The 69762-nt window shown below is 36.4% G+C and overlaps 8 protein-coding genes, 2 long non-coding RNA genes and 1 pseudogene across 20 annotated transcripts; 7 read left to right on the forward strand and 4 right to left on the reverse strand.

Annotated features, from left to right (window-relative positions):
* Nucleotides 1–463: 463 nt before the first annotated feature.
* LOC147501097 (phosphatidylinositol 4-phosphate 5-kinase 1-like) lies at nt 464–10490 on the reverse strand. Of its 8 annotated transcripts, XM_086606131.1 has the most exons (16): nt 10173–10486; nt 9908–9987; nt 9527–9673; nt 8966–9148; nt 8589–8759; nt 7620–7858; nt 7342–7458; nt 7138–7262; nt 5666–5746; nt 4458–5536; nt 3647–3814; nt 3174–3339; nt 2063–2173; nt 1798–1985; nt 1389–1500; nt 464–1288 (listed from the first exon to the last, which is right to left on the reverse strand). In XM_086606131.1, exon 10 carries the CDS (start codon nt 5511–5513, stop codon nt 4686–4688), a length of 828 nt encoding a protein of 275 aa, XP_086462257.1. In that variant the 5' UTR covers nt 5514–5536; nt 5666–5746; nt 7138–7262; nt 7342–7458; nt 7620–7858; nt 8589–8759; nt 8966–9148; nt 9527–9673; nt 9908–9987; nt 10173–10486; the 3' UTR covers nt 464–1288; nt 1389–1500; nt 1798–1985; nt 2063–2173; nt 3174–3339; nt 3647–3814; nt 4458–4685. The 8 variants fall into 8 exon arrangements, with proteins under 8 accessions (XP_086462257.1, XP_086462258.1, XP_086462259.1 ...); XM_086606132.1 differs by lacking the exon at nt 5666–5746 and having other exon boundaries at nt 10173–10487; XM_086606133.1 differs by lacking the exons at nt 7138–7262; nt 7342–7458; nt 7620–7858; ... (3 more) ...; nt 9908–9987; nt 10173–10486 and adding an exon at nt 6200–7112.
* Nucleotides 10491–15060: 4570 nt separating this feature from the next.
* Nucleotides 15061–18381, forward strand: LOC147501098 (protein FAR1-RELATED SEQUENCE 5-like; annotated as a pseudogene). Its single transcript, XR_015219751.1, has 3 exons — nt 15061–15712; nt 15988–18206; nt 18331–18381. The product of XR_015219751.1 is annotated as a protein FAR1-RELATED SEQUENCE 5-like (transcript).
* A 1247-nt stretch (nt 18382–19628) lies between these two features.
* Nucleotides 19629–21808, forward strand: LOC147501099 (BTB/POZ domain-containing protein At1g21780-like). The gene is made up of 4 exons (XM_086606137.1): nt 19629–19877; nt 19972–20117; nt 20904–21019; nt 21114–21808. Exons 1-4 carry the CDS (start codon nt 19753–19755, stop codon nt 21717–21719), a joined length of 993 nt encoding a protein of 330 aa, XP_086462263.1. The 5' UTR covers nt 19629–19752; the 3' UTR covers nt 21720–21808.
* Nucleotides 21809–21946: 138 nt separating this feature from the next.
* Nucleotides 21947–24189, forward strand: LOC147501100 (V-type proton ATPase 16 kDa proteolipid subunit). The gene is made up of 3 exons (XM_086606140.1): nt 21947–22130; nt 22202–22487; nt 23835–24189. Exons 1-3 carry the CDS (start codon nt 22052–22054, stop codon nt 23965–23967), a joined length of 498 nt encoding a protein of 165 aa, XP_086462266.1. The 5' UTR covers nt 21947–22051; the 3' UTR covers nt 23968–24189.
* Nucleotides 24190–24677: 488 nt separating this feature from the next.
* Nucleotides 24678–25413, forward strand: LOC147501101 (acetyltransferase At1g77540-like). The gene is made up of 2 exons (XM_086606142.1): nt 24678–25085; nt 25181–25413. Exons 1-2 carry the CDS (start codon nt 24825–24827, stop codon nt 25250–25252), a joined length of 333 nt encoding a protein of 110 aa, XP_086462268.1. The 5' UTR covers nt 24678–24824; the 3' UTR covers nt 25253–25413.
* A 250-nt stretch (nt 25414–25663) lies between these two features.
* On the reverse strand, nt 25664–29365 carry LOC147501102 (F-box protein 7-like). Of its 2 annotated transcripts, XM_086606138.1 has the most exons (11): nt 29224–29351; nt 28586–28642; nt 28278–28372; nt 27671–27787; nt 27482–27578; nt 27303–27376; nt 27113–27166; nt 26815–26949; nt 26476–26534; nt 26102–26243; nt 25664–25969 (listed from the first exon to the last, which is right to left on the reverse strand). In XM_086606138.1, the coding sequence occupies exons 1-11, from the start codon at nt 29231–29233 to the stop codon at nt 25910–25912; spliced, it is 900 nt and encodes a 299-aa protein (XP_086462264.1). In that variant the 5' UTR covers nt 29234–29351; the 3' UTR covers nt 25664–25909. The 2 variants fall into 2 exon arrangements, with proteins under 2 accessions (XP_086462264.1, XP_086462265.1); XM_086606139.1 differs by lacking the exon at nt 26102–26243 and having other exon boundaries at nt 25711–25969; nt 29224–29365.
* Nucleotides 29366–37724: 8359 nt separating this feature from the next.
* Nucleotides 37725–38226, reverse strand: LOC147501103 (uncharacterized). The gene is made up of 2 exons (XR_015219767.1): nt 38130–38226; nt 37725–38027 (listed from the first exon to the last, which is right to left on the reverse strand). It is a non-coding gene; the product is annotated as an uncharacterized LOC147501103 (long non-coding RNA).
* Nucleotides 38227–47588: 9362 nt separating this feature from the next.
* Nucleotides 47589–56214, forward strand: LOC147501104 (putative importin subunit beta-4). The gene is made up of 21 exons (XM_086606143.1): nt 47589–48036; nt 48111–48243; nt 49140–49276; nt 49402–49447; nt 49749–49958; nt 50074–50577; nt 50658–50792; nt 50909–51124; nt 51217–51306; nt 51422–51669; nt 51772–51860; nt 53180–53220; nt 53543–53573; nt 53678–53800; nt 53903–54117; nt 54208–54303; nt 54412–54524; nt 54921–55056; nt 55145–55249; nt 55354–55695; nt 55801–56214. The coding sequence occupies exons 1-20, from the start codon at nt 47762–47764 to the stop codon at nt 55552–55554; spliced, it is 3144 nt and encodes a 1047-aa protein (XP_086462269.1). The 5' UTR covers nt 47589–47761; the 3' UTR covers nt 55555–55695; nt 55801–56214.
* A 920-nt stretch (nt 56215–57134) lies between these two features.
* LOC147501105 (F-box protein At3g07870-like) lies at nt 57135–59262 on the forward strand. Of its 2 annotated transcripts, none has more exons than XM_086606144.1 (3): nt 57135–57280; nt 57694–58769; nt 58857–59262. In XM_086606144.1, the coding sequence occupies exons 2-3, from the start codon at nt 57720–57722 to the stop codon at nt 58941–58943; spliced, it is 1137 nt and encodes a 378-aa protein (XP_086462270.1). In that variant the 5' UTR covers nt 57135–57280; nt 57694–57719; the 3' UTR covers nt 58944–59262. The 2 variants fall into 2 exon arrangements, with proteins under 2 accessions (XP_086462270.1, XP_086462271.1); XM_086606145.1 differs by having other exon boundaries at nt 57142–57280; nt 57691–58769.
* Nucleotides 59263–63613: 4351 nt separating this feature from the next.
* LOC147501106 (uncharacterized) lies at nt 63614–64939 on the forward strand. The gene is made up of 2 exons (XR_015219768.1): nt 63614–64441; nt 64532–64939. It is a non-coding gene; the product is annotated as an uncharacterized LOC147501106 (long non-coding RNA).
* Nucleotides 64940–67071: 2132 nt separating this feature from the next.
* LOC147501107 (uncharacterized) lies at nt 67072–68528 on the reverse strand. Its single transcript, XM_086606146.1, has one exon. The coding sequence runs from the start codon at nt 68397–68399 to the stop codon at nt 67263–67265; it is 1137 nt and encodes a 378-aa protein (XP_086462272.1). The 5' UTR covers nt 68400–68528; the 3' UTR covers nt 67072–67262.
* Between the last annotated feature and the right edge of the window lie 1234 nt (nt 68529–69762).

Genomic DNA, 69762 nt, shown 5'->3' on the forward strand with positions numbered 1-69762 from the left:
TTACAGGAATGTTGTGAGTACCTGATACCAAGTTGCAGGTTACAGAAAATACCTCCCCGACCTTTAAAGATATTTTTGCTAGGCCTCTCTTCTTTTCCTGGAAATTTATTTTTCCATTTATTTTTGTTTCACATTCCTGCTGCATTTTTCCTATCCTTCTCCTTAATCAAGACTTGCATATATTCCCTCACATAAACTATAGGGTTAGTTAGTGTTAACCCCCCCTAGATAAGCCAATTAGGATTCCCCCCCATGGGCAATTAAGGTCCCCCCACCACCCACCACCAAATACGTTGACTTTTTTTTGTGTGTATTGGGGGGGAGAGACCCTAATTTCCCCGTCTAGTGGGGGGAAGGGGAATCCTAATTGGCTCATGGGGTAATACTAGTTAACCCTAAACTATATTACTACAATCCCTTGCCTCACTCCCACTTTCTTCCGAGTTAAATGACAAAGTACAAGAGCTCGAAGGAACTTCTTTTACAGAATCATCAAAGGACCAATCTTTCTCTAATGATACAAACCAATTCGATATTCGACCATAACTTCTGAAAAGACCAATAGATAACTTCTCAGAAAGACTGCGCTTTATATCCAGTCTTTTAACTTTACTTTTTTCTGATTTCACCGATAAAGAATGAGAAAGTGCATTTGAATTATCACATAGTACCCAGCAGAGCTATACCAGTTTGGTAGAGATGGAATTTTGCTCCCAGCAGGATAGAATGTTCCTGTCCATCCTTTAGGTCTCTGCTCCATGTTCCAAAGTAATAACCCCCATCAGAAAACCTATAAAACCCTGAACCATGTTTCAGTCCATCCAACCAAAAGCCATCATACATATCACTGTTTGCCCATTTCATAACCCCTCTACCACACATATTCCCAGCTTTCCAGTTCCCAATATACGTATCTTCAGTACTCCAGTCATACCTACCACTACCTTCCTTTACACCCTCTTTCCAAGAACCTTCATAAATGTCCAAATTACAATACTGTTTTCTTCCCAATCCATGTTGTACGTTTATTCTCCAAGCCCCTCTGTAAATAGAACCATCAGTTCCATTGAAGGTACCACAACCATGAAGGTAACCACCAGAAACTTCACCTTCATATGTTGCCCCTGAAGTCCAACGAAAGTTTCCTGCTCCAGTCACTTTCCCGTGATCCCATTCGCCATCATATACTGTGCCATCTGACCATGTATATTTCCCCTTCCCATGTGGAAGCAATCCCTTGAAGCTACCAGCATATCTGTCCCCATTGGGAAATACCTTTTCACCAATCCTGAAAAAGGAGATAATCAACTTAAATCGGAACCTACATATGAATAACACAAACGTTGTGCAAATAAGAAACAAATACAAGGTGTGGAAGGTAATTCTACCTCTCACTATCCTCCATATTTAGTTTCAATCAATTGGGTCCAAAAGCGTCTTAAGGCCACCTTCAAAAGCATTTACGGTTACACTGAAGAACAGCTACTGCTTTTTCACCACCTAAACAAAATTACCATGCATTCACATGTGAATTCCTTGGAAAAATTTATAATTGTCCTATATTACACTTTGCAATATCAATCTATATACGGCTTCTTCCAATCATATATCAATAATTCTACTAAAACATTAATGAAACAGCTCTTTTAAGAAACAGTAATGACTAATGAGACACAACCAACAACTGATATTACAAAATTCATTACAATGTCATAATATACTCTTTCATTTTGATCAGCAATCCACTGGAATGATATTTAATATGATGGCATCCATAGTACCGAAACAGGAACTTACTTGAAAAGAGACTCGCGCCATGATTTGTCCATATGGAACTCATATGACAGGTCAAGATCTTTTAAAGTTGTGTTCTCATTGATTTCATCTTTGCTTGTAATTCTTCCTTGAGAAGATCCTTTCAAATCATAACGATGATGTATTCGTAGTTCTGTACAAAACATATTTCCCATAACCACAAACCGTACCTGCAAAAGAAAGTTATAAGCCGAAGATATATAAATAATATGAAACGTGTACAACAATAAAACTGAATACCAAGTACCTTTCTTCCACCTTTAAGAGTTATCTCATGGAGCCCAAAAAACTTTGTTATGAGGGTATTTTCATGGGAACACACGTGTTTGTAATAGTTAGGAAGCATCTTTAGTAGAATCTACAAAATGAAATTTTTATTGTCAATAGGGCATTTGGAAAGGAAGAATTGAGTTACGCCAAGAATTGAGAGAAAACAAAGAAATACAATTAAATATAAGGTCAGTCTGGTCAGTACTCACAAGATACGCACGCAACGCAACAAAAGCATATGTGACAGCTTGTTCTTCGTAAGATTGTGGAAGACACTACTGTAAGAAAGTACAGTAATACTTCCAGTTTAAATAGAACTACTATAGCAATTGACAGTAAGAGAGATTCACATAGAAAGACATGCTCATTAACACACAATTAAGGCTACATTTGTTTTGAAACAAAGGAAGCTGCCATTTCAGGTATCCGATCAGCTACTAAACAGGAAAATAAAATAGAAGTATCCGGAAGTTGTTACAATTTACTTGGATTTTAAGTTGGAAATGCCTAGATAATGGTCCCATGTGGTTCAACATTAATTTCAAGAGATTCTGGTCTAGCTAAGGTGCCCAAGTAATAATGAGTAACATCAGTAGGATCTTCTTAGACCTGACAAGGATATTTTATTGTTATAAAGTGGAAGCCAAGTTTTTCCTATTGCCTCAACATACTTCATGCATTTCCTTTTCAGTCCTGGGTGGGTGGGTGGGTTGCAGTGATTCTTCTTATGCCAGTGTAGAGCATGCTTCATAACAGAGTTTGACATGACTCATTTAAATATATGTTTTAGACTTAACTTCTAAGGACCAACTGATACTTATAGCAAGTTGAGACCTAAGCACATCATCAACATGTATTGTGTCCTTATCTATATTCTAACCAGCGTTTTGTAGCTGTTCCTCAACTCATAGATACTTGGAGAGCATGTGTTCCATTGTGCATAAAATCATAATTGCACAAAGAAAAGGAAAATCAACCTATAAATTTGTCAATCCCACTCTAATAAACAAATCAACTTAAAACAGATCTTAAATACACAAACCACTAGGCAAAACTTATTTGAAGTTGGTAGTTATTTGTATCCAAACCTTCTGCTCGGATTTCTTTAAGGTTTTAATAACAAATCTTTCATCTTGTGAGACATAGAATAAACTTCCACTTTTTCCAGCAGACGAAACCTCTCTTAGGCCATCACCATCACAAATAGACATCATATAATCTGCAGCATCTATCTTGAACATCTCCCTCAAGTTCCTGGAAGGAAGAAAGAAAATAAGTAATTCTTCATGTTACATAAGATTAATCTATAGATTATATACCAACAACAACATACAGGTAGGTAAAAACTTAAAAGGTAAACATCAGCAAAAGAGACCAGAAGTAAAAGTACCTACTTTATTTTAAAAACTAGAATGTAAAGAGAAGGGAGTAAGGGGAAGCAGTTATTGTAACACCCAGGTTTTGCTCCTAGCTATGACCAAACTTTCAATTAGTGACAAATAGTAGAATAATTGACTTCTAGTCAGAAGTACAGCATTTACATCATAAGAGTTTAATATACCTAAAAACCATTGGGCAATAATCCTTCCAGTAGAAACCAATAGAACGGTGTGGCGGTGTAAATTGGGAACCATCTTTTGGGAAGTACACCCATATTCTAGCTCGAGGTCCAAAGTCAGAAGAAAGTACTTCACGCATAGGCACTGGTGTGACCTTTCCAACAGTGTACCTGCAGCATTAGGATGATTTAACCATATATGTCTAGACGAACCACAAAGAGATACAAACAAGCACAAGTATGCTCGGACTGTATAAAACCAGCGATCACCAACAACACTATTCGACGTAGATAACTAGAAATCAGATTTAATTTAATTTAATTTTTTTGTGTTCCTATTGTCACTAAAAGAGATTAATAAAAAGAAAATAGGTTGAGGTATGATATGCAGAATCCATGTCATTTGAACTTGAATATTTTGATAGTACTTTTCTTTGAAAAGAAAAAGATTTGACTGAAGTATATAGGGGGAGTGTACATCATAAATCATTATTTCATTATATATATATACCATACACACTGCAAATATTATCGTATATACAAGGTCAGTTATCATAATATTGAATTCAGTGGTTAAGCGTCACGACAGAAGACACTTTCTAACATAACTCTTTCCAACTACTCAGCTTGCTGCTGGGTAGTGAACTGAAGAAGGGTATTGAGCAAATTGTGTTGATAAGAAGACTTTGGTTTCTACCATTATCAGGACTCGGGATCTTAGCAACGGTAGCAACAAGTATTAGCTAAGTTACATAAATTATTAGGAATAGGATAGACATCAGCTCTGGCACAGTTACAGGAATGTTGTGAGTACCTGATCCCAAGTTGCAGATTGAACATCAGAAAATAGCTCCCACGACCTTTAAAGATATTTTTGCTAGGCCTCCCTTCTTTTCCTGGAAATTTATTTTTCCATTTATTTTTGTTTGACATTCCTGCTGCATTTTTCCTATCCTTCTCCTTAATCAAGACTCCTTGCATATATTCCCTCACATAAACTATATTACTACCATCCCGTGCCTCACTCCCACCTTCTTCCGAGTTAAATGACAACGTACGAGAGCTTTCTCTCGAAGCGAACTTCTTTTGCAGAATCATCAAAGGACCAATCTTTCTCTAATGATACAGACCGATTTGATATTCGACCAGAACTTCTGAAAAGACCAATCGATAACTTCTCAGGAAGACTGCGGTTTATACTCGCTCTTCTAACTTTAGTTTGATCTGATTTCACCGATAAAGAATGGGAAAGTGTATTTGAATTATCATCATAGTACCCAGCAGAGCTATACCAGTTTGGTAGAGATGGAAGTTTGCTCCCAGCAGGATAGAATGTTCCCTGTCCACCCTTTCGGCCTCTACTCCATGTTCCAAAGTAATAACCCCCATCAGAAAACCTATAAAACCCTGAACCATGTTTCAGTCCATCCAACCAAAAGCCATCATACATATCACTGCTTGCCCATTTCATAACCCCTCTACCACACATATTCCCAGCTTTCCAGTTCCCAATATACGTATCTTCACTACTCCAGTCATACCTACCACTACCTTCCTTTACACCCTCTTTCCAAGAACCTTCATAAATGTCCAAATTACAATACTGTTTTCTTCCCAATCCATGTTGTACGTTTATTCTCCAAGCCCCTCTGTAAATAGAACCATCAGTTCCATTGAAGGTACCACAACCATGAAGGTAACCACCAGAAACTTCACCTTCATATATTGCCCCTGAAGTCCAACGAAAGTTTCCTGCTCCAGTCACTTTCCCGTGATCATTCACCATCATATACTGTGCCATCTGACCATGTATATTTCCCCTTCCCATGTGGAAGCAATCCCTTGAAGCTACCAGCATATCTGTCCCCATTGGGAAATACCTTTTCACCAATCCTGAATAACACAAAGTGCAAATAAGAAATAAATACAAGGTGTGTAAGGTAATTCTGTCTCTCGTTTTTCTCAAAAAACTAGTATTTAATTTTTCACTAAGTATATGGTAAATATGATAAGTAGAATTACCTCTCACTATCCCCCATATTTAGTTTCAATCAATTGGGTCCAAAAGCGTCTAAGACTAATGTTTGATACCTCATCCACCTTCTTCAAAAGCATTTACGGTTACAATGAAGAACAGCTACTGCTTTTTCACCAACTAAATAAAATTACCATGCATTGACATGTTAATTCCTGGGAAAATAAATGAAAGGCCCTACCCTCATATGATGACAGACAACATGAATATTACAATCTCAATAAAATATATAGAAGTTGAAGATTATGCTTGTTGTGCATCTAAAAGCACAATCAAAAGTTTAATTGGGTAGAGTCCTATATATATTAATTACACTTTGCAATATCAATCTATATACACTAGCTAATGCGCTTAAGAGATTACGGCTTCTTCCAATAAAAAATAAATGTTGAATCTGATGTCATTATATACTATAGAATTTTTCCTCAACTGTTAACAATAATTCTAGTAAAACATTAATGAAACAGCTCTTTTAAGAAACAGTAATGACTAATGACACACAACCAACTGATAATACTGACCTTCAATCCAGAAGTCGCCAAAGAAGACCAAAAAAAATGAGCAATAAAACTAGTGAGAGAAAGAAGCCCGAGTTTGAGGGAAGCACTAAAAATAATTGTGAGACACATACACGCTCGGTGACTCATCAGACCAGCTTATTATTATTATATCTTCCTCTTCGTCTTCTTTCTTACTGGTTGTGTAAAACATTCTCCTGCTGATCTAGTGTACTTAACCACTAATTTATTATATCCAACTGGTATACGTGGCAAGCATGCAAGCATGTGAATGCATATCTCATGACGAGTCTTGGAAGAGAACATAAACATCAGAGCGTATACAAGAAATGCCTTTTGCGTAAAGTCCTAATTGTCCTTTCACACAAGGAATAGGAATATATCTGGCTGCTTCACCTTTACAATCTCGTTTATTATTATTATTATTATTTAGGAAAAGCGAATTTCCAAAAAACACATCATTTTCTACAATTACTCACAATTAACACATCATTTTCTACAATGCAACCTAAGCTAATAATGGTATCCAAAAAAAAGCAAGCAAGTCCTAAAGTACACTATATATTTTTTGGTTTCCTCTACTAATATCCTCCATTAGAAATCATATTAAAGGATAAACGTTTACATCACAATTTTTACCACAGAGATGATTATTTCTCTAAATAAACACACAAAGAGGTTCATGTTTATTATTTATACCAACAGAAGTACTAACTATCCTGCGGTCCTGCCATCTTAAAATTTTCAAATCTTAATTCTTTAAGGAGAATGTTATTTTTTAAGAAGATAATCTCTCTAATAAAATGTTATATCCGCCAATCAGGCATTAAGTTTTTTTATATAGGCTAATAAAGGGGCTTAAACTTTCAAAAGTTTCAACTGGTCATAAGGAAAAATCATCACTTAAAAAACAAGCTATTCAACATATGCAACCTCCTTACCTGAGGCATCTCAATATCTTTAGATGAAAGTGGACTCTTCTCAATGGACCCAATCATTCGTTTTTCAAGCACCCGAATCTGAAGTTCTTTTCACTTATTTCGTCCTTTAGCTTTTGCCTTTGTTCCTATTATAACCAAGAGATACATAATATTATATGTCATCTACAGAAATAGCTTAGGGATGGAGAAAACAAGTACACACACCTGAAGATGTGAATTTTCAGGGTTGCTGGCTGCTTGCTCTGACAATCGTTTTAACAAACTAGTACACAGGGCGACCTCACCAGCTAACATTTTGACCTGCTCACGGAGTAGATCCATCTGATCCATAATAGTGGTCCCAGTCAGCAAGTTAAGACACTCATCAGTAAAATTTACAGGTAATTGGGAAAAACTATCAATCAGGAAAACTTGTCAGGCTACATATTCTCAAATTTTAGCAATTAAAGCAAAATAAATAAATAAATAAAGGTTTGCCTAACCACTGGTAATTGGCGTCCTCTGACAGTTGCACGAAATAGTTCACCTGCTTGAGTTTTCTCTCGGAATGAGTCAATATCTGGAGGATCATCAGCCCTTCTACTCACAGATTTTCTACGATTATCCTTCATGTCCGTTGACAAAATTTATGTTCGGTGGTTTGCGAAGAAGATGCAAGTGAACCACTCGCAGAGCTCTCACTATCAGCACTAATAGATAGTCCAGTGGGGAGTTCTGACCTCTGCAAACGAAGTCATTAAAAGTTATTGCAATTCGCAAACCACTTTATTCCAAAAAACAGGCAGACAGAGAGAAGCAGAACTATGTTATTGCAGGAACCGCGCGTTTAACAAGGGGCAAACACATACACCACAAAAGTTACATAGTAAACACCAAAAAATTTATCCAGTAGGAAAGATACCAATCAAATTATTGTTTTGATACTGATGGAAGAAACAACAAATTTCACTTAGATCCTACATTTTAGTGAAATTTACTGTTTTTTCAAACTAATAACTATGAAATAGCTCATCTCGTTCTTTATCTTGTCTAGTGTTTTATATTATGAAATATACATGATAATTGTGCAAAGACACAGGATGGACCCCTTTTTTTACTATTCATGAAGAATGGATCAGAAGCAATTTATAGCAGTGATTACAAGAGGGATGAGGTCTTTAGCCTAAGTGCCTAACTAGCTAAAGGTAAATGAAAAAGTAAAGTAAGAGATCACACACACTTTTATCATTTTAGTCGTATTATTATTCTGGGATAAATAACCACAAGAAAAAGAGTAAGTGACACGATGCGGTTACATGTATGTCTCAGTATCCAACGGTGGTACTAAGTATCCGAGATGGCAATATACCGAATTTCAATGTCTGCCATCTCGTATCCGAAGCGGAATTCTTTGAAAATATGTTTTGTTGGTGCTACATAGATGGAAAAAGAAAAACAGTGAAGAAACTCACACGCAATTTGAACCAGCTAAGCATTCCACGCTTTCTATTCCTTTTATCATCTTTAGCCAATTCATCTAAACTGGTAAAATCACATCTTCCTTCTACTGAAAACTCTGAATCAAGGCTACGGGCATCATCATCAATCATGTATTCCCATTTCCTATCGGGCAAATATGCTAGCTGCATCAACAACGATATCTTAGTAACTACTAGGAAAGAACAAGATAATTATGAGTCGAGTTCACTGTTCAGACATACAGACACGTAGAAGTCTGTAAAAATTATAGAACAATGTATATACTATAACTCTGCTTTTGTTATTAGCAAACAGAAACATATGAACCAATTTCTTGTATTAGAACATTTCAATATTGTTATATAAGCACCTCGTCTTCTCCAAAGGAATGCCTTCTTCTATGGCCAGGCTTTCCAGCAATACTTGAGGATATTGTATTTTTCGTGGAAACCAAGATTAGCTTTGTCAACCGTTGAATTCTCCCCATTAAAGCTGCCTTAGCTTGTTCCTCCTCTTCTAATCTTGATTGCAACTTAACTTGACCAGCTTCAAGCTTTAAGAAATCAAAGCGATTACTGTCATGCGATCACAAATAACATTTACATAGATGCACGGCTATGGATGATGGAAAACTCTTTCGAAGGAAGAGAGTACAAGCTATGTGATAATGCTGAACACCCAAGTGAGTTGTGGTACACTTCTAAATAGACATCCACGTCCATTAAAATTTACAATCATACCATAGGGAAAATAAAAAATATTGCATCGGGGCAAAACGTACAACATTTTATCGCTTTGATATTTTAGAAAAAATTAACACAGAGGCTTCAAAAAACTAAAATATTGTGTTATTTAATAATATGTCAGTTCCAAAATATGTCAAAGCTAAAACGAAAAAATTGAACACTGACCACAACTTGCACACACAAACCTGAAGCTTCAGATTAAAAAGATCTTCTTGCCTAGGTGTAATTAGATATGGCTTCTCCATCATGCCTTGCTTCAATTGCTGAAGCTCTTGTTTCAAACTAGAAATTTCTCCCTGATACTTCTTTATGAGAGACTTCTCATCCATAATCTGAATTTGAATATGTCAACAATTCGCATGATGGACCTCGGCACAAAATCACATATATTGAACATGGTCCTTTGTCACAAATACCAGTAACAAGCTTACTCATACTAATATTATCGCAGAGTCGGCTGTTTACCAACAAATCTAGTAAACAGTTTACCCAAGATATCTACAGACATTGTATTTGAGCAACTTCTAACAAAGGATGATATTGCCTCTACTTTACATTTATCTTACATGAATTCAAACGAATGAGGAAGTCACATGCATCGTATGAGTTTTTCCACTACTAGTAACACCATAAGCAAACACTGTACCTGCAAAAGAATCAAATGAGCGAAGAATAAGAAAGCGATCCAAATACTGCTCTTTTGTCTGATTTGCACCTTTGTAATAATGTAATGTAAGTTTTCAACATTACTACCCCAAATACCACAGATGCAGAGACTGTTAAAAGAAAAATGAATTCATACAATACAGTGTCCTGTGGTGTATATCATACCTGGTATCGTTGGGGGATTACCATTAACTCCTTCCATGGCACCACTTATAACATATTGAGCGGCAACATCTGCTAGCCCAAACACCCTATCTGCATAAACGGGACCATAGAAAAATGACATATGCTACCAAAAAAGCATCTGCAAGATTCTACTATAAGAAGATATACAGCTCCTTATAAGAACGTAAGAGTCCTGATAAAACGAGTTTCTATACCACAGTATTTTTGGAAACTCGTTTTAATATTTCTGGTGGGGGTTCATTTTCGGTGGTAGTTATGACCCAGTACGTTCGTACAAAAGATGAAATTTATGTGATGATTTTATTTTGTGTTTAAAATGGAAAGTTTGAAAAAGCATAATTGCTATTTAGTTCATAATCAAAAATCATTTCGTGAGGGCCATCCTAAGTTATATCCTAGCCCACTTACAGTCCTAAGTCTATTATTGTTTTATTGTGAAAAAAAACTCACTATTTGTTTTTCATTTATTTTAATTTATTAGATAAAAAGTTTTACATTAGAAAATTGGAAATTATAAAATCACATTAAACCCATTCGTTTCCTTAGCATTTTCGCCTTCTCCAATAAATAAACATGCACGCCTCCATAACTAATTAAACTTCTTCAACACCCTATGACAATTTATCAAATTGAAGCCAACACTTCAATATTATTTATATTATTCTTTTGTCTTATTTGGTTTTTCTATATTGTTTAATTTAGTGTAGAATCACTAAAATCTCTCTCTCTCTCTCTCTCTCTCTCTCTCTCTTTTTATAATTATTTGTTAAATAAATCTATTAAAATAAGTTTGTGACATTGTTGTTTGGCCATGATCTGCTACGATGTTATAGGTGTAGGATATTTTTTTATTCTTCCACTTTTCTTCATGTATTTATGGTGTTTTGTCTTAGATCTCTCTGTATGTGAAGATCTCCCTCACAACACTCCTATGTTTCTACTTCACTTTGTATTTTTATTTTTTTTATCAATAGAATTCAATTAAACAAAAATTGTGGAGATACTATTCAAGAAAGAATAAAGAAAATGTTAGGATCAATTTTGACAATAATTGTTATCTTCTAAATTTTTTGTTATAAAAAAAAAATGTTTGTGGGGGAGACTATTCAAGAAAAAAAAATGTTGGGATTAATTTTTACAATAATTGTTATCTTCTAAATTTTTTGTTATAAAAAAAATATTTGTGGGGAGACTATTCAAGAAAGAAAAAAGAAAATGTTATGATCAATTTTTACAATAATTGTTATTTTCTAAAAAATTTGTTATAAAAAAAATGTTTGTGGGGGAGACTATTCAATAAAGAAAAAATAAAATGTTAGGATCAATTTTTACAACAATTGTTATCTTCTAAATTCTTTGTTAAATAAACGAAGTGTTTGCATTCATATGAAATAATGTAACACAAACATTAACTCCTTCCATGGCACCACTTATAACATATTGAGCGGCAACATCACAAATATGGTATAAGAAGATATACAGCTCCTTATAAGAACGTTCATACAATATTATCTGGAAGAGTCCTTATAAAACGAGTTTCTATACCACAGTACTTTTGGAAACTCGTTTTAATATTTCTGGTGGGGTTCATTTTCGGTGGTAGTTATGACATAGTATGTTCGTACAAAAGATGAAATTTCTGGGATGATTTTATTTTGTGTTCAAAATGGCATTCCATTAGTGTTGGAAAGTTTGAAAAAGCATAATTGTTATATAGTTCACAATAAAAAGTCATTTGGTGTTGCTATTGCTGTTCCCAGCGGCTAGGGCCTGTTCTACCCTATAGCAAAATAAGCAGCCGCTTAGAGCCCGCAGTCCAAAGGGCCCAATATATCCTAGCCCACTTACAGTCCTAAGTCTATTATTGTTTTATTGTGAAAAAAAACTCACTATTTGTTTTTCATTTATTTTAATTTGTTAGATAAAAGGTTTTACATTGGAAAATTGGAAATTATAAAATCACATTAAACCCTTTCATTTCCTTAACATTTTCGCCTTCTCCAATAAATAAACATGCACGCCTCCATAACTAATTAAACTTCTTCAACACCCTATGACAATTTATCAAATTGAAGCCAACAATTCAATATTATTTATATCATTCTTTTGTCTTATTTGGTTTTTCCATATTGTTTGATTTAGTGTAGAATCTCTCTCTCTCTCTCTCTCTCTCTCTCTCTCTCTCTCTCTCTCTCTCTCTCTTGTGTAATTATTTGTTAAATAAATCTATTAAAATTTCAAGTTTGTGACATTGTTGTTTGGCCATGATCTGCTACGATGTTATAGGTGTAAGATATTTTTTTATTCTTCCACTCTTCCTCATGTATTTATGATGCTTTGTCTTAGATCTCTCTGTATGTGAAGATCTCCCTCACAACACTCCTATGTTTCTACTTCACTTTGTATTTCTATTTTTTTTATCAATAGAATTCAATTAAAAAAAAATAGTGGAGAGACTATTCAAGAAAGAATAAAGAAAATGTTAGGATCAATTTTGACAATAATTGTTATCTTCTAAATTTTTTGTTATAAAAAAAATGTTTGTGGGAGAGACTATTCAAGAAAAAAAAAAAATGTTATGATTAATTTTTTACAATAATTATTATCTTCTAAATTTTTTTATTATAAAAAAAATATTTGTGGGGAGACTATTGAAAAAAAAAAAAAAAGAAAATGTTATGATCAATTTTTATAATAATTGTTATCTTATAAATTTTTTGTTATAAAAAAAAATGTTTGTGGGGGAGACTATTCAAGAAATAAAAAATAAAATGTTATGATCAATTTTTACAACAATTGTTATCTTCTAAATTTTTTGTTAAATAAACTAAGTGTTTGCATTCAGATGAAATAATATAAACAAATCATATCGATTTATAAGATGTAACAATTTTATTGGGACTTTGCTTAGGGCCCCCGATTGCCTTGAGCTGCCTCTGCCAGCGGCAAGAGGAAGATTCATTTATTTGTAGTTGTGAGGTGGTGCCCAAATAAATGGGTTTTGCAATGGGTGGTTGATAATATCCATGATCTTGGGCATGAAAAGGCTGAATTTCATGTGGTTGTTTGATGGTTTGTTGTTGGTGCTGAGTTGTGAAGGTTGAAATTTTAGTGGTGGTGAACATCAGTTTATAATTGATGGTTGTCTATTTTTTTTTGTCAGTTTTAGTGTAATCTATTTGTTGGTAGATGAATGTCAGTTTGATTCTCCGTGATCTTAGGAATGAAGATGCTGAATTTCATGTGGTTGTTTGATGGCTTGTTGTTGGTACTGAGTTGTAAAGGGTGAAATTTTGGTGGTGGTGAATGTCAGTTAATAATTGATGGTTGTATGTTGTATTTTTATTTTTATTTTGTCAGTTTTAGTGTAATATGTTTGTGAACATTAGAGGAGATAAAATGTGTGTGATGGTTTATGGAGTAAGAGTTAAATTTGATTGGGGGTTTTAAGCGATAAAATAAATAAACAGTGATCAAAGAAGATTACCGCGAGATCTAAGAGGAATTAGATTAGCCACTTCTTCTTCCAATCAACATCTACAGACTACAGTGCACCTTAGCAGTCTAGCATAACAACAGTTGACCATTAACACTTAACAATACCAAATTCCACTATATGCCCCGAAAATTTGTGACATGTTAAATTTTCAGCATCATATATCAAAATATCAAATATATCGTTTGTTAGTATTTTGTCTATTTAAATATCAATTTTCATAATACTCTGATGGGGATGCTACATAACCAAATCATAAAATAACGTTTCTTATGGGGCTATTATACAAGGTCTAAATTTGGCTGGTGTGATAAACTCAGCTAAATTTTGAGAACTTGTATAGGCTTTGTTTGGTAGCACGAATAGTGGACCCTATTCATGGGTTAGGGCACACTATCCATATTTTTCTGTTTGGTCCATCTGAAATATGTATAGTTTGTTAATATAGTTGTTAGCGAAACCACAAAAAGGTGGATATTGGTATCCATGTGGGAACATGAGATTACATATACTTGTTTAGTTAGAAGGCTCAAAAGACAAAATAATAAAACAAATATCGAAGAAAAAGGAAAAAAGAAAAAAGAAAAAAAGTTTTGTCTTCGTTCACCAAAAATTAGTCTCCTCTTCTCCCAATCACCCATGACAAGTATCAAGCTTCTCTTCAGCCTCCATCCCACTACCAAGTAAGCTCTCCTCCCCAACGCCTCCACTTCATATTTTTTTCCAATCAAAGACAAAGTAAAATCAAAATCAAAGTGAAGATCCTTCCACCCTAAGTAGTTTACTCTCCTCTTCAAGCACTTTTATAATCTATTGGAATAAATCAAAATCATTTTGCGTTAATGTAATATTGGGGTTTTGTGTTAATGTAATATTGGGGCTTTTGTGTTTATGGGTTTGAAGAAGAATTTAGGTACTCTATAAATCAGTTTTATGATGTATTGAGAGAATATTTGAGAAGAGAATGGAGATGTTGTTTACTTTTGTGAGATAATTGATTGTTGATTATTGAAACATGGGCACATTTTTGGGTCTGTATTAAGTTTTCCTCAAAACTTTGGTTTTATTTTTATTTTTTATTGATAACAGAAGTGAGACCAAACAAAGCCTATACAAGTTCTCAAAATTTAGCTGAGTTTATCACACCAGCCCAATTTAGACCTTGTATAATAGCCCCATAATAAACATTATTTTATGATTTGGTTATGTAGCATCCCCATCAGAGTACTATGAAATTTGATATTTAAATGGGCAAAATACCAACAAATGATATATTTGATATTTTGATATATGATGTCTGAAAATTCTAACATGTCACAAATTTTCGGGGCATATAGCGGAATTTGGTACTGTTAAGTGTTATTGTCGTGCTAGACTGCTAAGGTGCACTGTAGTCTTGTAGATGCTGATTGGAAGAAGAAGTGGCTAATCTAATTCTCTATCTTCTTTGATCACTGTTTCTTCATTTTATCGCTTAAAACCCCCAATCAAATTTAACTCTTACTCCATAAACCCTCACACACATTTTATCTCCTCTAATGTTGATAAAACTTGTATATATTTACTGCTAAAAATGAAAAACAAGAAGAAAAACCAGTCCAATTCATCACTTCCTCCTCCTCCTTACCATTTTCTACCACCATTTTACCCACCTTGGTCTACATACCCAGGTGTTTGGCAATTTCCTCCGCCTGGTCCACCGCCACACGGCTTTCCAATAACAATGCCGCCTCTAAATTGCCCTCCACCAGGGACTATTGCGGGTTTACGACCTCAACATCCTCATTTTGGCTTCTGGCCGCATCCTGGAGGTTTTACCTCCCCACCTATAGTAATGAGCCCTATCATGCCTCAAACAAGTTGTCAAGGTTCAGTAGTGTCATTACCTACTTCTAGCCAAGCTCCAACTGCTATTGCTCCTTCACAAGCACCCCCACCACTTAGGAGACGACATTCTGCTGCAGCAGGTGATCCGCAACAAGAGGGCAAAGCCGGTCAGACTCAACGAGTAAAGTCGAAAAAGGTGAACTTGTACATGTATTTTGTCTTATGCTTAATGTTGATATGCTAAGTTGAAACTAATCTTCTTGTTATACATACTAGTAAAAGGCTTCATTTTTCCTGAAGTCAGACTCTGCATATATACAATATAATGAAGCCTTTGATAATATACACACAATCAAGCAGTATAATTTTTCTCTGGTGCATTTAGGTGCTGGTAAATTATTTTGTCTTTAGTTTGTGAAAAGTTCCTCCTCGTTACCCTTCAATACTGATGATGTTGGGTAATTTGTACAGCATAATGGTATAGAGAAGAAAAGTAGTCATGGTCATGATAAACAAGAGGCTGATGTATATGTTGAGCACAAGTCTCTGAAGGAAGGTCCTAATACAGTTGAACACAGTGAAGGAGAGGAAAACAATGCCTTTACCTAAACTTGGGTCTGAGCCGTTTGTTGGTCTAAAATTTTGTTCAGAAGATCAGGCATATGAATTCTACAATGCCTATGCCAAGGAGAAAGGATTTAGTATTAGGAAGAGTCATATACAGCGGTCAAGGGTTGATCGAAGTGTGATTTCTCGTGAATATGTATGTGCAAATCAAGGGGTTCGTTCTACAAATGATAGGCGATATAAAGAAAAGGTTGTGCGACCTCGACGGGAAACGAGGGTAGACTGTAGAGCGGTTATGAGCATAAAAAGAAGATCAGAAAGATGGGTTGTTGATCGATTCCACAAAGAGCATAATCATGGTTTTGTTGATCCAGTTAAAGTTGAGAAACTCCGCTCACATCGAAAATTAACAAGTACCACAAAGTCAGTGATTGATACTCTCCACAAGTGTAGAATTGGGCCATCTAAAATTATAGATGTTCTTGCAAAAGCAGCATCTGGAGAGGATAAAGTTGAAATTGGTGGTCTTGATCTATTAAAGTTTATGAAGAAAGAGCGAAAGAACAGCATTGGAATGGACTGCTATCGTGTACTTGAGTACTTTCAAGGAATACAAGCGTTAGATCCAGGATTCTTCTATGCTATAGAAGCTGGTGAAAATCGATCTATGAGGAGTATGTTTTGGGCAGACAGCAGGGCTAGAGCAGCATACAAGCAGTTTGGGGATGTTATTGTCTTTGATTTTATTTGTCGGTCAAACAAAGATCTGTTCCCGTTTGCTTCTTTCACTGGAATGAATCACCACAGACAGGCTGTGTTGTTTGGGTGTGCGTTTTTAGCAGATGAGGCTGTGGAATCTTTCATTTGGTTGTTCGAAACCTTTCTTAGAGCCGTGTCAGATAGACATCCTACTTCTCTTATTACAAATCGAGACAAAGCAGTAGTGATTGCTATAGAGAAGGTTTTTCCAGAAGCTAAGCAAAGGTTCTGTAGATTACACGTCGATAAGAGTTTTTTAGACAATATGAGCAACATCTTTGATACGTATCCAGATTTCCAGGCTAAATACAGAAAGTGTGTCTACGACAGTCAAAAACCAGAAGAATTTGAATCTGGTTGGAAGGCACTCCTAGCGATGTTTTGTTTAGATGAAAATAGTTGGTTAAATGGGATGTATGATATGCGAGAGCATTGGGTGCCATTGTACTTGCAAGATATTTTCTTTGCCGGCATGACAACTATGCAGCTGGGTGAGGGGGTGAACTATTTTGATGGTTTTGTGCACGATGGAACACCTCTGAGTGAGTTTATACCACAATATGAACAGGCTGTAAAGCAAAGGCGAAATGAGGAAGCGGATGAAGATTTTATAACTATGTACACAAGTGTGGGTTCAACATCAAAACACCCCATAGAAGAACAAGCTGCAAAAGTTTTTACAAGGAATATGTTTACGGTGTTTAGCCATGAATTTTGTGAAAGTTCTGGTTGCTTTGTGAGGAAGATTACCGAAGAGGAGCCTATAAGTAAGTACTTGGTTGGATTTGGTGATAAAAACGATGAAATGAATATTGTCGCATTTGATTCATGTAACAATATTGCAAACTGCAGCTGTCACATGTTTGAGTTTGAAGGGATGCTTTGCAAGCATGTCCTTAAAGTATTTCAAGAGGCAAACGTAGTCGAGATTCCACCTAAATACATCTTAAATCGGGTGGACAATGAATGCTAGGTAATGCTTGGATCATGTGGTGACGGAGCTAGAGCTGTTTCACAAAAATCAAATGCAGTTGACATTTGGACTTTGAAAAGTAATGCGATAAAGTTTGTAGAACTTGGGGCAGCCTCTACTGAACGTCTTAACTGTGCTTTTAACATCATTGAAGAGGGCATGAAAAATCTCTCTTTCACCAGTGCCCCTTCTAGTGACTCGCCCCTGAAAAGGTCGATGATACAACCTTGCACATAAGTGACAGCACCTCACATGAATCTCCACCAGTTGAAACAAAAAACATTATCTTGAATCTTCCAAAATGAGGTTGGGCATTAAACAGACACTAAGAAGGAAGAGAAAGTGTAGCGCGTGCAACCAAACAGGACACTACACAACTACATGTCCACAGGTAAATGAAGTTGTTCTAGATTTTATGTTTGTTATTGTCACTAGCATATAGTATTTGTCAACCCTGTCTGCATCCTTAACAACTTTTCTTTATACTTATGTGCACACTTTCTATCTGGGTGCAGGGATCTGTTATTCAGTCTGAAACTTCCACTAATGTTACTGGCTCCTCTTGATCTGCCTCGGAGACATAGTGTGTTCTGGGACCTGTTTGTCACCACTCACCACCAGTCAATGTTGTCTGGACCTGTTGATCCCATTTTTGTACAAAGCTGTAGCTTAGAAATGTGTATAGTTTCTTCATTAAAAAGTACATATAGGGAATACCCAGTTGTACATATAGTGCGTATTTTTTTTTATTAAGTTGGTGCGTGTTATTTGACACATTTGTTCAGAGAAATGCGGGAAATGATAACTCACAACTTGAATTATGTAGTGTATTCTTTGAGTAGACTGTGTACCTGTCTGCTAATGCCTATATTCTGTTGTGCCCCATCGAAAATAACTTCGTGTGTGGAAGTTGAATTAAGGGGTCATTGATTATAATTAAACAAAAACCGACCATGGGCCACATGAGCAAATGTGTCATTCTTTAGTACCGACCAAGGGACCAAGACAGCGAGATGACCCTGACCCTGTATAATTCAAAGTGACTATTGGGGCTCATAAAAAAAAAGGGCGCGGTATTGACACCTTGCTTTATAGGATTGGCACTCTTTTGACAAAAAATAAAAAAATAATAGTAATTTCTTATATGTCTTTTTACACCCCACATGCGTAATAGTTCAACGATATTGGGCTGCCGCGAGATCCCATATCCCACGGCAGACAGTTGCCGCTAGAGCACACAGTCTACGACATTGGGTTGCCACAAGATCCCATATCCCACGGCAGAGAGTTGCCGCAGAACATTTTTTTTTTTGTGTTTTTTGTTTTTTTTTTCACTTCAAATTTTACGTATTAAACACACACGATATATAAATACCCCATTTTCTTCTTTAAAGATTCTTTATACACTCCAAGAACAACATCAAAACCATGACAAAAAAAATGTACAATCGAAATATAATTTTACTATCTCGCGGCAAATATATTTCATATGTTATAAGAAAAACTTGATATCAAATTAATGAAGAAGAGTTTTGATAATTAACATAAGTAAATACTCAATTTTAGTGAACATAACCATTTTGCAACAACTAACTTTTTACAGTGGCTATTAAAAAAAATTAAAAGAAAAAATGACCCAGAGCAATCACCTTCCGTGAGATACCGTAGATTGTGCGATCTCACAAACAGTTTCTTGCCGTGAGTGTTTTTGTATATGATTAATGAAGGGTGCTATTACCAAACCAATTCCAAAAAGTGGGGTGTCAAAAAAATTAGTCATAGTATATTCGCATCTCTGATCAGCCGTAATCCCAAAAGTATAAAAGAAAAAAAGCTGACTCAATACTCCACTCAACTTATTACCTAACTCTTCTGGCTTCTGCCCCGTTCTCTTACATGAACAACAGTTGGTAGTTTGTTTAGAGAGAGAGCAGAAAATGAGCAGCAGCGGCGGAGAATCAAAGGTGGAAACAATATCAAGACTTGGGCAGTGGAGAATAGAGAGTTTTGGTCCTTGTTCTTATAGACGTTCTGATCCTTTCAAAGTTGGAATTTGGAACTGGTATTAATTAACACTAATCCTACTTTGGTTTATTATTAAAATATGTTTCATTAGCTTAGCTAACTTATTATGGTTATTGACTTTGGGTTATCAGGTATATATCGGTGGAAAAGAATCGGTATTTGTATATTCGTCTGTTTCCAGAACCATCTAAACTGTGTAAAGATCAACCGCCCATTGCTAAATTCGTGCTTAGAGTATCTAATCTTGGTGCCAATCGACGTCCCTACATTTCCCCCAGTATGTTTTTTTCTTTCATCTTTACTAGTCTTATGTAATTTGGAGTATTAGGAATTTGGGATTAAATAGTATGAAAAAAATCTTTAAATTTTAACAATAGCAGGCTCTTAGTTTGATGGCGAAGAAGATTAGGGTGTGGCGTCAAATATAATGTATTCATAGTTTGTGTATAGATTTGTTTTGAATATCAAGTTTGAGTAACTCTTGGTTGCGCCTGTTATCTGCTAGCAAGCTAGTCTCATCTTGAAGTAGTAATAGTTAATTTAGAGAGAAGATATGCATTCTTGCTCATTTTGACTGACTCAAGTATATGTCATTTGAGCCAGTTATATTTTAACCGTCTAGCTTTTTCTTTCTCGGTCTTTAGTAGATTAGTTGCGGTATTACCCACAAAGATGTACTGTATGCTTTAGGGTATTCCCGAAAACTCATAGCCATAGGAATCCACAATTTTATTTCGTATTTAACTCAAACTGGCCGGATGATCATGGCTCTTCCTACACACGCTTTATTTTATGACAATACCCTTTAGTCCTTAACTGGAACATTTTAGGTATATGTTGTTTATTGTTGATTTAAAGGATTAGTATAGAAGTATAGAAGATGGGCATCCAACAAGTGGAGAGGCCCCAGGATTTATGTATTTGAATGCAAGGCCTGAATTGTCGATTTGAAGTATTAGATAGTGTGCAACGCCTGAATTGATCCCATGCCAGGGAAAATTGTGTACATGCTATTATATCAGAATTATGATGCACGTTGACCAAGCTCTGCTTTGTGCTGTAGTTCACGAGAGATTGCTGCGGAACAGTGAAGACTTCGTGTGGCCAGTTGATTGCACTTTTCAAGGCCGATTTATCATTGATGTTGAATTTCTGGACCTTAGAATCTGTCCAATCAATGTGAGCACCACGCATGGTTATTTTTAACTTGTTTTCCAGCAATGCATGTTAACTGATTAAAATTTCTGTTATCTGTCTTCTCATTCGAAATCAGGGTGGGGAACCCAGTTCTATATGGCCTAGTGAGGGAATTGTGCAGACACTGTCGTCCCAAAGTAGCCTTAGATGCCTCTCCCGCATGCTTGATGAGGGTATCCATGCTGATGTCACCATTAACACAGCAGATGGCACTCTGAGAGCGCACAAGTCACTACTATCTGCTAGCTCTCCTGTGTTTCAGAGCATGTTCTCGCACAACCTGAAGGAGAAAGAGTCCTCCACCATTGACATAGATGACATGTCATTGGAGTCTTGCACAACCCTTCTCAGCTACATATATGGGACCATAAAACAAGCAGATTTTTGGAAGCATCGATTGGCATTACTTGGCGCAGCAAACAAATATGACATTGCAGACCTCAAAGACTCTTGTGAAGAAAGCCTAGTTGAAGACATCAACTCAGGTAATGTCCTTGAGAGGCTTCAGGAAGCCTGGTTGTACCAGCTGGACAAACTCAAGAAAGGGTGCTTGACATACTTGTTTGATTTCGGCAAGATCTACGACGTTAGAGACGAAATGAACAACTTCTTCAGGCACGCTGACAGAGAATTAATGGTGGAGATGTTTCAGGAAGTGCTCACAGTCTGGAGACCAGCATAACTCCTATACTGTCATACTTCTGACTTGCAATGTATATATATGAATGTTATATATGTAATCCCCATAAACAGATTTCTCCACTCGGTTTTATATATCATCCATAAAAAATTGTTCTCATGTTTCTACCAACTTGCCAACACCGACATACCAACATTCCGAAAAAACAAAATATCGTGGTAATTCCGTACAAACATGAAGGGTAAATCAGTAAAGTCACATTCCGATATTTATTTACTCTCTTCTTCTACAAATCAACCATATTTTTATCCAACTCAAATTCTCAGAAAAGAGGACGCACCTCATCAGATCATCATCATCATCAAGTAATAAAGATGTCTACAGTATTCAGCGGAGATGAAACAGCCCCATTCTTTGGATTCCTTGGAGCCGCTGCAGCACTCGTTTTCTCATGTACTTATTATTATTACAGATCTCATATTGATTATTGAATTAGTTATAATTTGTGGGATTTGATACTGTAGGTATGGGAGCAGCATATGGAACAGCAAAGAGTGGAGTAGGAGTAGCATCAATGGGAGTAATGAGACCAGAGCTAGTTATGAAATCAATTGTACCTGTTGTTATGGCTGGTGTTTTGGGGATTTATGGGTTGATTATTGCTGTTATTATTAGTACTGGTATTAATCCAAAGGCTAAATCTTATTATCTGTTTGATGGATATGCTCATTTGTCATCTGGTCTTTCTTGTGGTCTTGCTGGTTTATCTGCCGGTATGGCTATTGGTATCGTTGGTGATGCCGGTGTCAGGTAATATTTATTAATCTTATTTGACTTTGTTTTGATTTGTGTAGATCTGTTTTAGTTTATTTGATTGGAATCAATTGATCTGTTGTATAGTTTGAGTAGATCTTACTTTGATTGAATTGGTTACATGTTAATGTTGAATATTAATATTTGTGTTTGATGTGGTTGGTGGTGTGTGGTGTGATGTCATCTTTACGGAAGTATTTAATCTTGTGAAGTTGTTTTAAGATTAATATTTTGGTGAATTTGCAATACTTGCGACTTTGATGTTTGGTTCACACTGCCTTGTTTTAAATCTTACGTTCTCTCAGAATGAAGTTGAATGCTTAATTTATGTGTATATGTATTGGGCATGATTTATTATTTCGTTTTTTTTTTTTTTGTGTTAAGATAGTTGGAAAGATCTAACATCCCCCCATTAGAAGCCTAAAATTTGTCATTGTGGTACTTAAAATTACTATGATATGTAGTGTGCACTTTAGGATGCAGCTATATCTTCCTTTTCTGCCATGTAATGATATGATACCCTCAAACATTTTTAGTGTTGCTCACCATCTAGAACTAGTTTGTGCCCTACTCTCAGATTCCTTCATACATGTCCCCTCTCCCTTACGTGCACTACCTCTCTGTTGCTTTTCAATTTCTCCAATTGGAGCTGAATATGAATCTTAGACATTGGTATTGTTATAAAGTTTAGAATTGATTGCTTGCTAATCTTGGGCACCACCTGTCCATTGGAAAAAAATACTTTTGTCTGTCATTGCCATTAGTCTCAGCTATATCGTCCTATAGTGTGCTTCTCCTCTAAGTTATAGGTTGTGGGCAACTGGTTTTTTTAGTGTTTATCGTTTTTATTACCCTCTAAGTTGGTGTTAGTCTGTTCTTTCTCAGTACCTGATTACCTGTATGATTGCTTTATAATGCAAAACTTGTAATAAGTGTGAAACTGTGATTTGCTCTTTTGGATTTTTAGATGCTTCTAGAGAAACAATATTCTGTATGCATGTACTGTGTAAATCTCTTAGGGTGTGTTTGATACCCTAAGCCGTGGATCTGTCTCAATTTGCAAAGATAACTGCCTAGATTCTAGAGATGCACATCAGGCACAGAGGCCCCCTTCTGATGGAGTTTTTCATTTCAATTTTCTCATCAGATCTGAGTTTCCCTTATTGTTGTGTGCTTGATTCATGACATACACTCCCTGCACATTTCCACCTGTCTTTAAATTATTCTTCAATCTGAATTTCTGGACTGTGTCCACTTCCTTACTTAACAATGTTTTTCTTTAATTAGAATGTCAGTTTATGCCTTCAGTGAATTTTGGATCATGCTTTTATTATTCTTTTGCAGGGCCAATGCTCAACAGCCAAAGTTGTTCGTGGGAATGATCCTAATCCTCATTTTTGCTGAAGCACTTGCTCTCTATGGTCTGATCGTGGGTATCATCCTCTCATCTCGAGCTGGCCAATCACGGGCAGACTGAATTAAGCTTTGAGAACCTCGTTTGTCTGTATTAAAGTAGAATCAAGAACTTCAGCTGGATTTACTTTTATGTTTGTTTATCTCAACTATTCTTTTGTGATATAAAGAGGATTGTATGTGTTTGGTATCATCTTGTTAAAGCTTAGCACTGATATTCATCGGACAGTGTGACACAAAGTTCAATCTTATAAGTAGCTTAATGCTGTCTACTCAGCTTCGTTAAGGCTCCTGGCTCCCCATGACATTATGATATTGACTATGTTTGGATATTTGCTAAAAAAACAGCTATGGGCAACTGAAATTGCACCTCTAAAGTTATGGTTTGTGTGTGCGTTTAAAAGTGTATATACTGCTAATAGAAATTCGTGGTGCTTGGAAATATATTTGTTTGCTTGGAAGCTGCTAGGGAGATTTGAACAGCAATCTACTTCTACAGCGTATTTTTAGTTTGTAGTGACCTCGAATACAATTGTTTTTGGGTTTATCAATTGTTGCATCATTCCACAAACTATGAATTCTCATCCCCTCCCAATTTTACATTCATCCCCTTACTCTCACATTCTACACAAATTGCTAAAGAAACAAATTGATAGATCCATGCGTTCTGTATACGTATGTGCAAACCACTAGATAGTAGGTACTAGGTACTAAGTACAACGTACACTAGATCCTGTAAAGTGAAATTGGATTCAGTCGGTCATTCGTGTGTGTGTCAGTGTGTGTGCCAAATGGAGACATGTAAATGTCAACTGTACCCATGAAGGCCGCCATGAGTCTATAATCTATTTTGCATATAAGTCCATCAAGACCATATGCTCTTTCCTTTTCCTTGAACGAGATAATTTGACCAATTCAGAGATGGCAACAACAGGAGCATCAGTAGTGGCCGAGGCACCAAAGATCGTATGGAACGAAAGCAACCACAAATTTGAGACGGAAGACAAGAAAGCGTACCTTCAATACCAGCTGAGAAACGAAGGGAAAGTGATGGACATTGTTCACACCTTTGTTCCCTCTAGTAAAAGGGGCTTAGGCCTTGCTTCCATTCTCTGTGTCGCCGCTTTTAATCATGCCAAATCTCATTCCTTGTCTGTTATTCCATCTTGCTCTTATGTGTTTGTAAGTTTTCCCTTAATATTTTGTTTCAATTATGTCTAAATTTCAATTGGTTATCGGGGTTGACATAAGAATTGTATTCTTTTTTTTTCTGGCAGGAGACATTTCTTCCTCGGAACCCAGGATGGAATTCACTTGTGTATGGGGATAGCCTCAAATCTAGCATATGAATGATGAATCTTCATTCAATTCATGCCAGTAACAATCTTCTGTGTGATTTTATTGTAATAATACTGTCATGAGGAATGCTCATCTGTGCGTGTAAAAGGTTGTCTTGTGGATGTTATTCTCTCAATGAAATACAGTGTGTAGTGGGATCATTTTCTTTGAATTGCCTAGTATTGAGGACAAGAAAACATGATGTTAGCCTCATGGCCAATTTCTTCTCCCGTTATGTGTTTTTCGTTAAATGATTCGAAAAGTCTTGACTCTTGAGCTGAGACAGATGACCAGATGTAAAATGTGTTATTGTGAATGGTTGAGCGCTAGTGTTAGTGCAAGATTACTGCGTTGCTATTTTGATATACAAAACAACTGGAGCCACTAGGAAGTAGAAATACATTGGAGTCAGTAGGAATACATTCTACACGGAAAGGCAGGCATTATTTATTGACATGCTGCAGCGATACAAAGTCCAAACGGTCTCCTTTTTTAACACAACTACACATACAACTAAACAAACCAGAGTCGGTTACATTCTGATTCTCATACAAATACAAATACATACATACGACAGGAAAAAAACATATGGTAGATGACTATGTGCACTACAAGGTATAGGTTACATTTAGATATATGCATGGAGAAGCTTAGCAGTAGCATAAGATTTAGCCAGGAAGATAGTAGTCCATCTTATCCACCGGGAGATTCAGAACTGATGTTTCCACCTGTAATAATACACAATAAGGTGTCAAACAACTTGAAACGGATTTCCTTTTACCCTACTCTCTCAAAAAACAAGTCTCTTGCACAAAACGGATTTAAGTTAGACGGTGACATTGGGCTAAAAACTGATGTACCTCTTCAAAAGGCACAAAGACAAAAGGATTCAGTCCCCTCCTATGTGAAACTGCAGGTACATCCGGGTTGTGGGTTTCCTTACTTGTAACAAGGGAAATAATATCCATACGGTTGTTTGCCCCTACCATTGTTCCCCTCAACCTAAAAAGAAACATAAAACTACTCAATCCACTAAAGAAGAAACAGCAGTATGGTTCATAAGTAGGCATTGCAGTCTGGTGCAAGAGTAGGAATTCAAATGTTTCAGCATGATCTTCATAGCAACATTTTAAACATTATCAAGTATCATTAATTTATTAGATATAAAAAATAATGTTCAATATTATCACTAACAGTTAACTTATTAGCTAAAACTTGCAGACACAATAGGTACCTTAACTGGAGTCTCAGGACAGTAGGATGCAAGCCTGGGTACAGGAAAGCAGCATCAACCTGGATGTGAAGACAATACATGAACAGACAACACAATGTTACAAGATGGTAGTAACCAAGCACTAATTTGCTATAATGGGGTTCGCAAAAGAATTTGGGATTTCTTTTTTCTTGTTAAGATTAAATATATTGAATAAGGAACTTAAACAGTCAATGGTGCAAATTTAAGGCCTCAGGAGGGTGCATTATACCAAAAATAGGAATGGAATGAGATTACTGATATTCTACAGGAAACTGTATTTTGTTTTTAAACAATGCAGTAAAGAGATACAATGCACACCTCGTCCTGCAACAGTGTATAATGTCCACTGAAAACAGAATCAGCTTCTTCTCTTTTCCTCGATGGAATAGAATCAGCTTTAGACGCATGGAAAGTCATGCTTTTTGCCACATCTTTCACTATTTGAGAAGAATTCTAACCATTCAAAGCAAAAAATAAAATAAATTAATATGATCAGATAGGGAAACATACGACTTTCTAATCACTATAAAGCGACTAACAGAATCCCCTTCTCTTCTAATTTGAATGAGATCTTGTGGAAAACCTCTAGGAGACAAGACTTCATGTTGAGACGTACCTTATAAAAGAACCTCCCAGAAGGAAAAAACCTCATGTAACGGAAATAACAAACCTACAAAAGCAGCAATTATATTCCACATAAGACTTCCATGCAACTGAGGTCTGCCTTAGCCCAACAATGCTACACAGTGGTAGGTTTAGAACCACAATACACATCACATAGTAACTAAATTGGAAATGGAGTATACCAGATGAACTGGATTTGTGATTTTCCATTCTGCAACTCCAACATGGATGTATGTGTTCCTGCTAACGTAAATACCTGACACATATGATAAGCGATAAAATTCAAATTCAAATCCATCGACATTATTGACATATAATAGACTGTGTATTAACAGACAATACACCAACAACGAAACCTTACCATCAGTACGGACTCTTGGCCTTAAAAGCCACATTTTCCTCCATGACCACTCGTATTTAGACTGCACAATCTTGTAATTTTCTATCGGTCCAGAAGCCTTCATAAGGGAGGTCAATAAGTTTCAGTTTCGACTATGATACATGATATTGAAATTAGATATCTAAACTATACACCATATAAATAGTTTACCTGCCATGCCTTAAGGCATGCAGTGCGCCAAAAGACAGGATTGCGGATTGTGTATCTCCACTTACGACAAACACATGCCCCCCTACCTAAGCCATGTGGAGTCATCCGCACGAATATCTGCTTGTGAACATAAAATATGGAGAGAAATAATTTGACATCTGTAGAAGTATTTCTACTGTGTGCAGTTTAAGCATTCAACAATATGGACAAAGATAGCGAACTAGTAAACATGCAGATCAGTGGATACAAAGGCCAACTAACAAAAGTATGAGCTAAATGAAACTCTTTACAAGGAAATGGCACGACACATCGCATGGAATTTTAAAGGTTAGCATTGCAACTTCGAGTGGGAGTTATCTCACAATGTAAAATTTAAACCAAACTTCTCATTTCACCGAATCCCAATCACCAGAAAGATAAATATTTAAATATTAGTCATCGTCAGTGTCGGAAGATGTATCAGCAATATATAACTGTACTCAATATGTGAAAATAATTTACAAACAAATAATAACCATTGCATATGTTACACACAATGTGCACACTGGAACTGTAGGAGTAATGTTATAGGTCACATAAAAATCGCTCATATACCAAAAGAAAGTACCTCAAAGAGCAGCTCATCAGGCAAGCAACGATGAATGAGTGCCGGATCATAGTTTGGTTTACTAACAACTGGCTTAACATGGACACCATAAAGATCTGGAACATGAACAGGAAACATATTAAAGGTTACACTGGGTGATGTCTTAGTAGTGACAATGACAAATTGTATGTGCATTTTATTATGTCAAAAACTGCTCCATGCTCTGAACTTCAAATCTAAAACATGAACTAGTGTTCATTTCCAAAAGGAACTCAAATGAAATAGCTTGAGGGAAAGGAGACATAGGGTCCTGTATTCAGGAATCTTACCAAGCCACGGTCTCTGTGTTACCAGCCATGGTCTCAACCCTAGTAGTGGATCGGCTTCTGCTCAGACCAACAAGGCAAAAAGTTTAATAATTAGATAAAGATTTAAGACAAAAACGAACGTTGAAGTACTAAAGGAATATAAGTATACTTTTAACAATAAAAACGGAGATCGTGATACAGCTAGCTACACTTTTACTTTCTGTCCACATACAAGCATAATCTTCTACTCAAAATTGAATCAATTCCTTCAGGTAATAATTATCATTCGGGTTTATAGGTATAACCATAGATAGAGTTGTATAATACTTCTACTCATTATTCTCAACTCTAATTACAAATTGGTCTTATAATGAAATCCATTCAAACAATCAATAACACCCAAAATGAGACTAACTAACAACTTGAAAATAAGAATAATCCAATACCAACTTTTTCCAACGAAACAATAAATGGGCATGCTGTATAAAAATGAATACTTTAACATAATTGACATGATTGATCAATATCCAGTAGGCCAAAAAATATGAATTGCAAGTCAAATTGGTCATAATAAGATTCCACCATCAATTAAAACTAGTAAACATAATGATATAATTTTGTAATTCTAATTCTAAACATGAAATTGTTGAATTTCGCACCTGAATTCATGAGAAAAGATTGGAGCTTTTTTTCCTGGAGCTCGGGAACGGTTTTAACATTTCAGATGAAAAACAGGAGGATGCAATTAACCGAAATTGGGGTATGTATATTAATTTAATTCATTCCGGCTATCGCTGTTGCTACGGCCCCAGTTACACGTAGCCTCATTTAACTTAACCATCAACCTAGTTAGGCCGGCTCTGAGATTGTGGAGGCCCATGACAAAAAAAACTATAATTTTTTTTTCTGCACTATTTTATATATCTTGTGATATATATGATTTTCGGAAATTATAACATAAGCAATTGTGTAGTGTAGTAATTATGTGTTTAGTGTTGGTTGATGTATGTGGGTTCGAGTCATTGCAGTAGTACTAGCATTTCACCCGGCATGGCCGGGATTGTTTTATTGTATGCTTTAAACGTTTGGGTTTACCTGTATTTTAGGCTTAATTTTTATAAAATTATTAGAGTCAACTATACTTAACTGGCTTAGTCCATTTTGGCGACATGGGGATGTAAAAACCGGGAAGAAAAACAGTGAGATGGAATGATAGATCATTAGGGAACCTTTATAGCTTAAAAAAAAGGAAAATCTGAAATTTTCAAAAAATATAAAAATAAATTAGTCGAACCTCACATTTCAACAATCTAAAAGAATAATAACTACATAATATCTGTTAAAACCAATGACGAATCTTACTTAATATACTACTCAAATTATGGACAATAGTACAGATCTTGGTGGATTTGAACCAACCAATCTCTTGGGATGTATTTCACATTCAAGTGCTCTTCTATGGAGCTAAAGATCAACTTTAAAATGCCAATTTGCAACATAACCAAAACTAAAGATCCACATTCAGTTTTTACTTAGGCAATCGGCCTTGGTTTTACTTTTTGGTCCGGTGAAAACCTCCATCACCACAAGAGTTGTGAGTGAACCTTATTTGTAATATTCGTCCTTTTTTCTAAAACAAACAAACAACGTGAATTATTTGTGAACTCTTATACTGAGTCCTACCAAAGCATGAAAGCTTACTTAAAAGAAAGAATGAAAATTATACGCTCACCTAGTAGTCGAGGACATTCAATCGTTATTTGCATTTTTGGGATGTCTTGTCGATGATCGCTAATAAGGTGAATCTCTTCTAAACGCTTACATGTTGCTTGAAGTTGGACCATAAGATTACTCACGAGGAGTAGTTCGAGTTGGTACCCTTTTGAAGCCGAAAATGGAAACATAAATACATATGGAAAGTATCATTGTACAATTTGTTTTTCAAAATTGAAACTTCAAAGCTCAAGTAGAAGAAAATTATAAAACTACAACCTTGGTGGAATTTGCAAATGTTCTCCCAATTTGACCATTTCGACAATGCCTTACAACCCGGCAAGCCATCTCATTTGACATAACATCATATAAACCGTCCCTTGCTAATATGACAAACTCGTCTTTCTCCGTTCGCTTTGTTATGCTGACCTTCGGTACAGAAATCACATACGGTTTAAAGTATTGATCGCCTACATTCATCATATTTAGATCTTAATTACGTTCAGAAGATAGCATAAACAAACAGGAAAGTAAGACTAATTCCATTTCTTAAAGGATAAATCATTGGACATACCTATGGATCGAGAAGTAGCAAGCACTCCAAGTACTCTATAGCCATTCCAATTTATGACTCTTCCACCAGCGGCTTCTACTCTATCAATTTCATCCGGTCTATCGTGCGAGAAAAGATGTAGTATATTGTATAGTGGACTCAAATTGAAATTTTTGTTTGAACTATTATTTTCTTCAAAAATATGGAGGTGGCAATGGCGAATGTTAGTATAGGTTATGATTGTTAGTAGAATGATATATTTGATTTAAGTTCACAACCATCTTCATTCTCTATTACTAATCACTTCCAAGTTTGTTTATAAAAATAAGAATAATACTATGTATATGTTGTAATAATACTATGTATATGTTGTTGAATCACTTTTTGTGACAAAGCATTGGCGAAGAGATTAAGGCTAGGTAATGAAAAAACAGGTTGTCAAAGTAGTTGACCTGGTATGTCTTACATGTATTTTGTCTATCTCTATGGGATGTCAAATCTATTAAAAGTTTACGTGTCATGCTTTAATTATGTGTATTTTCATTAGGATGATTATGCAGCTAATGATGATATATATGAGGAGAAATTAAAGAAAGAGACGTTGGCATTTTTCATGGTGGCCACGTAAGCTTAAATCCTTATTGTGCTAATTTTTGATAAAACTGTATTATTTTTTTTTTTTTCCTATTCCAAATGTCATTTTAATTTACTAATTGAGGTGCACATACACGATTTTGCCTAAATGATCATACATACAGTTCATCTAAATGATCATATTCATGTTCCCTCTCAATGACAGTCGATTATTATATGTGCCAAATGTAAACCCTATAATTTTTTTGAAGACGGACAAAATTATAATTAATGATAACATACACAAAGAGTCCAAGGGATAAAAGGAATGACCTGATCCTTAAAACCTTTGAGAGAATTTCATCACCTCATCCAAGACAAACATCTTGATGCTATCGTATGAGGGAGTAGCAGTCTTTCCCTGTTCAGTGACTGCGGCTTGTTGGATCACATCAAGCCCCTTTGCGCGAAGGGTACATTCCCCTTTCTTTGAATAGCGAGGGGGCTTCTCAAAACCTACAAAAACAAAAAGAAAAGTAAATCACATGGAATTCTTATTTCTAGGAGAACCAAGAGCTACTCATGATGCAGTACAATATGCAAAACACCTATTTACAACAGATAATGCAACACAATGAGAGCAAAATTATGCAACACATACCGCCAAATAATCATTCAGCAAAAAACCCAACAAACTCGATTTTCCTTGTAAATTCAACCAGTACCCAGCTAAAAAAATATTATTCGAATATTTCTCAAACTCCCAAAGAAAATATCTCACATGCTTATGAAAAACTGAAAGGCGAATCGATACTTACCATAAGCATAAATTCCCCGAGAAGGTTCTCTTGCAAATTCATTGCATCAAAACCCGTCGCCAGTGAGTCTACACACATCCAATCAAAACCCAAAATACAATATCATATTCCACATCCAATAATAAAAGCTCAAATATATAAATCCAAGAAAACATACAAATCATTCATCTTGAATCATAATCGACTACCATCGAACTGAGATCCTTCGGTGCTAATCCCGCCATATCTGCAAAACCAACAATCGATTATTTATAAATCAGCAGAAAAGAAAAAGATTAAATTATAAAAATAAAATAAAATTAGATCTAAATCTTGTCTGCCCATATACCTCCAAATGATCTATTTGAAAAACAGGAAGACATGTTAATGTAAGTATGAAGAGCCTTAAAATAAAGTTCTTAACCATTCCAAGACGTCCAAATGATCTATATAAAAATAGGAAGATAAATAAACGAAACGAAGAAGGCTTAATCCATCACTTAATTTCTTATAAGCTTGGCACATATGATCTATCAAAATTATGCAGGGAATTAAACCATTATTACTTCCATTTCTTATGTGTTTGATACACACATGTATATATAGACATACAATGAAGTACTCAGAATTTGTGCAAGTTTCTCAAAGTTATAAAGATTGTACCAATCAAAAAAATGCAACGGTATCTAGGTGGATCCATGAGAATACAAATACATGTATATTTCAGTCACAAACAGTTCATATAATACAATGTGCAGCCTATGACTTAAGCCTCGTGTATATAGAACTAAAAGTATGAGCATAAGTACTTCTATGGTGATCATGTGACCGGTATAGGTATATAAAAGCCTATATGCTGGTGAAACAAATCAAGAATTGCTACCCCATTGTACTTTTATCAAAGGTACATCTATAACCTTCGCTTTTTGTCCTCCACTCCTCCAAAGTGAGTCATCTTCGATTTTAAGAAGAGATACTGAAACCAAGGTACTACAAAAAATGCGTTGCTGATTCTCGCTACTTAGAAATGCTTTTGAGAATTATTTCAAAGTTTATTGGTTTCTTGAATTCCACTTTCTTTTCCGTACATTAGTTAACTCTCTAAATTTTAAATAAATTGCGGTTGTTTTGTGTGAGTATTACATAATATTGTCTTCCACATGTAAGAAATTGAAAAAAGTTCCAAAGGCCAATTACGTAGATTAGGATATCCCACATAAGTTTCAGCAGGTCTACAAAACTCAACCAATCAGTAGTTCATTGCATTTTTGAACTACAAAATCGCGAACTACAAATGGATTAGCAAAATTTAATCCCATATCTGTTCATGTATAGTTTCGGTCATATACCAAGCCGACACTGTGTGTGAGTAGATAGCCCCGAAAAGGATGACCAAATTAGACCAACATTCGCGAGGATTCCATTTGTACTCTGCAGACATCGGAAGTATGGCAATGCTCATATTCACCGCCATGGATAGTTTATATTATACACAATGCAGATACGCACAATTTGTAGGTTCAACAAATAATGGTAACTTCTGCATCGAAGGTAAGGACTCGGGTATAGCTTACACGATCCATATTGCAGAGGAGAAATGCTGAAAAACATAGTAGTACAATCACCCAACGTTTTGGGAATTTCTCCCCGCCAAGATGAAGTTTTCTCCACATCCGGGACTTCAAAATTCCATTGAGTCCAAATTCGGTCCTTCTATGTCATATGGCTCTCGCTTTATAGTTGGTCCGTGTTTTAGTTGCCTTAAGGTACTCAATCTGCTGCCATTGTGTACCATATATGCCAAGTTTATCCATCCTTCTTGGCTGCCAAGTGGCACTAAATGTAAGAAAGAAAGAAAGCATTCGATCTTCCTTGAATTCTTCGTTTAAGACCACCACTGTGGAAACTTTTTGCAGAATCTTGTGTAGGTTGAGAGAGGCTGCTCCAATTCAGCATTTCGCTTCATAATCGCTTCTCGACATGAGAGAAAGATGCGATGCAAACAAATGGGCTAAAATAGTTTCTAGACATATAGGAATAGTTTCCTTTTGGAATATGTAACATTTTGTTCATTCTGTTCCCCCTTACGATCGCGACCGACACCACCCAAATGCTCTCCTTTTTGGTGAAGTAGCCCCTCCAGTTCATAAATTTTTCCCCGCGGAATCATTTTATTACCATCGATATTTGAAATTATTAAATGAAGAAACTCTTAATCTTTCCCCCCCTCTCCCACTCAGATTGTGGTGGGGAGAGGGTCATACACTCATACCCCCATAGAAATCAAGATGCAATAGTTAGATGAGCACAAGAATTCGGACATATCCTCCGATTACTACTTTTTCTAACTAATGTCATTTATAAAACCACCTTGATTACAATAAATTAAGACATCGGGAAGAAAAAAATATTAACATAACGAAAAGAATCAATATTTCCCTTAGATATTTAAAGTTTCTCTAAAACACATGTGCACATTTCTTTCTTACTTTTTCCTTACTCATCCTTAACATCCATATTGTATTTAAAAACTGTTAATTAGTGGCTGATGCAAATTCCAACCACACACAATAATGCACAAATCACAAACGAAAACGTAAACACTTGAACACAAAAACACTATCCGGAAAATTAAAATGAATCAAAGATTTAAAAGTAAATACATGTTAAATTAGCTAGTAGATTATTTTCAGTCCTTTTAATAAAAGCCTAGTTCCATAAATGATTTTCACTAATGTTATTGGTAATTAGATTAAATGATTTTAATGATGCAACTTCTCCGAAGCTCACATTGTTGAGAGGCATCGGGGAGAAAAAAGACTCCCTTCCTTCAACATCTTCTTGAACCGCATAAACCGGAAGATATCCGATTTGAAACCTTCCATAACAGTATTTTTGTCGGGCTTTGCAGAAATATTTTCTTTGTCCTCGAAATATATTTAGAAGATGAACAATATCCACAATCATTTTTTCAAACCCCTGCAATCAATAGGTATGTCCTTCAACATCCTCCCGATACTTTTCTGATGGTGAAACCGATATACAACCGCTTAAGTCCAAGATGGAAAGATCGACCACTACTACATTCCACAGGTAGTATCTCAGATGTTATGCCGCATGCCCATGTGGAGTCCAATCAGGCAAACAAAAGTACCCAATTATGTAATTCTCGCGGAATATATGGTAAGTGTGTTAAGTGTATCGGGTATGTTAAGTGTGTGTGCTATTTGTAGTTATGTAGGTACCCATGTAGGTAACATCGTGCTATATATATCGCTGGCAATGTATCAGGGCTATCACCGCACCCGGTAATTTCAAATTCAGAGTAGCAGACTAATCGTTGAAAGTCCAATGCAAATTGCAACTATAATGAGCTTGAGACGATCAATCGAAAGTAATTTCATTGGCCTAATCATTAATACTCGACACAATGTTTTCTACATGCCAAAAGTGGTTCTCGAGACGAGACCAACATACCGCTTCCACTAACGCTAAGACCCAATCCAAATTTCACTTGTTTGAGGCCTCCTACATTGTATATCATTCCTTTTGGTATTAAAGAGCGTTGTCTTATCTAAAAACAATTGTAAAACAGAGTTATTTTAGATAATTATCTATAAATCCATTTAGAAATCTATCAATAAAATCGATTGTTGTGTCACTGAAAAAGAAACTTGAGTCCAAATCAAATCTCAATCCTCCAGCCCAAACATATACCATGGGACAGGGTAGTGTCTATAATAATTGCTCATATAATGATCCTTGAGCAGAATTTTCTTAAAATACCGCGTGTGCACCGGCTACTTTTGAAAACCGGTGCGAAGATCCTAAATTAATGGGTCTAACCATTAGTGACATGCATGTGCAGTTGTGCACATCCTCTTAGTAATATCGATTGACTTGACTTCGATACCCTTCTCCTTCCTATATACGGGTTTCACATCACATTCAATAAGAACCAATAATGCTCACCAAGCATTAAAAGGCTTTTTGTCACGAATCAATAGAAATTGTAATCGTGGAAAAAAAAAGGGGAAACATACTAAATCAAACATTAAAACGCCCTAATTAGTGATGATTCATTTAACAAACTCAAAATGAAACTCATAACACATTTGTATATACAATTGACAAAATCCAAATTGACTTTACCTATGTAAAAACTTTGATCATGGAGACCTAGAACCAAATCAGATGCTTAACCTCGCTAATTGTAGACGAATAGTTCAACCATCTTGATCACCTTCTCTAACAACAATCTCCACCTTAGCTTATATATACCACATGATCACCATATGATAAGAGCAGAAAACTTATCAAACCATGTAGCATTTATAAATATGTTATGATTTGTATCAATAACATCACAATAATCTTTCTTTTAACCTTACGGATCCTAAACATGAAGATCCTCAAACCTCCGGCATTGTGTTTAAGATGAATGAAACGGATGGCAGCAGTTTCATCGGATAAAACCAACGACGCCCGTAATCCGGGTTAAGTGGAAACTCAAGTATCAAATCCCCTTCAGATCCGGTTCTCATCCTCTCAAATCTGTTGTTACTATAAAATTTGAGCCACTTGCTCACACTAAACGATCATCCCTCTATAACACGGGACTCTATTATTAGTGACCAACGTAGTCCTAGAAGTAAAATGGTTGGCCAATCCATCCACTAACGGGCATGGCGGGATTGTTTTATTGTATGCTTTAAACGCTTTGGGTTTACCTCAGTATTTTAGGCTTAATTTTTATAAAATTATTAGAGTCAACTATACTTAATCGGCTTAGTCCATTTTGGCGACATGGGGATGTAAAAACGGGAAGAAAAACAGTGAGATGGAATGATAGATCATTAGGGAACCTTTATAGCTTAAAAAAAAAAGGAAAATCTGAAATTTTCTGAAAAAATATAAAAAAATAAATTAGTCGAACCTCACATTTCAACAATCTAAAAGAATAATAACTACATAATATCTGTTAAAACCAATGACCTAATCTTACTTAATATACTACTCAAATTATGGACAATAGTACGGGATCTTGGTGGATTTGAACCACCGCTCTTGGGATGTATTTCACATTCAAGTGCTCTTCTATGGAGCTAAAGATCAACTTTAAAATGCCAATTTGCAACATAACCAAAACTAAAGATCCACATTCAGTTTTTACTTAGGCAATCGGCCTTGGTTTACTTGTTTTGGTCCGGTGAAAACCTCCATCACCACAGCTAGCTTGTGAGTGAACCTTATTTGTAATATTCGTCCTTTTCTAAAACAAACAAACAACGTGAATTATTTGTGAACTCTTATAATCGAGTCCTACCAAAGCATGAAAGCTACTTAAAAAGAAAGAATGAAAATTATATCGTTCACCTAGTAGTCGAGGACATTCAATCGTTATTTGCATTTTGGGATGTAATCTTGTCGAGATCGCTAATAAGGTGAATCTCTTCTAAACGCTTACATGCTGCTTCGAGTTGGACCATAAGATTACTCACAGGAGTAGTTCGAGTTGGTACCCTTTTGAAGCCGAAAATGGAAACATAAATACATATGGAAAGTATCATTGTACAATTTGTTTTTCAAAATTGAAACTTCAAAGCTCAAGTAGAAGAAAATTATAAAACTACAACCTTGGTGGAATTTGCAAATGTTCTCCCAATTTGACCATTTCGACAATGCCTTACAACCTGGCAAGCCATCTCATTTGACATAACATCATATAAACCGTCCCTTGCTAATATGACAAACTCGTCTTTCTCCGTTCGCTTTGTTATGCTGACCTTCGGTACAGAAATCACATACGGTTTAAAGTATTGATCGCCTACATTCATCATATTTAGATCTTAATTACGTTCAGAAGATAGCATAAACAGCAGGAAGTAAGACTAATTCCATTTCTTAAAGGATAAATCATTGGACATACCTATGGATCGAGAAGTAGCAAGCACTCCAAGTACTCTATAGCCATTCCAATTTATGACTCTTCCACCAGCGGCTTCTACTCTATCAATTTCATCCGGGTCTATCGGTCACCGCAGAAAGATGTAGTATATTGTATAGTGGACTCAAATTGAAATTTTTGTTTGAACTATTATTTTCTTCAAAAATATGGAGGTGGCAATGGCTTATGTTAGTATAGGTTATGATTGTTAGTAGAATGATATATTTGATTTAAGTTCACAACCATCTTCATTCTCTATTACTAATCACTTCCAAGTTTGTTTATAAAAATAAGAATAATACTATGTATATGTTGTAATAATACTATGTATATGTTGTTGAATCACTTTTGTGACAGCATTGGCAGAAAGAGATTAAGGCTAGGTACTGAAAAACAGTTGTCAAAGTAGTTGACTGGTATGTCTTACATGTATTTTGTCTATCTCTATGGGATGTCAAATCTATTAAAAGTTTGGCGTGTCATGCTTTAATTATGTGTATTTTCATTAGGATGATTATGCAGCTAATGATGATATATATGAGGAGAAATAAAAGAAAGAGACGTTGGCATTTTTCATGGTGGCCACGTAAGCTTAAATCCTTATTGTGCTAATTTTTTGATAAAACTGTATTCTTTTTTTTTTTTTTTTTCCTATTCCAAATGTCATTTTTAATTTACTAATTGAGGTGCACATACACGATTTTGCCTAAATGATCATACATACAGTTCATCTAAATGATCATATTCATGTTCCCTCTCAATGACAGGCTGATTATTATATGTGCCAAATGTAAACCCTATAATTTTTTGAAAGACGTGACAAAATTATAATTAATGATAACATACACAAAGAGTCCAAGGGATAAAAGGAATGACCTGATCCTTAAAACCTTTGGAGAGAATTTCATCAGCCTCATCCAGTACAAACATCTTGATGCTATCAGGGCGGAGGGAGTAGCAGTCTTTCCTGTTCCAGACTGTGCTTGTTGGATCACATCAAGCCCCTTGCAGAAGGGTACATTCCCCTTTGTGAATAGCGAGGGGCTTCTCAAAACCTACAAAAACAAAAAGAAAAGTAAATCACATGGAATTCTTATTTCTAGGAGAACCAAGAGCTACTCATGATGCAAGATAAATATGCAAAACACCTATTTACAAATGATAATGCAACACAATGAGAGCAAAGTAAATTTTATGCAACACATACCGCCAAATAATCATTCAAAGAAAACCCAACAAACTCGATTTTCCTTGTAAATTCAACCAAGACCCAAATAAAAAATATTATTCAATATTTCTCAAACTCCCAAAGAAAATATCTCACATGCTTATGAAAACCGAAAGGCGAATCGATACTTACCATAAGCATAAATTCCCCGAGAAGGTTCTCTTGCAAATTCATTGCATCAAAACCCGTCCGTGATGAGTCTACACACATCCAATCAAAACCCAAAAAATACAATATCATATTCCACATCCAATAATAAAAGCTCAAATATATAAATCCAAAGAAAACATACAAATCATTCATCTTCGAATCATAATTGACTACCATCGAATCCGAGATCCTTCGGTGCTAATCCCGCCATATCTGCAAACCAACAATCGATTATTTATAAATCAGCAGAAAAGAAAAATTAAATTATAAAAATAAAATAAAATTAGATCTAAATCTTGTCTGCCCATATACCTCCAAATGATCTATTTGAAAAACAGGAAGACATGTTAATGTATATGAAGAGCCTAAAATAAAGTTCTTAACCATTCCAAAGACGTCCAAATGATCTATATAAAAATAGGAAGATAAATAAAACAGAAATCACGAAGGCTTAATCCATCACTTAATTTCTTATAAGCTTGGCACATATGATCTATCAAAATTATGCAGGAATTAAACCATTATTACTTCCATTTCTTATGTGTTTGATACACACATGTATATATAGACATACAATGAAGTACTCTGTAATTTGTGCAAGTTTCTCAAAGTTATAAAGATTGTACCAATCAGAAAAAATGCAACGGTATCTAGGTGGATCCATGAGAATACAAATACATGTATATTTCAGTCACAAACAGTTCATATAATACAATGTGCAGCCTATGACTTAAGCCTCGTGTATATAGAACTAAAAGTATGAGCATAAGTACTTCTATGGTGATCATGTGGACTGTATAGGTATATAAAAGCCTATATTTGGTGAAACAAATAAGAATTGCTACCCCATTGTACTTTTATCAAAGGTACATCTATAACCTTCGCTTTTTGTCCTCCACTCCTCCAAATGAGTCATCTTCGATTTTAAGAAGAGATACGAAACCAAGGTACTACAAAAAATTACGCTGTCGATTCTCGCTACTTAGAAATGCTTTTGAGAATTATTTCAGTTTTATTGGTTTCTTGAATTCCACTTTCTTTTCCGTACATTAGTTAACTCTCGTAATTCTTAAATAAATTGCGCTTGTTTTGTGTGAGTATTACATAATATTGTCTTCCACATGTAAGAAATTGAAAAAAGTTCCAAAGGCCAATTACGTAGATTAGGATATCCCACATAAGTTTCAAAGCAGGTCTACAAAACTCAACCAATCAGAAGTTCATTGCATTTTTGAACTACAAAATCGCAAATCGCAAATGGATTAGCAAAATTTAATCCCATATCTGTTCATGTATAGTTTCAGGTCATATACCAAGCCGACACTGTGTGAGTAGATAGCCCCGAAAAAGGATGACTGAATTAGACCAACAGTTGCGGGATTCCAGTTGTACTCTGCAGACATCGGGCATGGCAATGCTCATATTCACCGCCATGGATAGTTTATATTATACACAATGCAGAGTACGCACAATTTGTAGGTTCAACGGTCAATGGTAACTACTGACGGCGGTAAGGACTCGGGGGTATAGCTTACACGATCCATATTGCGTGGAGGAGAAATGCTGAAAACATAGTAGTACAATCACCCAACGTTTTGGGAATTTCTCCCGCCAAGATGAAGTTTTCTCCACATCCGGGACTTCTGAAAATTCCATTGAGTCCAAATTCGGTCCTTCTATGTCATATGGCTCTCGCTTTATAGTTGGTCCGTTTTAGTTGCCTTAAGGTACTCAATCTGCTGCCATTGTGTACCATATATGCCAAGTTTATCCATCCTTCTTGGCTGCTTCAAGTGGCACTAAATGTACCAAGAAAGAAAGCATTCGTGATCTTCCTTGAATTCTTCGCTTAAGACCACCGCTGTGAAACTTTTTGCAGAATCTTGTGTAGGTTGAGAGAGGCGCTCCAATTCAGCATTTCGCTTCATACTGCTCGACATGAGAGAAAGATCACGATGCACAACAGGGGCTAAAATAGTTTCTAGACATATAGGAATAGTTTCCTTTTGGAATATGTAACATTTTGTTCATTCTGTTCCCCTTGCACGCGATCGCGACCGACACCACCCAAATGCTCTCCTTTTGGTGAAGTAGCTGCTCCCCAGTTCATAAATTTTTCCCGTCCGAATCATTTTATTACCGTCGGATATTTGAAATTATTAAATGAAGAAACTCTTAATCTTTCCCCCTCTCCCACTCAGTATTGTGGTGGGGAGTGGGTCATACACTCATACCCCCATAGAAATCAATGCAATAGTTAGATGAGCACATGAATTCGCACATATCCTCCGATTACTACTTTCGAACTAATGTCATTTATAAAACCACCTTGATTACAATAAATTGCGACATCGGAAGAAAAATATTAACATAACGAAAGAATCAATATTTCCTTAGATATTTAAAGTTTCTCTAAAACACATGTGCACATTTCTTTCTTACTTTTTTTCTTACTCATCCTTAACATCCATATTGTATTTAAAACTGTTAATTAGTGGCTGATGCAAATTCCAACCACACACACGCATAAATCACAAACGAAAAAAAACACTTGAACACAAAAACACTATCCGAAAATTAAAATGAATCAAAGATTTAAAAGTAAATACATGTTAAATTAGCTAGTAGATTATTTTCAGTCCTTTTAATAAAAGCCTAGTTCCATAAATGATTTTCACTAATGTTATTGGTAATTAGATTAAATGATTTTAATGATGCAACTTCTCTGAAGCTCACACGGAGGCATCGGGGAGAAAAAGACTCCCTTCCTTCAACATCTTCTTGAACTGCATAAACCGGAAGATATCTGATTTGAAACCTTCCATAACAGAGTATTTTTGTCGCTTTGCAGAAATATTTTCTTTGTCCTCGAAATATATTTAGAAGATGAACAATATCCACAATCATTTTTTCTCAAACCCTCGCAGTCAATAGGTATGTCCTTCGAACATCCTCCGATACTTTTACAATGGTGAAACCGATATACAACCGCTTAAGTCCAAGATGGAAAGATCGACCACTACTACATTCCACGTAGTATCGATGTTATGCCGCATGCCCATGTGGAGTCCAATCGGGCAAACAAAAGTACCCAATTATGTAATTACGTGGAATATATGGTAAAAGTGTGTTAAGTGTATCGTGTATGTTAAGTGTGTGTGCTATTTGTAGTTATGTAGGTACCCATGTAGGTAACATCGTGCTATATATATCGCTGGCAATGTATCAGGGCTATCACCGGTACCAAATAATTTCAAATTCAGAGTAGCAGACTAATCGTGAAAGTCCAATGCAAATTGCAACTATAATGAGCTTGAGACGATCAATCGAAAGTAATTTCATTGGCCTAATCATTAATACTCGACACAATGTTTTCTACATGCCAAAAGTGGTTCTCGAGACAGAGACCAACATACTTTGCTTCCACTAACGCTAGCCAAGACCCAGTCCGGCTTCACTTTGCGAGGCCTCCTACATTGTATATCATTCCTTTTGGTATTAAAGAGCGTTGTCTTATCTAAAACAATTGTAAAACAGAGTTATTTTAGATAATTATCTATAAATCCATTTAGAAATCTATCAATAAAATCGATTGTTGTGTCACGGAAAAGAAACTTGAGTCCAAATCAAATCTCAATCCTCCAGCCCAAACATATACCATGGGACAGGGTAGTGTCTATAATAATTGCTCATATAATGATCCTTGAGCAGAATTTTCTTAAAATACCACGTGTGCACCGGCTACTTTTGAAAAACCGGTGCGAAGATCCTAAATTAATGGGTCTAACCATTAGTGACATGCATGTGCAGTTGTGCACATCCTCTTAGTAATATCGATTGACTTGACTTCGATACCCTTCTCCTTCCTATATACAGGTTTCACATCACATTCAATAAGAACCAATAATGCTCAGCTCGAAGCATTAAAAGGCTTTGGTCACGAATCAATAGAAATTGTAATCGTGGAAAAAAAAAAGGGGGGAACATACTAAATCAAACATTAAAACGTCCTAATTAGTGATGATTCATTTAACAAACTCAAAAATGAAACTCATAACACATTTGTATATACAATTGACAAAATCCAAATTGACTTACCTATGTAAAAAACTTTGATCATGGAGACCTAGAACCAAATCAGATGCGCTAACCTCGCTAATTGTAGACGCAATAGTTCAACCATCTTGATCACCTTCTCTAACAACAATCTCCACCTTAGCTTATATATACCACATGATCACCATATGATAAGAGCAGAAAACTTATCAAACCATGTAGCATTTATAAATATGTTATGATTTGTATCAATAACATCACAATAATCTTTCTTTTTAACCTTACAGATCCTAAACATGAAGATCCTCAAACCTCGGCATTGTGTTTAAGATGAATGAAACGGATGGCAGCAGTTTTATCGATAAAACCAACGACGGCCCAGAATCCAGGTTAAGTGGAAACTCAAGTATCAAATCCCCTTCTGTATCCAGTTCTCATCCTCTCAAATCTGTTGTTACTATAAAATTTGAGCCACTTGCTCACACTAAACGATCATCCCTCTATAACACGGGACTCTATTATTAGTGACCAACGTAGTCCTAGAAGTAAAAATGGTTGGCCAACGACCACGAACAAACTCTTAAATATCTAGTTTATGATTATAGATGAAAACACACAATGTACTTTGTCAAATTCGAAACTCCTGCCTCTAATTACAAATGAATACAATCACAAAGCACTCATAGTCAACATTTTCAGTGACATCCTTAAAGCAAGAGTTCTCAAAGTCACTCTTTGCCTACTTCAACTGTCTGTAGTGGCAAACATACGGCCGTAAAACTTATACATGAGCCACATCATTGTTTTTTTGTCTCTTCATTGTAAATATGTGTAAATGAGAAACAAATGAAGAAAATGGGAATTGGCCATCGAATCGAAATCTCCAAAAGAATGGGAAAAGGAAACATACCGGCCTCTTTTTGCAATTGAAATAAGTTTCCCTTAACCCGACACACTCGATTGGATATGGATGGCGTCTTTTCACCTGCACACTCCCTATATGATTTGTTTTCAACCTACAATAACATACCAAATTTTTATCAACTGAATAAGCCGTTTGGTTATAGAAACAAAAGAGGTGTTACCTTAACACGGTCGGATTCACTAAGACACTTTACCAGTTCCATTGCCAACCCTTTGCAAGATTTAGCCATACTCTCTTTTTAACTCACTTCGAAGTGAATAAAACCGCTCGGCTCTGCCAACCCTCTATAGAGATATGAATGTTGATAGCTCGGATCATAAACTTAAGAATTAGAAGAAAAAGTTTTGGGTTAGTTTTCTATTTTCAATTGAAGGTTTTTGTTTTTTTTAGGATTTGGAGTTTGAGGCTGATGGGAAGGTTTTCTCAATTGAAGGTTTTTCATTTTTGAGGATTCTAGTTTGAGGCTTATTTTTTTTTTTTTTTTTTGAATCATTTTGTGTGTTTTAATGTTCCGTAGGTATATCACGAATCATAATTTTGATTGGCGTGTAATTGTTTTCTCATGATTTTATGGATCTCAAAAACATATAACCAATCTCGAGCAAATCCAACGTTTGGTATAATTTTTAGTAAGGGCTGAATTGTAAATAATTAAAATAATCTTGTCTTTTTTTAATTAACTTTGGGTACCTACTTAAAAATTGTCTTTGATGTGGCCTCCTCGAAATCGCAGATGAGCATTTTCGCTCACTGTGCAATAATGGTTTTAGATTTTCAAATATTATTATGCATTTTATTGTCAAAAATTAATTTTGGGCCTAACCAAATACAAATTGACCAGGCCCATACCAATAAAATATTACTAACTGTGGGTCCGGATGGGGGTTTTAGTTGGGTTTTGAAGCTTGGGGGCCTAGGCGGTCGCCTAGTTGGCCTTTGCCCCCGGTGCCCCAACTTGTTAGGACTTTGCGCCAGTTTATTTGTTGTGTTTTTTTTTTGGGGCAGGTTTCACCTTATCCAAAAACCTTAATTTACTTTTAAAAAAAAATCTAGAGTAAAACTTGGATGGTGCATATAGAGCAACTTAGGTACATTAATCTCATTAGATTTGTGGTCTGCATATAGATCAAATTGCATCTTTAACTGGACTTCTGCACATCCAAACTTTTGATCTTGGAAGGAATTGGGTTTGGGTTGGTTTGAACACATTGTTGCTCTGATCGGGTCTGACCCGATCCGAATGCCACATCATCAGGGCAACCCATTTATGGTGAGTTTTAAATTTTGTGTTTGAAATTTGAGATTTGTGGGATTTTATTTTTTTACTTTTTCCAAAACCGCCATTCACCCGATTTGGTATATGAATTCACTAGAGGAGAGTGGAGAGGCGGCGACTCTCCCAGCCAATTCTATACTCTCTCAATAATTTGATCAACACGAATCTCAACACATACACACATATATAAATATATGTATATACTCGTAAGTAACATATTTGGTTTAGTAAATAAGTTTTAAACAATACATAAGCTAAGTACAATTGACATTTGCAATCATGGATGCAAAGGTTGAAATTGAGTGTATTGTGGCCCTCTAGTGCACTACTGTGATTTCATGGTTACAATCTTAAAGGATTGATGACTCTAGAATTAGTTTAGTTTATCCATACTTTCGTAAGACATTTAGATGAGGTTTGTTTGTTATTGAATGTTTAGACTTGAGATATTTCAGGTATATTTATGTGTTATATGATACATTCTTCAAACATCTATGAGATACCAAGTACTACTTAGTCTTAAATTTAAAGAAGTAGGATCGCATTTGCAAAGCTATTCTTACAATTGATGAAGTGAATTGCTCGTGACATTTGCAATCAAAACATGTCATTATTCACAATAACATATGAAATTAATTGTTGTAAATGACTAGTTGTAGTTAATTCAAACAGGAGAAGCACGATATTTAGCTATGATCGATTTACATCGACCAAATAAATTCATTACTTGAGTGAAATAAGACATGTCTACTCTTAGTGTACATATCAATTCTAGTGTACCTCAAATTCCAATATGAATTGGTTTCGTGAGTACTTGGAATGTCATTTATTTAAAAAAAATAAAAAATCATAGTTGTTATGACTGGTAGTTTAAATATACTAAAAAAAAAAAAATCCATAACATTTTAACATACATTTACATACACACATAATCACATGTATAAACAATAAACTCATATGAAAACAAGTATCACTTTCAAACTTACTTTATTATGCTATGCCAACAAAAAAAAAAACAATCAAATAAAAAACTTAATTTGTTATGTTGTTTACCTTTACTCGATTTAAGGAATTTTTGTAAGAATATAACATCACTACTTATAAAATCACGCTTTTCTTCAATGAGAAATCAAAACTTTGCAGAACTACCGCTATTTTGCAAATATATCTACAAGTCATTTTTATATTTGCTTACTAGAGAGATGTGGAAACCTCAAACATTTCAGTCGTATGTTACATGATTTTAATATAGAAGAATCATATATTGTATCGTATACCTTAAAACAAGTTTAATCTCACTCATTACGATTTGCGAATATAGAAGATATAGTAAAACAACAGTTTTCTTCTTTAGTACGAATAATAAACCTTAAATAGTGTGGTAATTACGTAGTACTGCTACAGTGCTACTATTAGAAAGTTACGGGTGCTATCTCTACACTATATGATAACCGGTTTTCAGAACCACTCTCCACTATGGAGTAGGCAAATTGAAATATCCCTATTTGCTCAATTTATAAACACTTCCCTCACAAAAATTAGAAACCCCTAATTTATTAATAATTTAGAAGAAACCCCCTAATATCACTTAAATTATTTATTTATTATCCATTTCTCTCCCTGAATTTAGAACAAACCCTATTTTATTAAGAATTTAGAATTTTTTTTTCCTAATATCACTTAGGAAACAAAAACACCTCGGACTTGTACTGCTACTGTGGCAAGTTACAGTGGAGCCCAATCAAGTAGTACGTTGGACCGCAAAATAGTCCCTGCATTTCTAACCCACCGACCCAATTAAACTTTCCGACAAAGAAAACAAACCTCATTCCCGCTAAAAGACGGACCCATATATAAAAACTACCCAAAAATAAACAACACACACTCTTTCTTTCCAACCGCCGCCACTTAAAAGTAAAGTAAAACCCTGACACACTTCAAATTAGGGTTTTGACACAGAGAAGAGAAGAGAAAGAGATATGTCGCAGTCACTAGAGTTATTACTGATACAATTTCTGATGCCAGATAACGATGCAAGAAGGCAAGCAGAAGAACAAATTAAAAGATTAGCAAAAGATCCACAAGTAATCCCTGCTTTAATTCACCATCTCCGAACTGCTAAAACCCCAAATGTTAGACAGCTGTCAGCTGTTCTTTTAAGGAAAAAGATTACTGGTCATTGGGCTAAACTTTCTTCTCAAATTCGCCAATTGGTTAAATCCTCACTCATCGAAAGCATCACTATTGAGCACAGGTAACTCTCTTATAATTGTCTGGCATTGCCTTAAAGTATTTTTTATAATAAGTTGGAGTAATGTTTGTTTGCAGTCCTCTTGTGAGGAGAGCAAGTGCGAATGTTGTCAGTATTATTGCCAAGTATGCGGTTCCGGCTGGCGAGTGGCCTGATTTATTGCCGTTTCTGTTCCAATGCAGTCAGAGTGCCCAAGAGGACCATAGGGAAGTGAGTGTTTTAACTGTATTTACTTTCCGTTATTTACCTTGTGGATATAGAGTCATAGTTCAAAATGCATGATTCTGTTAGCAGCAGATCTGTGTTGGAAGGTGGAAAACGCAAACCCTTGACACAGGAAAATTATGTAAACTTTTTAAGGTCAAAACTAATTAAGGCAGTATATTCATTTACTAGTTTATTTTATAGATTTCCCTTTTATTCTCTTAATCTATAGATAAAATATAATTATAAATCTCACATGGATTTAGAATACTGCCCGGATAAATTCTCCCTCTCCATGTGTGTGTGTTTTGCAAACATAATTTTGTCAAGCCCCAATCAGCTCATGTTTTGGTATGTGAATGTTTAGTTCCATAACATCACTTTGCTTTCTGTTAGGATAGCTCATCTAATTTATTTATTTTATTTTATTTTATTTTTTTAAAATTTTAATATATTCATCGTTACCTTCTCAACGGGAAAAAACTCTTTGAAATTCCGTGCATTTCCTTAACTATAGAACAACCAATCTAATACAACATAAGTTTCCAGTGGCGTAAGTGGGAGACACTTTTTTCTTATTTATTACTCTGTGTATGTGTTACTGTAGCTAATACTGCTTTCCAGGAGTCTTACGATGCTTTTCTATATCTTTGTAATTGAGTTTGTATACTTATCGATACACTTCAAATAAAAGTTATCTGCGACTTTACGATTTTAAGGATATCAATAACATCACTAAGACATACTTTCATCTACATTTGGTGAACTACATATGAAATCCCACTTCTTTTCCCCTACACCAGTTTCATTATTTTCCGGGTTTATTTTCTTTCTTTATTTATTTATTTTTCAGAAATCTGAGGCTAACATATATGCTTCTCTTGTTCTTTTTGATATTTAAGGTGGCATTGATCCTATTCAGTTCTTTGACGGAAACAATTGGGAATACATTTCAAGCACACTTCACAGATTTACAATCTCTTCTACTAAAGTGCCTGCAAGATGAAACTAGCACGCGTGTCAGAGTTGCTGCTCTAAAGTAATTATTTCCCCTCTCTGATGTTTGCGTATAAAATTAGTTTTTCTGTAAATGTAAGAGTGGACATGCTGTGGTTTCTCATCAGTTAATGTGATTGATTTTCCTATCTGTATTTATTTTTCCAGGGCAGTTGGGTCTTTTCTAGAGTTCACACATGATGGGGCTGAATTGGTAAGGTTTTATTTAGTGGCACGGTTAATGTAATTCATTACTTTCTTCTTCCGTATTTTCAATAAGGTATATTTAATTATATTGAAAAATGGTGTAGTGATACCGAATCTATAACAAAGTTGATAGTATAAAAGCAAAGAAAAAAAACATAGGTTTGTAAAAAGATACTTACTAAGCTGATCAGTCCTGATGCTTTTGAATTAAGGTTGGAACTGTCGCATTTGACACTGTATGTCACAACTTGCCATTAAGGTAGCACTATCCAAATAATAAGATTTTCCTTTTGGAATTTGCTTTGTAGGTGAGATTTCGAGAATTCATTCCGAGCATCCTGAACGTATCAAGGCAATGCCTTGCAAACGGTGAGGAGGATGTTGCTGCAATTGCTTTTGAAATTTTTGATGAGCTAATTGAATCTCCTGCACCTCTTGGGGACTCTGTAAGATCCATAGTGCAGTTTTCTCTTGAAGTTTGTTCAAGTCAAAATTTGGAATCTAATACACGCCATCAGGTTGGAAATGTCAAATGCATCAATTATCGTTTATCTATGAATTTATTATTTCAACAGTATTAATTTTATAGCTATGCTCATGTCCCACAATCTCTGTTCTCTGCGTCCACATCAGGCTATTCAGATAATCTCATGGCTTGCGAAGTATAAATCCAGTTCTCTTAAAAAGCACAAGCTGGTGATCCCTATTCTGCAAGTTATGTGCCCTTTACTTGCAGAAGCAACTGAAGGAGTTGAATTGGATGATCTTGCAGCAGATCGAGCTGCTGCTGAAGTCATCGATACAATGGCTATAAACCTTCCCAAGCTTGTCTTTCCACCAGTTTTGGAATTTGCTTCATTGAGCAGTCAAAATGTGAACCCAAAATATAGGGAAGCTTCTGCGACAGCTTTAGGTGTTGTTTCAGAAGGTTGTTTTGAACTGATGAAAGAAAAAATGGAACCCATCCTTCATATCGTTTTGGGAACTCTAAGGGATCAAGAACAAATGGTAAGAGGAGCGGCATCATTTGCATTAGGCCAATTTGCTGAGCATTTGCAGCCTGAAATTACATCTCACTATGAAATCGTTCTTCCATGCATTTTAAATGCCCTTGAGGATGTGTCTGATGAAGTAAAGGTAAGTATTGGATGGAGGTTAAATGCTTCATGGTTTATTTATGTACACCACATGCATAATGGTATTACCTGCTTCTACAGGAAAAATCATATTATGCACTGGCTGCGTTTTGTGAGAACATGGGTGAGGAAATCCTTCCTTTTCTTGACCCCTTGATGGGGAGGTTACTCGCAGCACTCCAGAATAGCTCCCGAAATTTACAGGAGACATGCATGGTATACTTGCCATCATTTTTGCTTTTTTGGGATAAGTTTTAATTTTTAAATACCGGTTGAGTGTTTTTGATTTCAAGTAATTTTTTTCTTCTAACGCGATGATGATGCTTGCGCAGTCAGCGATTGGTTCTGTAGCCACTGCAGCAGAACAAGCCTTTGTTCCATATGCTGAAAGGGTTTTGGAGCTGATGAAAATTTTTATGGTGCTCACAAATGATGAGGACCTTTGTTCACGAGCTAGGGCTACTGAGCTAGTTGGAATAGTTGCAATGGCTGTTGGAAGGATGAGAGTGGAACCAATATTACCCCCTTTCATTGAAGCTGCAATATCTGTAATTCTCTCTGACACTTATGCTTTAAGGGAAAGGAGAAAAGAGGGTGGTGGGTAGCTTCTTAATCTGTACTTACGAAATATACTTTTCAGGGTTTCTCTTTAGAATTCAGCGAGCTTCGGGAGTACACTCATGGGTTCTTCAGTAATATTGCTGAAATTATGGATGACGGTTTTGCACAGGTACACGTGGGGGTGCTGCATGGCTTTATTGTATTTGGTAGTGTTTTTATCCTTTGTATCTGTTCATAAAACATTGACACTTTTTACGTTTGTGAAATTCTATTCTGGTGAGCAGTATCTTCCACATGTTGTCCCTCTGGCGTTTTCTTCGTGCAATCTTGATGATGGATCTGCAGTGGATATTGATGAGTCTGATGGCGATGAAAATGTAAATGGATTTGGAGGAGTTTCTTCAGACGATGATGTCCATGATGAACAAAGAGTTCGTAATATTAGTATAAGGACAGGAGTTTTGGATGAAAAGGCTGCAGCAACTCAGGCAATTGGGTTGTTTGCACTGCATGCAAAAAGTTCTTATGCACCGTATCCTTTTTTTTCCTCCCCATTTTTGGTTATGTTTTTCCTTCAGTATTTTCTATGTTGATGTCATACATGTCATCATTTGGGATCCTTGATAGTTTAAAGCTATTTGGAGGAGTCGCTGAAGATTTTGATTAAACATTCTGGTTATTTTCATGAAGACGTTAGGCTTCAGGCGGTTGTAGCCTTAAAACGTGAGTAGCATTTACTTCAACCTGCTTTTCTCAAAATATCTTCATACTCTACATTTCCATGGCGTGACTCGAAACATGGTTTTTATGTATAGGAGTTCTTGCAACTCAGCGACATTACTCTAGCACGCTCTTAAGAACAGTGATAAGAAAGTTTATTTTGAAACTTTTATCATGATACAGTGTCTAAGTAGAACAGATAACCTCGACACACTAATATTTTCATATATCCATCTGTAAATATTGTTATGTTTGCTGTAGCCAAAAGTAAGTGCATTATTCTACTAAGGTCAATGTTACGCTTTTAGAGTCCACAACCAAACCACTATCTACTTGTGATGCTGTTGATATTATTTTTACCAACCGCAACCATATGAATGGAACATAATTTTAAAGTATTGGAGCCATTCCTGAATTCCCTAAATGACAAGTATTGGAGCCATAAGGCGTGACACTATTGAAATGACATATAACACATAAATGTCTTTTTTTTTATGATGAACTATAACGTATAAATGTCACCTAGTGTGGAATCTTTCAAATACTTGTCCAGTCAAGAGCAAAGTCTTGCAGTTGACCATAGATAGTACAGGCAGAAAACACGCCACTTGCACTCGCCATAGCTAGATATCGTCAGAGATGACTTCAATCTTAGTACAATAATCTTTTGTCATTTATGCTTTCACCGGATTTCCTGTCAAGTAATTTAGGAAATTTCTCTGGCCAACAACAAAATCACTTTGTTTGCAATGTGTCTTGTGCTAAATGCAACATGCATCATGCTAGTCCCCTAGGTATAGGCCATAGGGATTATATAAAGCTAGGACAATCCTCTTATTCTCCCCTCCAGTCTTCTTCCAGTACTCGTTTTTCCAGACTTGTTATTCTCCCAGACTCCCAGTACACATTGAAAGTCAGTCCGTTAAATAATATGATCATATCTCCTTGGTGTGCTTAATGCAACGTGTATCGTTTTACTATTTTGGCTTGTATTGTATTCTTATCTCATTGCTAAGATAATTGTAGTTGAATAATACTCCATTTTCTGCCTCACAGATATCTTATACTGATAAATGAGTCATATTCATTTGATACTTTCAACGAATATTCTCAGGGTTTTATAAATTCAAGAATATCAGTGTCCTGTTTCGATAATTTTTAGATTTTGGTTATACCAGTACTTGAATTAGGGAAGTGTTTATTTGAATTATTTCACAAGTTTATCCTTAAAAATTTATCGTCTCCGTTCTAGATGACTTCTGACATCCTTTGTGCCTTCATCTTTAGATCATTGACCGTGTTTATTGATATATCCATTGCAGATATGCTGACTGTAGCACAAGCAGTTTACCAAAATCACAATGTGAGTGTTCTCTCTAAATTGGTAATTTTGAGTAGGTTTCTAGTACATGCTTGGCCCACAAATTACTGTGTAGTCTTATTAGAACATTTGAAAACACACTTTACTATATTTATCATGTTTTACCTTGCACATTCTAGCCATAGGAGGTTTTAGTTGTAACCTTTTTACCGTCGTGTTTTTATCTACTGTATCCATCTCAGTTACCGCCCAATAACTTCCAGTGATAACTGACATCTAACGATATTCTTGGTTTCTGGGTGATTCTGTCAGGAGTAATAGTATGCTGCCTCTAAGCCAACTTGTCTATTTTTTGTTTGTGCAGGAAGGGCCAGCAAAGACGAGGGAAGTTCTTGGTAAGATGCCTGAAAATGGCAATTCCTCTCATTAGCTCGTTGGTTTGTGGGCACCTGTCTCTGTCAACTATGAAGAACTTACGTTGGTTTAACATATCGTGCAGATACTGTGATGAGAATATGCATAAAGACAATGACCGAGGATGATGATAAGGAAGTTGTTGCTCAAGCATGTCAGAATGTGGTTGACATTGTCAAGGATTGTGGATACATAGCTATTGAACCATGTACGTAGGATCTTATTTGCCAATGCTTGATATAATCAAACCTTTCTGAGATTGATATAATCATGAGCCAGCGTTTCATGCTTTTGTTTCACCTAATTTCAGACATGGATCAGCTTGTTGCTGCAACCCTACTACTCTTGCAAGAGAAATCAGCTTGTCAGCAAGCAGAATCTGAGAGTGACGACGATGAGGATGCTTCACATGATGAAGTACTTATGGATGCAGTATCTGACCTACTTCCTGCATATGCAAAGTGCATGGGGTCTCATTTTGGGCCCGTCTTTCCTAAGCTGTTTGAGCCTTTGATGAAGTTTTTGGTATGGCAGTGAATGGAATACTGAATACTGATTGGTGTGTATGCTGTCCATATCTCTTACTCCAACCCTTCACATTTTATGCTTGAGCAGAAAAAGCTTCGGCCTCCACAAGATAGAACGATGGTGGTTGCTTGTCTTGCTGAAGTTGCTCAAGAAATGGGTGCACCAATTGCGAGCTACGTCGACGTAAGTATTTTCTTTTGGTTAACTGACGTAAGTATTTGTTATGAGATTAATATTACATATTTGGTGCTTATTTGATGCTTGAACATGTAGAAAGTTTTCCTGTTTCAGGGTTTGATGCCATTGGTACTGAAGGAGCTAGCATCTGCGGAGGCCACTAACAGAAGAAATGCTGCATTTTGTGTTGGAGAATTGTGCAAAAATGGTGGAGAGTCAACCTTGAAGTATCCTCATTGATAGGATATACGTTTTGTTGGTCTTTAATGACATGGTCCTTTTTTGCTTTTGGATTTTTAAAGTTTTCAATTCTATTTTCTTTTCAGCTCTAAATGGCTTTCATCTTTGGACATTTTCACATTTTACCTAGAGTTTTGTTTTTAAATGTTAGGTCTGTGAGTAGTTGTCCTTGGTATTTAACAAATTCCTAAAAGAGCAGTGCCTTCTCTTGGAAAGCATTGATGTCCAAAGCCACAAGTTCGCTTTAATGTTATCTAGGACTTAATCTTATCTCTGAAGTCCGAATGAGTGCTTTTGTACATAATTACTGTTACATGTGGTCAACCTTCCTATAAATCTCTTTATTTTCTTGGTTAAAACTGTTTGCCTTCATCTAGACAAAGATATTATGGTGAAATACTCCGTGGTCTTCATCCATTGTTTGGAGAAGCTGAGCCTGATGATGCTGTAAGAGATAATGCTGCTGGAGCAGTTGCTAGAATGATAATGGTTCGGCCTGATTGCATTCCACTGAACCAGGTTGACTTTCTTGCAACTTGTTCTGATTTTACTTCCATATTGATCATTTCTGTTGAGGTTGGCTAACTTTGTGTCTCTGTTCCTCTAGGTGCTCCCTGTCTTCCTTAAAGTTCTGCCACTGAAGGAAGATCGCGAGGAATCATTGACCGTCTATGGCTGTATTTGCAACCTAGTATTATCTTCTAATCCCCAGGTGCAATTAACTTATTGGATGTTAATGTAAATCCATGGAATGTATTTTCTTTGTCCTCGTTAACCTGAATTTCCTTTTTCTTTCCTTGTTCAAAATCCAAGCAGATCCTGTCCCTTGTCCCAGAGTTGGTCAATCTTGTTGCTCAGGTGGTGATCTCTCCTGCTGAGACTCCTGAAGTTAAGGCCCTAGTTGGCAGACTGTTCTCTCACCTGATATCCCTCTATGGCCATCAGATGCAACCTATTTTAAGCAACCTTTCACCTGCTCATGCCAATGCTTTGGCAGCATTTGCACCTAAAAGTTGACACCTGAACGAGGCAGCAGGGAGCTCCTATTATACATAACCTTTTGGCCAATCAGTTTCAAGCGTGAGTAAATAGTGCATGTGTTGTTATGCCCATTTGTGAGTCATGTTGAGCCTTGTGTGAAATTTGGTGCATGACTAGGTATTGTCTTTATCTTCCCAACTGATTTGTTTCCTATCATGACAATAGGTTTTTTAAACTTCCATGATTTGCATCATTATAATTCTTATTTTCTGATCCTTGCAGGTTTTATTTGTCAGGCATTGGTGCCGTCTTTTATGTCGTCTTCGTTTTTCCCGTGTGGAGACGCCATGTCATTCTTTTGCTTCACCTTCCATTTTCTTTCCTTGTTGCGTTCTCTGTTATTTAATATTTATGTCCAAGTGTGTTGTGTTCTCTGTTGCAATTTTTTATTTAAGTCCAGGTCAGCAATCAAGTCATCTGGTTTTGCGAGGATTTTGCAGATTGTATCACTCTGCTCGTCCTCTTCGAGAAATAAAGGGAGATTGGGGATTGTTACCCATGTTTCATTTTTTTTTACTATAACAATGTATACTATACATATGGTTTTGATTCTTAGATATATGAAAGAGATGTACTGAGTGGATTGGTTGGGTACTTGAATCGAAACTTTTAAGCCTTTGATGATGTTAAATTGTCTGTATGACTGTAACATTGGATTCATTAATACTGTAGTGGGCGGATTTTGTTTGGAGACGGCCTCCCTTGCTTGAAGGATTAGAAGCTTATTTTTATAAGCGATCATTGATTTAGTGAAACCATACGAGAGTAAGACTCAACATTCCCTTTCTATGGGCAAATACCTACCTATAATCTATTGAAGGTTAAACTTGTTTAGGAACTAAGTTTTACTATTTTTGATGGCAACTTCTACCAATCTTTGTTCAAAATTATGAAAAATAAAAACTAAACAAAAATTGCATAGACACATGGGTTAGACGCGACACGGAAGGGATTTGATGAAGGTAGAGAATGTCACCAAGTTGGTGCATTGTCAAAGGTAGTGCTGTGACCTGATTCTTTCTCTAGTGTTTTCTCTCCTCTCTTTCTTTTAGGGTTTCCCCCCTTATTATATTTGGTTCCTCCATAGTATGCGCTCTCCCCTTGATTTTCTTTCTATCCATCCGTTCTAATGAACCCACATGACCCCTCTGACTTTGCACACCTGTTCCACCGCTTTTTGGGTTACCCTATCTATTTTTGCTCCATGCTGCTGCCTACTCCCAGTCCGCAGTGGCCCATCAGCCCAGGACTATTCGGCTCCATGCTCGCTGCCTACTCCAAGTCCGCGATGACTATTTGGCTCCATGCTCGTTGCATACTCCCAGTCCGCGATGGCCCATCAGCCCAAGACTATTCGGCTCCATACTCGCTGCCTACTCCCCGTCCGTGATGACCCTCCAGACCATGGACTCCTCCGACCTTAGGTCCATTAATCCCAAATCAGTCCATAACAGGTAGTACCACTCTCATTTGGTTCAGTTAATTGGACAGGGTTCCTGTCCAGTCCAGGTAGAAAAATGTTGTTCACTTAAAAATTGCCTCGTACGAATATTAATGGGCCGGTAGTCATCAACTTTTGAGTACATAGTACAGTGACTAGTTGGCAAAGCATGCACCACTATTCTCCAATTCTCTCTCCTCTGCTTCTCTTTGAAAACGCTACAGACAAGTCTTGGAAACGGCGTGAGATCTAAAGAAGAAGGTATATATATATATACATATGCCTCTTCCATTACTTTGTTTTTTTTATATCTGTATTTGATCACATGGTTTGAGTTTATGGGATTTAGGTAAAGGGTTTAAGCCCTGGCACTTCTTTTATGTTTACATGTTCTTTTAATCTTTGCTAAATAAAAGACCCTTTTGATGAGTTTGGTTTGTGGGGTTTTAGAAATTATATCTGCTTTGGGTTTTTGAAAATGGTATTTGTGTTGCAATGCTCTTTTGTTCTTCGGGTTTTTTACTGCTGATTTTTTTTTTAACTCGTCATTTGTATAGACAATGGTGATGAGGAGCATTATATATATGACTAGAATTTATCAAAATATCAATATAACTTTTAGAGGTGGCCGGGGATATAAGTTCACCTGTTGTACTCATGTTTCTTTTTAGCAGGTTACAGATTAGAAACAGTTTCTCTAATGGGGCAAGATGGAGAGATATCTTTGGATGGAGAGTATACGACATGTGTTTGTACTGGTGATGTAAAGAAGGCGAGTCTACTACCTGAGCTCATTTCTGATATTTTGTCTAGGCTACCCATGGAGGATGTTTTGCGATTCAGGAGTGTAAGCAAGGAATGGTACGCCTTGACAACGGATTCTGCCTTTATTCAAATGCATCTGAAAAGAGCATCATGTTTGCCACGTCGCATCTTCCTTGAGGCTAAGACTAATGTTGACTTACACGAGGAGGATCATGGGCCTATAGCAAGTTTATGTTTGCTAGAGACAGTTAATGGTATGTGGCGAGGTAAGGAGATTCCAGTTGCAAATATGCCAGGGGACCATTTCTTCACTTTATGCTCTTGTAATGGCTTACTATGTGTCACTGCTAAAACCAGTGTGGATCCCCTCTTCATATATAATCCAATTAGGAGAGAATGCGTGGAGCTGCCTGAAACATGTATAGAAGTAGAGAGCTCGTTAATTTCGGTGGGTTTTGGTTTTGATGACACAACCAAGAAGTATAAAGTTGTTCGATTTTTTAAGTTTCGCAGCGGTGATGATCCCTGTACAAGAGGTGAGATTATTACATTGGGTGAAGGTTCATGGAGAGAGCTAGAGTTGTCTGGCCGAGTTGTAAGTGGCTTTAATGAAAAACCAGCATTTTCTGATGGAGCCTTTCATTGGGTTAGTGAGAAAGAAAGTCAATCTGGCTGTGAGAGAATCCTCGTCCTTGACATTTATGATGAGAAGTTTCAAACTATTAGGATCCCTTCCTCTGTCATTCGCGCCTTCAAGTATCCTTCAGAAGCACGTTTACTGAATTTGGGGGGATCTCTGTTGTTAGTTGAACATGAGTTATGGGAACGCTTTTGCATATGGAGAATAGTACGTAGCAGTGAGACCAGGAAGGACTACAAGTTTTATAAATCCTCCCATTCTTTGAATTTCAGTAAAGCTTTTCGGAATGACATCTTTAGCATAAAATTGCAGGATATGCTGATTGACAACAAATTCTTGTTTCATGTAAGTGAACTTGTATTGTCAATCGATACCTTTTTACTATTCAAACGTATTCTTTAGAACACTATTCATGTTGGTTATTTGTTTCAGGTGAGATTCATCAACCTAAGAGGGAGGGAGCAGAAAAAAGATCATCTGTCACTTTATTTGCGGAAAAGGAGAGTACCAGGTTGTTGAGGTTTTGGGTGCTCCAACTTTTTTCCAACCAAACCTGTTCATCCCATCCCTTGTCTCGCCTCATGATGCTATTGGTAATGGAGTGCAAGTAAACTAAAAGCAGCTTGTTTTCTATTAGCCTACTTCGTACTTGCAGAATTTTCAGTCAATGCTCACCATTAATTTGATAGTTGTCTAATGCTTTTGACTTCATTGTCTTTAAATTGCCTTGATCTGTTATTTAGTGTACTTGGTAAGTTCAAACAGGACCTGTTAACGCAAAATACTTGGATCATATGTTTTACACACTTTTTTGTTGTGAATTGTGGTTTACTTTGCATGGGATTTCATGTTTTTTCTTATCGACAACTGAAAGATATAGTAGGTTCAATACATAGATTGCTATTTTCAAGCACCCTCGGAACTGAATGCGTTATTGAGCGCAGTATTATAGTCCAACTGTGTCTGTCTATATCTAAGATTGCTATGGTCAAATTCTTCCATTTATATTAGACGCAATCACACAACTCATCTCTCAAAATGTCACGACCAAAGTGCACGATCAATGTGTCATCTACAGTAACGTTCATCTACAGTAACTTGGTACAAAACTACAAACACCATGTTGTTGAGGCTTCTGAGTATGTCCATATTGGAGGACCTTATTACCTTAAGATTTTTTTTCATCTCTGGGTGACTCTACCTTACTCCGTAGATAAACTTAAAGACTTGTTACATTTTTGTATCATTTGCATCTTAAGTTCATCTGTTATTCAGAGTAAGATGATATTATTATTTTTCAAATGCACCTGTTAATCTGTTATCACCAAATGACCCAAAGAAGTATAGGCTCCATTTGGAATTGCTGAAATAGTTGAACTGCTTTCCTCTCAAGAGTAATTCTCCAGGACTTTCAAACTCGAGCTTCTTTCCAAAAGTCTACACGTCTAAAATTCGGAATTGCTGTTCTGCAGTTAAACTTGCACATCTGAGTCCCGCTGACCATTGCTAGTAGTTTGCATTAGGTACAATGTCAGCAATGTCTCAAGGGAGCCCTCAACTCTTAAATCGATATCTATCTATCTCTTGTCCCTTGACAACAGTGTCGTATTATTATTATTTTTTTTGCTTTCTGTTGTATTTATGATAAATCTCTGACTTCATCATTCTATAATAACAATTGGACTTCTTTTCCGGGCAAGTATATAACATTTGAACTACTTGAGTGCATTCATCTTCAAATTATGAGACCACGATAAACTCCAGATTTTCTCTGATGATTTTCGCAATTGCTTGATATATGATTACTCATTACTCAATCATTAGTTGCACTTGATCTTTTTCTTTTTAATTAAATTTTTAAGATTATAAAACTTGTTCTCAATCAACAGTAATATGCTTACAGAATGCATATTACAATATTACATAACAAATCAGTAATATGCTTACTGAATAGAGATTACATCACAAATCGTGTTAGGGAATAACATAACTCATTCAGGTCTCAGACTCTCAGTGCACAACAGGACTACCGTCCACAATCACCGGATCCGCTGCCAGCTCCAACACCAACTCCTTTACCAGTGCCAGCACCACAACCTACTCCAATGCCAATGCCGATTCTAATACCTCCGCCACTCCCACGACCTCCACCGGCTCTACCTCCTAAACCTCCACCAAATCCACTGCCTCGGCCTCCTCCAGCTCCTACACCACAGCACTGAATCATCCACCGTGACCTGAGCCTCCCCGAACACCTCCGCCACCTCTAAGAACTCCACCAGCTCCACCTCCTACACCATCACCTGCATCGCCACCTCCTCCAATGCCTCCTCCAGCACCACCACCTACACCACCGCATCTTTTTCTCCTTGTAAGCCAATATAAATATTCTTGTTTGCTTCACTCAAATCCGAATTCCGAATTTTTACTTTGTGTGTGTGTGTGTGCCCTTAGCTCTTCACTTGTGAGCAATGATGGATAAATACTTTTGGATATACTAGGCTTATGGAGTTGGCTACTTTTTATGATTTAGGACGGTTTTTCCTAACTGTAATTCTATCGAAATTGTTTCTGAGTTGGTTTCTGCTAGCTAGTTTTGAACTTTCAACTTAGAGGTGTTCATTTTTAAGTCCAATGAATTGCATATCGACTTTTCCTTTTCTCTGGCATATGCCCAAGGAAGGCGTCGTTTTCGTTCACCTTTTCTTCACTCTCGTAATCTGTATCAATGTTTTGAAAACCGAACGGTAATCGAACCGATTTTTTGTTAAAATGGTTCAACCAGGTTCAACCATGGTTTGACTCGGTCGGACTGATTGATGTTTATTTAGCAAATTTTTTAATAATTATAATAATAAAATAAATAAATATATGTTTTAATTCAATATTAATTTATATTATATATCAAAATAAATTTCTTATACAAGAAATACATAGTAGTGTTGGTTTGGAGTTTGGAATTTTCTTGTTAGGTGTTTAGGTTCAATCCCTATATTCTCAATTTTTCAAAAAAAAAAAAAAAAAAAATTATATAAGGGTGATCCGGTTTAGAACTGAACCAGTTCGCCGGTTCAACCACGGTTTAAGTTTAGACCGAGGGTCTAACTATAAACTCAAGTTTTAACTGAACCGAACCGAAAATTTACCGGTTCCGATCGAACCCCAGTTCAACCACAGGTCCGGTCCGGTTTTCTAAACACTAATCTATATACATAATGGTGACGAGGAGCAACAATATATAGGACTAGAATTTATAAAAGTATCAATATAACGTTTAGAGGTGGTCGGGGATATGAGTTCATCTGTTTATTTTTAGCAGGTTACGGATTAGAAACAGTTTCTCTAATGGGGCAAGATGGATAGATATCTTCCGGTCCGGTTTTCTAAACACTGATCTGTATATATAATGGTGACGAGGAGCAACAATATATAGGAATAGAATTTATAAAAGTATCAATATAACGTTTAGAGGTGGTCGGGGATATGAGTTCATCTGTTTATTTTTAGCAGGTTACGGATTAGAAACAGTTTCTCTAATGGGGCAAGATGGAGAGATATCTTTGGATGGAGAGTATACAACAGGTGTTTGTACTGGCGATAAAAAGAAGGTGAGTCTTGTACCTGAGCTCATTTCTGATATTTTGTCTAGGCTTCCCGTGGAGGATGCTTTGCGATTTAGGAGTGTAAGCAAGAGTGATTTTTTGCTTCCAGCGGGATTTGCTCCAAGAGCTCCAAACGAAACAAGAACCAACTAAGTGTCTACTAAAAAGAGATTGACAGTTATCAAATTCCTTCCTTAGAACAAACTTTCTGATTTGCCCCCACTAAAAATAGAAATAAATAAAAAGAAAAAGAATTAAAAAAATCTCATTGTAAAATATATAGGAGTTCTTTCCATCATTAGCTAAAGATTTTTTTTTATCTTTTTTAGTTTGAAAGAAGTGTCACTAGTTCAGCACTTCAAGTTTTTTTTTTCCCAAACAATTAAGACCAAAAACTAGATTTTGTAATTGGTTAAGTTTTTTTCTTTTATTTTTTTTAAGGTTGGGGGTAAATCAGAAAGCATATATTAAGGTGGAAATTTGATAACTGTTGACCCTTTTTCAGTGGACACTTGGTTCCTGTTTCCCTTGGAGCTCTTGGAGCAAATCCCGCTGGGAGCAAAAAAATCACTCTGTAAGCAAGGGATGCGCCTTGACAAAGGATTCTGTCTTCATTCAAATGCATCTAAAAAAAGCACTATGTTTGCCAAGTTGGGCCTTATCAAAGCCCATCATAACACCACGGCTGGGTATGGACTCCAGTGACCAGTAGTATTATGATCGAATACTAAAAGGCGGCCATCAACTTATTTTTCAGTACGATATATACAAAGAGTACGGCGCCTACTTGGCAAATGCCATGCACCACTATTCTCCATTCACGTCCCTTACATCAATCTTTCTAGTTTCTAGCTCTCCTCTGTTTATAAGTCTACTGTGAATGGCGTCTTATTTCAAGAAGCAGAAGATGAATTCCCAAGTTCCCATAGTCAAAGAAGGTATACTGAATTATTTTCTTGTTAATTGTGATGCTTTATTTAATCTCAGAGGTATGATTACGGGGTTTTACTACATGTTTTTTTTTTATATGGATTTTTAATCTATGCCAAAAGATTGTGAAATGACTTGAGCTTTGGGGATTAATGAATGATTATATGGTTTGGTGTTGGTTTAGAGATGGATTTTGGGGTTCATGTTTGGTTTTGGATATTCAATCATTACAACAAATGGGGTTGTGTGTTTTTGGTTTAATTTAGTTACTTGAAAGGGTTACATTGTTTTTGATTGATTTTGGCCATGGCTTTCCGTTTTGGGTTTTAGTTTCAGTAGTATATTCTTTTGATGATGTACCGGTGTGTTTATTTTGTGAGATGGGAAAATGAGTTGATATGCATGTTGGGATGTTTCTTTTTGGTAGGATACACATGGGAATCATTTTCTCCAACGGGGCAAGATGGAGAGTGTACAGCAAGTGTTTGTATTGGAAATGAAAATAAGGTGACTCTTCCACCGGAGCTCATTACCGATATTTTGTCCAGGCTTCCGGTAGAGGATGTTTTGCGATTTAGGAGTGTATGCAAAGGATGGTGCACCATGACAAAGCAGCCTGTCTTCACTCAAATGCATTTAAGAAGAGCATTGTGAATACTGCGCCGCATCATCCTAGAGGCTAAGACTAATATTAACCTACACGAAGGGGATGATGGGCCTTTAACCAGTTTATGTTTGATAGAGACGGTAAATGGTATCTGGCAAGGTAAAGAGATTCCAATTGAAAACATGCCAGGGGACTATTTTTTGACTTTATGCTCTTGTCACGGCTTACTATGTGTCACTACTAGAGGCTCTGTGGATCCCCTCTTCATATACAATCCAATTCCGAGAGAATACCTGGAGCTGCCTAAAACATGTATAGAAGTTGGGAAATCGTTAATCTAGGTTGGTTTTGGTTTCGATGACACAACCAAGAAGTATAAAGTTGTTCGATTTTTTAAGTTTTGCATTGGTGATGATCCATGTACAAAAGGTGAGGTTATTACAGTGGGTGAAGGGTCATGGAGAGAGCTAGAGTTGTCTGGCCGAGTTGTGGGTGGCTTTAATGAAAAGCCAGCATTTTCTGATGGAGCCTTTCATTGGGTTATTGACAAAGAAAGTCAATCTGGCTGTGAGAGAATCCTTGTCCTTGACATTTATGATGAGAAGTTTCGAACTATCAGGATCCCTTCCTCTGTCATTCGCGCCTTCAATTATCCTTCAGAAGCACGTTTACTGAATTTGGGGGGATCCTTGTTGTTAGTTGAACATGAGTTATGGGAACGCTTTTGCACATGGAGAATAGTACGTAGCAGTGACACCAAGAAGGACTACAAGTTCTATAAATCCTCTCATTCTTTGAATTTCAGTAAAGCATATCGGAATGACATCTTTAGCATAAAATTGCAGGATATGCTGATTGACAACAAATTCCTATTTCATGTAAGTGAGCTTGTATTGTCAATCGATACTTTTTAACTATTCTGACGTATTCTTTAGGAGGACACTATTCATGGCGGTTATTTGTTTCAGGTGATATTCGTCAACCTAAGAGGGAGGGAGGAGAAAAAAGATCATCTGTCACTTTATTTGCCAGAAAAGGGCGAGTACCAGGTTGTTGAGGTTTCGGGTGTTCCAACTTTTTTCCAACCAAACCTGTTCATCCCATCCCTTATCTCGCCCCATGATGCTATTGGTAATGGAGTGCAAGTAGTAAACTAAAAGTAGCTTGTCTTCTATTAGCCTACTTCGTACTTGCAGAATTTTCAGTCAATGCTCAGCATTGATTCGTGAGTTGTCTAATACTTTTGACTTCATTGTCTTTAAATTGCCTTGATTTGTTTTTAGTGTACTCGGTAATTTCAAACTGGACCTGTTAATGCAAAATACTTGGATCCTTTTTGGGTCATATGTTTTACACAATTCTGTTGTGACTTGTGGTTACTTTGCATGGGATGTCAGTTTTTTCTTACTTGAATAAGAAGCACATTTACTTTAGGTTCTTTAACACATATCTTGTCCATTGTCACCCTTAATACTGATTCGCTCTGAAATCTCTTGATATGGCTAGTTGGCCACTTGTTTCTTGTGTGGGTCTTGATTATTGGGGTATTTACAACATCTATGATTGCTATTCTGCTAGAGGATTATGGTATGCTATGGTGCGCTTAGGCTCCAGTGCACAAGTTTTGCCTTGTAATGGGATTAAGTCTGTCATAGCAATAGCCGTTGTAAATTTGTAATCGTTCTGGTTTTCACCAATGTTTCTTTAGTGAGCTAGTCATAGAACAGTTAATACTTCATGAGCGTTGTGATGCTTCCTAGCGTAATTGTTTCTTGCAATTGTGGGTGAGCTGAGAGCCTAAACTAATTGGTGAAATTGCTCCTTGACTTGGCAAAAAGCTCAACACTTGTGCCTTCCATCTTAAAGGTGTGATCTCTTGACGTCTTGACAATGCGCACATGTTTCACTGGGCCCAAAATTATGTTTGGCTGCTAGATAAGTTCATCGTGCTATAGTCAATTGGTATAACTCCACCATCATATTTATCTTCCCCTTTTTCTGTTATTGGTATATATGTTTATTTCAGGTTGAACCTGCCCGTAGAAAATGTTTGAATCCTTCAATTTTGGCACATTTGTTTTGCACAATATACGGTGTTGTGATTACTGTTCATAATGTAGCATTTGTCAATTCGTTTTTGGTTCTTTAGTAAGCATATCTGCTTTGGGTTCTTTAGTACGGGAGTTTCCTGTTATGTTTGGAATTGTTACTCGATTCAAATTTTGATTACCAAGGTTTTAATTTTGCCATTACAGTGTCTTCAGAGTCCCCTGGGTATTGCCAAGATTGGCTTATGTTCAATCCAAGGCTCAAAGTATAGGCTTTTGATGGAACTGTCACTTGCCCCTTGTCATTGATTAGGTTTCAAGCAATACTTTTGGTTGGAACCATGGAACTGAAAGATATAGTAAGTTCAGACGTTCAGTACATAGACTGGTATTTTTAAGCACCCCCAGAACCGAATGCATTATTGAGCTCATTGTTATAGTCCAACTGTGTCCGTCTATATCTAAGATCACTATGATCAAATTCTTCCGGTTTCTATTGGACGCAGTCACACAACTCATCACTACAAATGTCACGACCCAAGTGCATGATCAATGAGTCATCGATCTATAGTAACTTGGTACAAACACCATGTTTGTTGAGTTGTCGAGACTTCAGAGTATGTCCATATTGGAGGACCTTAAGATATTTTTCATCTCTGGTGACTTGACGATACTCCATAGATAAACTGAAAGACTGATGTTAGAGTTTTGTATCATTTGCATCTTAAGTTCCTCGGTTATTCAGAGTAAGATGTTTTTTATTTTATTTTTAAATGCACCTGTTAATCTGTTATCACCAAATGACTCGTTTTAACTAGTTTGTTGTAGTGGTGTAACTTTTGTTCAAGTTACAAAATCAGGCCAATATAAGTAATAGGCTCTCTGATCAAAAGAAGTATAGGCTCCATTTGGAATTGCTGGAATAGTTGAACTGCTTGCCTCTTAAGATTTTGAACTTCTCTATACATGTCTGAATTGCTGTTCATGGAGTAATTCTCCAAAACTTTTAAACTCAAGCTTCTTTCCAAAAGTCTACACGTCTGAATTCGGAATTCGGAATTGCTGTTCTGCAGACAAACTTGCACATCTGAGTCCCAATGATCATTGCTACTTTGCATTACGTACAATGTCAGCAATGTCTCAAGGAGCCCTCAACTCTTGAAATGAATATCTATCTATCTCGTCCCTCAGCAATGTCTCAAGGAGCCCTCAGCTCTTAAATGAATATCTATCTATCTCGTCCCTTGACTCTGTCGTCTTTATGATGATTTCATCATTCTATAATATCAATTGAACTTCTTTTCTTTTCCTGAGAGTCCTGACAAGTATATAACATTTGAACTACTTGAGTGGCTTCATCTTCAAATTACGAGGCATGATAAACTCCATAACTCAGATTTTCTTTGACGATTTCCGCAATTGCTTCATTTGCTTTATAAAATCATTACTCAATCTTGCACTTTGAAGTTTGAACTGGTTCTTTTTAGTTTATTTTTTAGGATTATAGAACTTGATCTCAATCAACAGTAAGTAATATGCTTACTAAATACAGATTACATCACAAATCAGTAATATGCTTACTGAGTACAATTATATTACAAATCGTATTACGGAATAACAGAACTCATGCAGGTCTCGGTGCACAACAGAACTACCGTCCACCACCACCGGATCCGCCGCCAGCTCCAACACCAACACCATTACCAGCGCCAGCACCACCACCACCACCTACTCCGATGCCAATGCCAATGCCGATTCCAATACCTCCGCCACCCCCACGACCTCCACCCGCTCCACCTCCTAAACCTCCACCACCACCAGCACCACTTCCTAAACCTCCACCACCAACACCACCGCCTGCACCAAATCCACCGCCTTGGCCTCCTCCAGCACCCCCGCCTCCACCTCCACCCCCACCTCCGCCTCCACCACCTCCAGCACCTACACCCCCACCAGCACCAAATCCTCCACCATGACCTGATCCTCCACCAACACCACCACCACCACCACCGCCTCCTCCACCTCCACCTCCACCTCCAAGACCTCCACCTCCTACACCACCACCTGCTCCAAAACCTCCACCGTGTCCAGATCCACCTCCAACGCCACCTCCACCACCACCACCTGCACCGCCACCTCCTCCAATGCCTCCTCCAGTACCACCACCTACACCACCACCAGCTCCAAAACCTCCACCACTTCCAGATCCACCTCCAACGCCACCTCCACCGCCTGCTCCTCCACCTCCTCCAATGCCTCCTCCAGCACCACCACCTACACCACCACCAGCTCCAAAACCTCCACCACTTCCAGATCCACCTCCAACGCCACCTCCACCGCCTGCTCCTCCACCTCCTCCAATACCTCCTCCAGCACCACCACCTACACCACCCCCAGCTCCAAACCCTCCACCTCTCCCGGAACCTCCACCAACACCACCACCTCCTCCACCCCCGAAACCTCCTCCGCCTCCAGTACCACCACCTGCACCTCCTCCAGCACCAAAACCTCCACCACGCCCACCTTCATATCCTCCTCGACCACCACCACCACCAAATCCTCCACCACGCCCACCTTCATATCCTCCTCGACCACCACGTCCACCATAACGTCCACCACCATAACGTCCGCCACCACATCCTCGACCGTAGCGACAACCACCGTCGTCATATCCTCCATCACCAAATCTAGTAACTTTGACTTTTTCATCACCAAGAGTAAGTACACTAAATTGCAAGGCGATGCTCAAAAGAAGCAACACATACAAACATTTGTGAGAGAGACCCATGACTCAAACTCACTTTCAGATTCACGCCAAGGCAGGGATGTCTCAATCTCCTTTTCACAATCTGCTTGTCCTGATCTTCTCGTTTTATAAGCTCAATCCACTTGAACTACTGAACAGTAGTCCACTCCATGCATTAATGAGTGCATATTAACATATATCTATGAACCGCGTTGGAACGGTTGGGAATTTGGCGGGAGCATTAAACTATAGAAGAAAGTCAAATAGAGTAATATGAGTCAACACCGACGTACTACATCTACATCTACAGCCCCATTGGAAATGCCCTTGACGTAAAATTAATTTCTTTGAACTAATTTTAAATCACGCCAATAAAAAATTCACTACTTAGTGCTTAGGAGCGAAACCAACACACATCTATTATTTTTTAAGTATTGATTAATTCTAGTTAAATTAAATCTAACCAAATATTTATTTTATTTTCTCTCTAAATCATTTTATTTTTTCTTCACAATTTTTTTTTCTATAAAAATAAAGGAAAAAAAAAATATTTTTCAATTAAAAATTAAAAAAATTATGTTTCAGATTTTTCAAGGGGTTTTCCTTCATTCAATTACAATACGAATTTCTCAATTTTATTTTTTATTAGCTACTATCATCGGTATTTTGGATTGTAATAAAGTTGCAATTTGTAATTGCATTTACGTTTCTTTCAAAATTATGATAAAATTTAAGAGTTTTTTTTTCCCCATAAATGTTAGAGTAGTTTTTATTTTATTATACAAGGGGTTCTTTTTTTTTACTGACAAGAATTTTAAAATTTTCGTTGTATATATATTTTTTATGGAAAAACAAATAAATGAAATATTTGTAGAGAAAAAAATGGAATGATTTGAAAATAGAATAAAATAAATATTTGGTTAGATTTTAATTAAGTAAAGTTAATAATTAGTTAAAAAGATAGTGGATCGCTTAAGAGACTTTTCGCTCTTAATCGCCAAAGAGCGGATTTTTTCTCCCCTTAGCTCCCCCACCAGACCACTATTAAGCTTTATTTACTTCTGAATTTGTTTATGTTCTAAAAGCGAGTTTATTTCACAAGTTTTACTACTTCATATGCACATGATTTTTGCGCCCCCCCCCCTCTTTTGATTGTGTTTGATTGGTGCAATTATAATTTCGTTGACAATGGTTTTTGACTTTTTGTACAATAAAGTTGATGGTGACTCTTGTAGTACATTGCATATATATATAGAAAAATAAACAAACTTCTACATAAATGGAACATGAATAAATAAAATTTGTATTTGGTTAACATATTTTAGATTCCTCGAAAAGTAATAGAGAAAAGTGAGATCCCGGCTACATGTTATCGGAAGCAGAGATAAGGGTTGGTAAGAGAGTT

The sequence above is a fragment of the Coptis chinensis genome, chromosome 4 (genome assembly GCF_015680905.1).
Source record: "Coptis chinensis isolate HL-2020 chromosome 4, ASM1568090v1, whole genome shotgun sequence".
Classification (NCBI taxonomy): Eukaryota; Viridiplantae; Streptophyta; class Magnoliopsida; order Ranunculales; family Ranunculaceae; genus Coptis; species Coptis chinensis.

Coding starts and splice junctions, on each gene's coding strand:
- LOC147501097 (XM_086606130.1), bottom strand. CDS start 4,741: ATGATTCTGCAAAAGAAGTTCGCTTCGAGAGAAAGCTCTCGTACGTTG. Junction 3,815..4,457: donor AATCTGCAACTTGGGATCAG/GTACTCACAACA, acceptor CTAATGCTGCAG/GTACACTGTTGGAAAGGTCA. Junction 2,174..3,173: donor TAAAGAAATCCGAGCAGAAG/GTTTGGATACAA, acceptor TTCATTTTGTAG/ATTCTACTAAAGATGCTTCC.
- LOC147501099 (XM_086606137.1), top strand. CDS start 19,753: ATGAGCAGCAGCGGCGGAGAATCAAAGGTGGAAACAATATCAAGACTT. Junction 20,118..20,903: donor ACGTCCCTACATTTCCCCCA/GTATGTTTTTTT, acceptor TTTGTGCTGTAG/TTCACGAGAGATTGCTGCGG. Junction 21,020..21,113: donor TTAGAATCTGTCCAATCAAT/GTGAGCACCACG, acceptor ATTCGAAATCAG/GGTGGGGAACCCAGTTCTAT.
- LOC147501100 (XM_086606140.1), top strand. CDS start 22,052: ATGTCTACAGTATTCAGCGGAGATGAAACAGCCCCATTCTTTGGATTC. Junction 22,131..22,201: donor TGCAGCACTCGTTTTCTCAT/GTACTTATTATT, acceptor TTGATACTGTAG/GTATGGGAGCAGCATATGGA. Junction 22,488..23,834: donor GTTGGTGATGCCGGTGTCAG/GTAATATTTATT, acceptor ATTCTTTTGCAG/GGCCAATGCTCAACAGCCAA.
- LOC147501101 (XM_086606142.1), top strand. CDS start 24,825: ATGGCAACAACAGGAGCATCAGTAGTGGCCGAGGCACCAAAGATCGTA. Junction 25,086..25,180: donor CATCTTGCTCTTATGTGTTT/GTAAGTTTTCCC, acceptor TTTTTCTGGCAG/GAGACATTTCTTCCTCGGAA.
- LOC147501102 (XM_086606138.1), bottom strand. Junction 28,373..28,585: donor AACACAGAGACCGTGGCTTG/GTAAGATTCCTG, acceptor TTCATGTTCCAG/ATCTTTATGGTGTCCATGTT. Junction 27,167..27,302: donor TCACAAATCCAGTTCATCTG/GTATACTCCATT, acceptor CTGCTTTTGTAG/GTTTGTTATTTCCGTTACAT.
- LOC147501104 (XM_086606143.1), top strand. CDS start 47,762: ATGTCGCAGTCACTAGAGTTATTACTGATACAATTTCTGATGCCAGAT. Junction 49,277..49,401: donor GTCAGAGTTGCTGCTCTAAA/GTAATTATTTCC, acceptor TTATTTTTCCAG/GGCAGTTGGGTCTTTTCTAG. Junction 53,574..53,677: donor AAAGACGAGGGAAGTTCTTG/GTAAGATGCCTG, acceptor CATATCGTGCAG/ATACTGTGATGAGAATATGC.
- LOC147501105 (XM_086606144.1), top strand. CDS start 57,720: ATGGGGCAAGATGGAGAGATATCTTTGGATGGAGAGTATACGACATGT. Junction 58,770..58,856: donor ACAACAAATTCTTGTTTCAT/GTAAGTGAACTT, acceptor TATTTGTTTCAG/GTGAGATTCATCAACCTAAG.
- LOC147501107 (XM_086606146.1), bottom strand. CDS start 68,399: ATGGGTCTCTCTCACAAATGTTTGTATGTGTTGCTTCTTTTGAGCATC.